The following is a 68,586-nucleotide window of genomic DNA, read 5'->3' as shown; positions in this document are numbered from 1 at the left end:
TGATTCACCCCCCCTCTCCCCTCCCCCCCGCGAAATCCAAAAATTTTATTTATCATATACTCCCCCCCCCTTACCCCCCCCCCCCCCGTCATAAAATCCGATATTCTTTGAAAATCCGATTTTCCCCTCCCCCTCACTTCCCCGCGAAAATTCATTACCCCCCCCCTCCCTCACCCCCCCTCGTTGCCCCCGGGACTGAATCGGCTTAGCCTACCTACTAGCGTGCCAGAACAATGTACCGCGAGAAGAACGCGGAACAACAAGAACAAGCTAGATCGGCGCACGCGTGAAAAACAGAGTATCCTTAGGGCGCACACGTATATGCCCGTGTATCGCATTGACGGTGTAACTTACAGTCCTCAACACTTCCCCTCGAGACTCGGGCAATAATCAATATCAATATCGCCGAACTTTAAACCCAACAACTCGGTGCATTTTCGATGCTTGTATTTCGGTAACCCCTTCGTTAAAACGTCGGCGGCCATGTCCTCAGTAAGCATGTATATGATCTCGATACGACCGCTTTGCAGCATCCCTCGCACGAAATGATGCCTCACATCAATATGCTTCGATCGACTGTGATGTACAGGATTGCTGGCCAACTTGATGGCTCCACAATTGTCGCTGAATAATTTTGTCTTCTAAGCAGTCGTCATTCCGAGTTCCAGGAGAAAACTCTGAAGATATACAGCTTTCTTGGTGGCCTCACTCAAGGCCATGTACTCAGCCTCCGTTGAAGAGAGCGCGGTAGTTGGCTGCTTTCCTGACTCCCATGTCACGGGGTTTCCCGCCAGTATGAAAGCAAAGCCAGTGTAAGACTTCCGGTCGTCCAAACAGTTTGCTCAATCGGCGTCAACGTAGCCGAAAAGTGATTTCGTCGTTTTCCTGAATGATAATCCGACGTTCCTAGTGCCCTTCCAAGTATCTGAGCACGCGTTTAGCAGCGGACCAATGACTCGAGTCGTGACAGTCATTGTATTGACTCAAATAGCTGACAACGTGGGCAATATCGGGTCTGGTGCAAATTGCCAAGTACATCATGGCTCCGACCAGCTCACGATAGGGAAAAGTCCCATCTTCTGGAACAGATTCTTCATTTCTTCTTAGCCTTGTTCCGGGATCTAATGGGGTTCCGACGGGTTTTGATTCTAACATTCCAAAACGTCGCAATATATCGTCTAAATAACCCCTTTGGCTTAAGGACACCGCTTCCTTGTTTTGAAAAAATTCAATTCCGAGACAGTATTTTACTGCTCCCAAATTCTTGACCGTGAATTTGGTCGATAAGAAATTGAACAATCTGGAGACGTCTTGATTACTTCTTGATGCCACGATCATGTCGTCTACGTATACAACGACGATGAGGATGTCTTCCCCTTTCCCGAGGTAGAATACACAGGGATCACTGTCAGATCGAGTGAACCCGAAACTTTCGAGGGTTTCACTCAACTTTGCGTGCCAGCGTCGTCCAGCTTGACGCAGCCTGTAGAGAGCCTTTTTCAACAAAAGCACTCTGTCCCCGGGGCGGAGTTCCTTCAACATTTCAATAGATGCCTTTTGAATCCTACTCCCTTTCTTCTCTCGGGCGATAACTCTATCTAAAATCTCCTCAAAATTCGGGGGGCATTCCATGAAGATTTCCTCCTCCAAGTCACCGTTTAAATACGCGGTGGTTACGTCAAATTGATTCATTGACAGGTCGTGTTCAGCGGCGAGCGCAGCTACCGTTCGAACAGAGCTCATGCGAGCCACTGGTGCGAACGTATCTCTGAAGTCTACACCTGGGCGCTGCGAGTAGCCTTTCGCAACCAGTCGGGCCTTTCTTCGGTTCAAGGTTCCGTCACTATTGTACTTGTTTCGGAGCACAAATCGACTCCCAATCACCTCGCGATCTTTAGGACGTTTAACAACGACGCACGTTTCGTTGGCAATGATCGATCTCATTTCCGATTCCATTGCGGTGAACCACTCATCCGCTTCGGAACTTTGTAATGCCTCCTTAACTGGAACCTCGGCTAGATAGGCAAATTCCACATCCACGTCGGCTAACGCTGCCTGGTATTGCTTCTTGGGTCTCCCTCTAGAGCCGGTTCTTATCAAACGCGGTCTTCCTCTGCCCCTTAGAGGCAACGTTGCAACATCTTCGTTTGATTCCTCTTGATCAGATGAGCCTTTTACATCGTCATCGGACTCGTCTTCCGTTTCTTTGGTAGCGAGGGCAGCTCGATTTCGTGGTCCTCAAAACCTTCCGAAAACTCCTCATCTTGTGTGCAAAAGTCCTCAAAATCCTTGTCCATCTGAATCCTGTCGCTCTCCAAAAATCTCACATCACGAGACACATCTACTCGCCGTTCCTCTGGGATTCACACCCGATACGCCTTGGATTCTTCGGAGTATCCACGGGGGTGAAAGTAATAGGAGAAGGGGAGAAACGTTATGGCGGCAGGGCCAGGCAGGAATGGAGAGCCGAGGCAAGCCGAAGACTGTCGATCAGGCACGAAGTCGAAAAAAAAAGTGAACCTACTGAAGTCGTTGTTCTAATGTTGAGTGAATTGAAAAATGGTGAAAAACGCGGATCCCGAGTGACGGTGACGACGTTCTTAAATTCCTCCGAGATAATCTCGCGTTCGCTGCTGCACATGTTCGTCCTCGTAGAGAGATACCCTGGCGAGGAACAGATTTCGTGAGACCGCTGCTGTGATTGTGAGATTCGTCCTCGTAGACAGATACCCTGGCAAAGGACAAATTTCGTGAGACCGCTGCTGCACGTGTTCTGAGATTTCTGAGATTCGCCCTCGTACAAGAGATAACCTGGCGATGGACAGATTTTGCTGCTGATGCACGTGTTTGGAGATTCGCCATTAAATCATCCTATATTTGTAAGTACAAATTAATATATGTATAACCATACATTGTTCACATTTGTTTTATATACAATCTGAAAAATTAATGAAATGCATGTATTTCAGATGAACGAAGGACAGATTTCGTGAGACCGCTGCTGCACGTGTTCTGAGATTTCTGAGATTCGCCCTCGTACGAGAGATAACCTGGCGATGGACAGATTTTGCTGCTGATGCACGTGTTCGGAGATTCGCCATCAAATCATCCTATATTTGTAAGTACAAATTAATATATGTATAACCATACACTGTTCACATTTGTTTTATATAATCTGATGAAATGCATATATTTCAGATGAACGAAGGACAGATTTCGTGAGACCGCTGCTGCACGTGTTCTGAGATTCGCCCTCGTACGAGAAATAACCTGGCGAAGGACAGATTTCGCTGCTGATGCACGTGTTCGGACGAATAAACAGTGTGATGTCGAAGGTAAATTTCCTTTGTTAAATTTGCCTAATTTTTTACTTTTTTACTTCAATCTAGAATTTTTTAAATTGGCAATATTTAACGTGTGAATGTAATTGTATCATTACAGACTGCTGCTGATATTAAAGGCGATACATTTGCTCGGAGGAATTTGAGGAACAAGAGGAAATAACAGGAGGCCCACCAGTAATGCACAGATAAGCGAGAAGACAAAATGTGCGGTTCAGTCATAAAAAAAAGTATGTGATATTATGTGATATTATGTAATATACTCGCGTAGGTAGGATTCGACGATTATATGGTTCCTTATGCGTGATGCGTGCACATATTTAGGTTATTTGCAAGATTATTTCACCTTGTGTATTATTACATGTTATACATTATGTATGCTGGTAGGTGCTGGGACCATTTGATTTGGGGAATAGAGTCCGCTCTGGCTACACCGGTAGGTGCTGGGACCGTCATCCGCGGGTGACGGAGTCCGTACCGGCGCAGTTTGTGTAACATTAGCTAGTGGGTGCTGGGACTATTTCCGATTTCGGTAATAGAGTCCGCTCTGGCTACACCGGTAGGTGCTGGGACCGTCATCCGCGGGTGACGGAGTCCGTACCGGTGCAGTTTGTCTAACATTAGCCAGTGGGTGCTGGGACTATTCCCCTTTGAGGATGGAGTCCGCACCAGTTTTATAATACACAGTGTATTACATGTATTATTACATGTTATACATAACTTATAAATGTATGTGATTTTATTTATAATCAACTTTTTTCAGTTCAAATTTCATTTACTTTGTAAACTGTTGTATACGATGCCTTCGCGAAAAAAATATTCTTGCAAATTTCCCAATTGTGCCAACAGCTATTATTGGTCGAAAGGTGAAGCCAATACAGTCATAAATAAACGGTTTTATAGATTTCCCAAAAATTCTGACATTTTTACGAAATGGAAAATGATTTGTGGCATAGATATTACTATTAATTGTCGGAATATGTACATTTGCGAAGATCATTTTCAGAAAGAAGATTTTGTTAACTGTACAAAACATCTGTTGAACCCAAATGTCGTACCGAAACACATTGATATCTCAAACAATTTAGTCACAATAGAAGTTGCTGCTTTTGACTGCCAGTCAATAAGGACTGAAACATCTTCTGCCGTTTGTATCGATTTAAATAACAATTTGGATAACGATTTAAATTCTGATTTAAATAACGATTTGAATAACGATTTAAACTCTGATTTAAATAACGATTTAAATAAAGATTTAAATATCGATGTAAATAATGATTTAAATAAAGATTTCAATATCGATTCAATTATAACGATTTAAATACAGATTTAAATAAAGATTTAATAACGATTTACATCACAATGAGGTTAACATAAATATGTGTGATACTTTGGTGAATACTGATACTGTTTTTGATGAAACTCCTGCTAATTTTTATGACAATAGCATGTTTCAAAATGTTCATGATGGTAACGATAGTCAATTTGGAAATAGTTTAGAACCAAATTCAGGTAATACAGACAATAGCGAAAACAGGCCTATTTGCATCTGTGACAATGAAGATTGTACACATGGACAAACCATTTCTTCAAATGAGTTGCAATCACCTAGTGTTTCTACAAAACCTACAAAAAAAAAATGCGGATTTTTAACGCAAGCAGGAGTTACGTCAAAGACGATGACACCACGAGAAAGAATCATGTACTCAATTCATCGTAAAACTTCGGTAGAACTGTGTAAAATAAAAAAGAAATTAAGTGACGAAAGGAATGCTTTGAAACAATTAAAAAAGATGTCAGATAACAATATATTTCACTGCATGGAAACAAAACTAAACCAAGTTACTACAGATTTCATTCAATCGCAACTACGTAATGCAGGTCGTCATCCTGCGGGAAGACGGTGGACAGAACAAGATAAAGCTTTGGCTTTATCTATATATATAAAGGAAGATGTCCTGACTGACTGACTCACTCACTGACTCATCAACGCCCAGCCCAAACCCCTGAACCGAATTTTTACCAAAAGTATATGAAATAGGGGTAGAATTTTCTGAGGAGTGCCACTATGTGTATAGTTTTTTGTTACCGATTTTCTGGAAACCGGTTTTTCTAATTTTTCTAATTTTTTGGGAAATAATTTACCGAATTTTAAAGAATTGTAGATTAAACAGGGGTAGAATTTTTCGGAGAGTGCTATAAAGTGTATAATTTTTCGTTACCGATCTTTTTGGAAACCGGTATGGAAATTTTTTCAATTTTTCGGGAATTTATTGACCGAATCTTAAAGAAGTAGGGGTAGAATTTTACGGGGAGTGCCACTATGTGTATAGTTTTTTGTTACCGATTTTCTGGAAACCGGTTTTTCTAATTTTTCTAATTTTTTGGGAAATAATTCACCGAATTTCAAAGAATTGTAGATTAAACAGGGGTAGAATTTTCCGGGGAGTGCTATAAAGTGTATAATTTTTCGTTACCGATTTTTTTGGAAACCGGTACGAAAATTTTTTCAATTTTTCGGGAATTTATTGACCGAATCTTAAAGAAGTAGGGGTAGAATTTTACGGGGAGCGCCATGATGTGTATAGTTTTTGTTGCCGATTTTTTTGGAAACCGGTTTTTTTAATTTTTCAAATTTTTCGGGAAATAATTGATTGAATCTCAAAAAATTTTTCATTATTGATCTTTTTGGAAGCAGGTATCAGAAGTTTGACAAATTTTTCGGGAAATAATTGATCGAATTTTAAAGAATTGTATAAAACAGGAGTAGAATTTTTCGGAGAGTGCTATAAACTGTATAGTTTTTCGTTACCGATCATTTTGGGAACCGGTATTTTTTTGAAAATCGATTACAAAATTTTTCCAATTTTTTAGGAAATAATTAAGTGAATCTCAAAGAATTATATATGACGGAATTAAACTTTAGTCGATAAAAAAGTAATATTTTTTAATTTATAGCATTTTAGAGAGGGGGAGGGAGAGAGAGAGAGAAAGACTATTTGCATGTTTTATTACATATTGTCCTCCGGGGCGAAGCCCGGATAACCAGCCGGTTTATCTAATTTATTTAATTTTTCGGGAAATAATTGGCCGAATCTCAAATAATTATAGATCAAATTTCTACCAAAAGTATATGAAATAGGGTACATAAATAGAACCCTGATAAAGTTTGATCTAATTAACTAATTTAATTGAAACTTGGTGACATTTATGAGTATATGTTTGGCTCGAATTTCTGAGCCGAACATTACTCATAAATGTCACCAAGTTTCAAGGGTAAATCAAAAGATGATGTCGCTGATCGGTAAGTGAAATATCGGAGATGCCGAGCTGCCCTAGATATAGAGGTCGATGTTGAATCTTAATAATGCGAAAATATACGACGATGCGCCGCGTAGCGAGCGCGAGTCGAACCCTCTCGCAGCGCGAGCCCGCGTTGCCGCTCGCGCCGCACAATCGTGGACGACGGAAGACGCGCGGTGCGAAATTTATCTGAAAGTGATAATTTGGAAAATTGATCCAATTCATATTTTTAAGTGTGCAAGTAGAAACCTGCACATTGCTTACTTATAGTTTTTAAGTGTGCAAGTAGAAACCTTAGCTCACAAAGCTTCCTCTATGAAGAAGCCAAAATAAATAAATACAAATAATTATGCATCGAATAAAATACAAGCTTAAAATAGAGGAAGCAATGCAGGTTTCTACTTGCATACTTAAAAACTATAAGGAAGCAATGGGAGTATCACTATGTGTATAGTTTTTTGTTACCGATTTTCTGGAAACTGATTTTTCTAATTTTTCGATAATTTACCAAATTTTAATTTTTTCTAATTTTAGTATTAATAGTATATTTTAGTATATTTAGAGTTCTATATACAAGGAAGATGTCCTGACAGTATGAAATAGGGGTCGAATAAAAAGATCAGGATGTACAAGATTTATTCCAGGAAAAAAAATATAAAAAAATTTAATATTTACCCCAAAAGAAAAAAAAATAAATATAATGTTAAAATGTCAAAATTTGAATAAATAAAATTTTGTTTTAAAAATATATCTTTTCTTTAAAGATTTTTTAAATCAATATCTCGAAAAGCAATGTATTCATTTAATATAAATGTTAATAATTGGTATCTCATTTTCTTGTTTTATGCGTGGCATGCTTCATATATATGTGTCAACTTGCGAGGTTCGTTTCGAATGACAGCAAAGTTATAAAACTAAATTAACGAATTATTGATAAAGAAAGCTAGAGAGAGAGAGAGAGAGAGAGAGAGAGAGAGAGTGTGTGTGTGTGTGTGTCTGTGTAAGGAGATGAAGAATACGTTAGAAAGAGACAGAGTAAGTGTAAAGGACAGAAAAATTATAAAACTAATGTAATTATTGAGAGTAGGAGAGAGAGAGAGAGAGAGAGAGAGAGAGAGAGAGAGAGAGAAAGAGAGAGAGAGAGAGAGAGAGAGTTTTTAAAATAAGAATCATATCATTATTGGCATAAGTTAGGTTAATTCGACTGTGTTTGTGGGTATATTTCTTATTGATTTAGTAAGTCGAATATTATAATCTTATTTTTAAATATATAATTATAGTCTTTAAAGAGTTTTCTTTATTTCTTAAAGATATCGATAGTCAAATTGGATTGGAAGAAAAAGAATTAAATTATTCTCGAGTTAGAAAGTGAGAAGTGAGAAAGATAATTTGTGAAAGTAAATCTATTAGAGGAATTGTATTGTCTTAAGAAGAAGAAGACGAAGAGAGAGATTTTTCGGACAGGTAAAGTTATACACGTAGCATAGTAACTATTCTTACATATAGTATTAATATTACATAGTATATAATTAATATTACATAGTATTTTGCAATTATAACTATTTTTTATTTTCATAACCCACACAGTACCAAAATATTTCAGAAAGCTTTCAAAAAACTGTCAATAAAATATGAAACCTTTCAAAAAAACATTTTAGACATGTTTCAGATATGTTTCAGAAAGCTAAAATGTCTGCCAGAAATGTTTCTGAAATCTCAGAAATATTTCTGAAATAATTCTGAAATGCTTCAGAAATATTTCTGAAATGCTTAAGAAATATCTCTGAAATGCTTAAGAAATACCTCTAAAATGCCTAAGAAATATCTCTGAAATGCTTCAGAAATATCTCTGAAATGCTTCGAAAATATCTCTAAAATGTTTCAAAAATATATGGGAAATATTTCAGATACTTTTTCTCATATCAAATTGTTTCGGATCATCCTGTATAGGGTCATCCGGAACAATTTCCTGTCCTTCGTAAAACATATTCTTGATCATAGTCATGATTTTGCTTCGCCGGAGGCCTGCTTATATTAGATCCCAACTGAAATTTACTTGCGAGTTAGTCTTACCATTATGCGCCGCTTAGCGGCGTCGTTACATATTTCTCTGAAATGTTTCGTAATATTTCAGTGAAAAGGGTCATAAATGATTTCGATGAAACGTTTCAGAAATACTTCTGAATGATTTCAGTATTAATTTCCAAGTTATCTTTTGGAAAGCTTTCAATGATATATGATTTTGATGAAACATTTCAGAAATAATTTTGAATAATTAGCAAAAGAATTATGTTCGGCCCAACTATGTTCGTAGAGATGTAAAGAGATGTAAAAGAGATTGCAATGCTACGTTTATTGGGCAGACAAAAAGACATTTGTGCACACGTCTCAAAGAACACCAGAACGATATCAGAAAACCGGCAAGCAAGCATTCTGTAGTGAGTGAGCATCGAACATCCTATGGGCATGATTTCGATAGGGGGAAGCCAGAAATAATACATTAAGAAGAGACAGATTAGAAAGAGGAAATTAGCGGAGATATTTTTTATTAAAAAATTTGATGACACCATTAATTTACAAAAGGACACGAAGAATCTTAACGTTCTCTACGAACATTTTATAAAAGAAACGTAATTCTATCTCTTTTTTCTCTGTTTCCCTCTCCACGCTCTGGCTTTTAATATTGACATCATTAGTTTGTTTATTACTTGTCTGTTCCTCGTCAGTTACAATGTTACCACCGCACGGCTCTTACATGCCCTTCGACATAAATGAATAACGAAAATGCCGTTTAAATTGTATTTTACTTCTGTGAATTTAACGCACAAATATGTAAGTTTTGATTTATATAATTATTTTTGGACTTATACTTATATTGTTGCGTGCCACAATTTTTGATGTTTAGTTTTTAGATTTGGCATAGTTTGGACATTATGTCTGACTAATAATTAATATTAGTGTTTCTATACGCTTGAAAAGGACCGAAATCTGCGGTCGAAACGTAGCGCAAACAATAAAATTTGCCAGTTGGGTCGAACATAATTCTTTTGCTAATTGTTAATTATTCACTGACGATTCAAGTTTTTACTTCTTCGTTTTTACTTCTGAATAATTTCAATGTTACATTTTAATATTATTTTCCAAGTTATCTTTCGGAAAGCTTTCAATGATACGTATTTTAGACATTACGTACGAAATATTTCTCTGAAATGTTTCGTAATATTTCAGAAATATTTCAATAAAAGGGTTATAAATGATTTCGATGAAACGTTTCAGAAATACTTCTGAATAATTTCAATGTTACATTTTAATATTATTATCCAAGTTATCTTTCGGAAAGCTTTCAATGATATATTATTTTGATAAAACGTTTCAGAAATATTTCTGAATGATTTGAATTATACATTTCAATATTAATTTCCAAGTTATTTTTCGGAAAGCTTTCTGAAACAAGTTTTGCTGTGTGATATATAGATAATTAATTCCTGTAATTATTGTTTTAATAATTGTTATTTGTTTTATTTAGACAGACAGAGAAAGAGAGAGAGAGAGAGAGAGAGAGAGAGAGAGAGAGAGAGAGAGAGAGAGAAAGAGAGAGAGAGAGAGAGAGAGAGAGAGAGAGAGAGAGAGAGAGAGAGAGAGAGAGAGAGAGAGAGGGATAAAGAGTGAGAGAAAGAGAAAGAAAAAGAGAGAGAGAGAGAGAGAGAGAGAGAGACAGAGAGAGAGAAGGAGTGTGTATATTACAAAGTATCTATTACGTTTATTTCGTGTTTGCAGTTATTCAGGTAATTAATTAGTTTGTAATAAAGAAGGAGAGGCAATAGGATCGGTTTTGTTTTATTGACCCTTTTTCTGGCGTCAAATGTAGTTCATAGGTATATTTAAGAAAAAATTGTTTTTTCTTTAGTACGCTTTATTTTTTTTTATCTATAGGTATATTTAAGAAAAAATTGTTTTATTCTTTAGCGCTTTGTTTCTTTTTTTTTAAGTCGGGATGGCAATCGAGTTTTTAAATGTTAATGGAGAGATGGTATCTCACATTATTGTCCCCATCATAGGGGATGGAGCCTGCCTGTTCCGGGCCCTCTCCTATCTCATGTATAACACACAGTTAATGGCGAGGGAAGTGCGTGAGATAATCGTGAGTCATGTGGTGGATAACTGGGAGGAATTTTCAATTATGTCCCACGACAGCTTGGGGAACAATTACAATAGCTTCAACGAGTATTTTGATGAAATGTCGAAACCCTTTACTTATGGTGGTTTATGCGAGTTGGTGGCGGCTGGGCAACTGTTTGGGTTTGTTTTTGAGGTTTACCGAAATGGTGAGCTCTATGAGAGTTTTGGTGCGGAAGGTCACCCTGTTAGAAGGCTACGTTTTACACAGGACATTTCTAAGGGACATTTTGATGCGTATGAGCAATGTGAACCTGAGGAAGTGATCAACACATCGTCCTTCTCTCAGCTTGATTCCACCTCACACCTCTCACAGGCAACACTTTTTTCTGTTCCTAATAAGGCTCATGGAAAACGTCCGACTAGATACACCAATGCGAAAAGGAGGAAGCAACTTAAAGATGCGTCAAGAAAATATGCACAGAATAACCCTGAGGTCCACAGAGCAGCGGTGGCTAGGTATCAAAAAAATAACCCAGAGGTGAACAGAGCAGCGGTGGCTAGGTACCAAAAAAATAACCCCGAGGTGAACAGAGCAGCGGTGGCTAGGTACCAACAAAATAACCCCGAGATGCACAGAGCAGCGGTGGCTAGGTACCAACAAAATAACCTCGAGATGCACAGAGCAGCGGTGGCTAGGTACCAACAAAATAACCCTGAGATGCATAGAGTGGCAGAGTCTCGGTATGAACAAAGTAATCCTGGAAGAAGAGTAGAAAGGCGAGTACTTCCGTGGATGGTCAAAGCCTACTCAGGCATGGCATATGATCCTGATGTGGCTTATGAGGCAGACAGCACTATAGCTTTGGGAACCATGAGCCACAAGTGCCAGTACTGTAATGCTTTCAAGTGGAAGGAGGAGACCCTCGGCATGTGCTGCAACGCTGGAAGGGTGCAGCTTTCACCCTTCGAACCTCTGCCTGAGCCTCTATACAGTTTGGTAATGGGCAGCCACCCAGAGCATGTCCACTTTATGAACTATATTAGAAAGTACAATGGCTGCTTCAGTATGACATCATTCGGGGGCAAGCAGGTTCTACAAGACGGCTTCATACCGACCTTTAAAGTTCAGGGGCAGGTATATCACTTGGTAAAAAGTCTGCTGCCAGTACCTGAACAGGAAGCTCGATTTTTACAAATTTATTTTGTGGGCGAGGATGAAAGGGAAGTGAGATTAAGATGTAGCAACTTTTCAGATGTCAAACAGGGATTAGTCAAAGAACTGCAGAGAATGTTACATGATGTCAACAGCTACATAAAAGACCTGAAGACCACTTTAGATAAGGTATCTCCAACTTGCAAAAAGTTTGAAGTTGTCATCCATGCAGATAGAAAACCTGCTGACGCTCATAGAGGTCGTTTCAACGCACCGATAGCAAATGAGGTAGCTCTGGTGATTGTTGGTCAGCAATTCGATCAGCGAGACATCGTGCTGCAGAGCCACGATAACAAACTGCGGCGCATTAGCGAGATTCACCGGTCATACGACGCCTTGCAGTACCCGCTCCTGTTTTGCCGTGGCGAGGATGGATACTCGATTACCATTCCACAGCGCGACCCTCAGACTAAGTTGCTACTTAAGAATTTAGTTTCCGCAGCGAGCTTCTACTCATATCGAATTATGATTAGGGAAGGGGAAGTCAACCACTTGGTGTACTTTCGTTCTTTTTTTAGTCAATTCCTGGTTGACATGTACGTCAAAATAGAGACAGAAAGGTTGAACTACATTAGGAACAACCAGGCGCAGCTGAGGGCAGACAGCTACATTCACCTGAGGGACGCCGTGGGAAGGCAGGATGCTGACGTTGCTCAGCTGGGCCAAATGGTGGTGCTTCCGTCATCTTTCACTGGAAGACCTCGCTACATGCATGAGCGGACTCAAGACGCTATGACATACGTCCGTTATCATGGCCGTCCTGATCTGTTCATCACCTTTACCTGTAACCCAAAGTGGAATGATATAACAGATGCATTATTGCCTGGGCAAAAATCTTACGATCGTCACGACATTATAGCTAGGGTATTTCATCTTAAGGTGAAGAAGATGATGGCACTTTTGAATAAGGGTAGTCTGTTTGGAAAAGTGTGGTGCTTTATGTACTCTGTGGAGTGGCAAAAGCGAGGTCTGCCTTACATCCACATATTGCTGTGGCTAGAGCAGCGCATCTTTTCAGACATGATCGACAAAGTCATCTGTGCGGAAATACCTGATCCTTTAAAAGACTCTCTTCTCCACAATATCGTTAAGGCCAACATGATTCATGGTCCATGCGGGGGCTTAAATCACAATTCGCCTTGCATGAAAGAAGGCAGGTGCAGCAAGAGGTATCCTCGAATACTTCTTAATGACACTCAGACAGGAGATAATGGATACCCGCTGTATCGGAGGAGATCTCCAGCTGATGGTGGTTCACTGTCGAAATCAATGGAATAGAGCTGGACAATCGTTGGGTGGTGCCGTACAACCCTGTACTGTTACGTATTTTCAATGCTCATGTCAATGTGGAATTATGTAGTTCTGTTAAGTCTATCAAGTACATTTGCAAATACGTGAACAAGGGAAGTGATCAGGCGGTTTTTGCTTTGGAGAGTGAGAAGGATGAGGTGAAGTTGTACAAGAGTGGGCGATACATCAGCAGCTCAGAGGCAATTTGGAGAATTTTAGCGTTCCCTATTCATGAGAGGTATCCCATTGTCTTTCATCTCGCTGTTCACCTTGAAAATGGTCAGCGTGTGTATTTCAACTCTAAGAACTTGGCTGAGAGGCTCAATAACCCTCCTCAGACAACATTCTTAGCTTTTTTTGAACTTTTCAAAACTGACGATTTTGCAAAAACCTTCCTGTACTCTGAGGTTCCTTCATACTTTGTGTGGAAAAATAACAAGTTTGTGAGAAGAAAGCAGGGGAAGGATGTTGATGGTTGGCCAGAAATAAAGAAGGACTCCGAGCTGGGAAGAGTGTATACCATTCATCCAAACAACACCGAGTGTTATTATCTTTGTTTGTTGCTACATGAGATTCGAGGTCCAACGTCTTTTTTAGATTTGAAGACTGCGAATGGTGTCTTCTGTCACACATTCCAGTCTACATGCAAGGCATTAGGTTTGCTGGAAGATAACAAGCAATGGGACAATACCTTGGAGGAAGCTGCATTATGTGATTCCCCTTTAAAGCTGAGAGAGCTTTTTACAGTGATGTTGGCATTCTGCCAACTTTCAGAACCTCAGAGTCTTTGGGAAAAGTACAAAGACAGCTTCTCAGAGGATATTACGCGGCAGGTGGAGAGAGAGTTGCAAGGCAGTGCGCAACAGGTGATGGATGAGGTGTACAATAGATGTCTGGTGTTGATTGAAAACGCAGTGGTGGCTTTGGGAGGAAAAGAGTTGCAACAGTATGGCCTGCCTCAGCCAAAAAGATCTGGAGGAGTATTGGGGAACCGAGACTATTTGAGGGAGACAAATTACGACGTAAATGCCTTGACAGAAGTGGTGTCGAATAACGAGGGTTTATTGACAGATGAGAAGCTCGCTGTTTATCGGCAGGTTCTTAGTAGCGTTGAGTCAGGTGCTGGTCAGGTATTTTTCCTAGATGCTCCTGGTGGTACTGGGAAGACCTTCCTTATCAATTTACTTCTGGCGAGGGTAAAAAGTGATCGTGGAATTGCATTGGCTGTCGCATCATCAGGTATCGCTGCTACGTTGTTGGAGGGAGGGAGGACCGCTCACGCTGCTTTTAAACTTCCTCTGAATGGCATTAAGCACAACCCTCAAAGATATTAGGGATAACGATGGAGTAATGGGGGGAGTGACCGTGCTGCTTGCTGGAGATTTCAGACAGACTTTGCCAGTAGTGCCAAGGGGAACTCGAGCAGACGAAGTCAAGGCGTGTGTAAAGAAATCACATTTGTGGTCCCTTATTAGGAAAATCTCTATCAGGAAGAATATAAGAGTACACTTGAAAGGTGATGTTTTTGCAGGGCAATTTTCAAAAATACTATTAAAAATTGGAGATGGAGAGTATCCTGAGACGGAAGGAAAGGTGATTATTCCTGCGAGTCTAGGTTTAGTAGTAAAAACCCTAGAGAGCCTTATTAATAAGATATACCCTGATATTGCGGATATCAAAGAGAAATCTATGGATTGGCTGTGCGAGCGTGCCATTCTGACCCCTAGGAATGATAAAACTGGTGTCATTAATGACATTCTTCTTAAATTATTCGAGGAAGAAGAAATGAATTAGATCTGTGGACTCGGTGGTAGATACGGATGACGTGGTCAACTACCCAGTAGAGTTCCTTAACACAATGAACCCTCCTGGCTTACCCTGGCTCCTGGAAAAGCCCATAAGCTTTTCCTTAAAGTGGGGGCACCAGTGATGTTGTTGAGAAATTTGAATCCGCCAAAACTTTGCAATGGCACAAGGCTTCAAGTGAAGGCTCTACACAGAAATGTTATCGAGGCCACAGTATTCACCGGCTGTGCACGGGGAGAGACGGTATTTATACCACGCATACCACTAATATCATCAGAGTATCTTTTTGAGTTTAAGAGGTTGCAGTTCCCTATCAAAGTTTGTTTTGCGATGACTATCAACAAGTCCCAGGGGCAGTCGTTAAAAGTAGCAAGAATTGATTTAAGTAAGGACTGTTTCTCACATGGGCAGTTCTATGTGGCATGTTCGAGAGTGAGCTCACCAAACAGTCTTGTGATACTAGCGCCTGAGGGGAGAACCACTAATGTGGTATACAAAGAAATTCTAAAATAGAAAAAAAGGTCATAGAGATATTTTTGGAGAATTTTTAAAAAGAAATTATGATAAAAAATATAATGTTTGCAGAAGAGAGAAAAACATGTATGTGAAAGGCATCATGCCTGTTTGAGAAAACAAATAAGGAGAAAATGTGTGAAAGAGGTTTATATAATTTTGCTCATTTTTATGGAAAAAAATGACCTAATCTCAAAAAATTAAACAAAAAAAATGATATTTTGACATACTAAATGACTTATTAACGTAAAGGACAAATTATTGAATCAATTTTGCTTCCTCATAGAGGAAGCTTTGTTTTCGTGAATTTCGTATATGAACCTTTGATTGCGTATAAAGTTGGGTCTAATCAACCAAATTTAAGTGATTTATATATGAAATAAGGGTAGAAGAAACCAACGAAGAGATTGGTTTTTGAGTTTTTGATACCAATATGTTCAGAGTGTTCTAAAATGTCGAAATATCGCATCAAAATCGCCTGTCCGTATGTGTGTATGTATGTGCAGATTTAATGTCTGTGGTTGCTCTAACTTTCGCAAATATTGTGATACCGGGCTGTCTTTTTTTTTAATCGATAGAGTATCATTCAAGGAAGGTTGGTATTGAATTTGGCGATGATCGGTAAAGGGGGTTTTTTTTTAATTTTAATTTTTTTAGATGTGCAGATTTAATGTCTGTGGTTGCTTTAACTTTCGCAAATATTGAGATATCGGGCTGTTTTTTTTTGTAATCGATAGAGTATCATTCAAGGAAGGTTGGTATTGAATTTGGCGATGATCGGTAAAGGGTTTTTTTTTAATTTTAATTTTTTTAGAAATGTCCGTGGTTGCTCTAACTTCCGCAAATATTGAGATATCGGGTTGTTTTTTTTTTTTAATCGATAGAGTTCATTCATTTATTTATTTATTAAATCCATTCAACCATTCATCCATTCATCCATTCATCCATTTATTCATTTATCCATTCATCCATTCATTCATTCATCCATTCATTTATTTATTTATTAAATCCATTCATCCATTCACCCATTCACCCATTCATCCATTCATCCATTCATTCATTTATTTATTTATTAAATTCATTCATCCATTCATCCATTCAAGGTTTAATAAATAAATTAATTAATTAAACAATAAATCAAAAAATTAATAAATAAATATATTAATAAATAAATATTTATTAAATTGCAAAAACATTTAGCTTACATCGAGAGTTTTCAAAAACTATATAATAAAGTATATTTTCTTTTAATACTTTTCAAGGTTTAATAAATAAATAAATAAATTAAACAATAAATCAAAAAATTAATAAATAAATATATTAATAAATAAATAAATCAATCAATCAATCAATCAATCAATCAATCAATAAATTAATAAATTAATAAATTAATAAATCAATAAATCAATAAATCAATAAATCAATAAATCAATCAATCAATAAATAAATTAAACAATAAATAAATAAATAAATAAAAATAAATATATCAATAAATAAATAAATAAAACATTAAATCAAAAAAATAATAAATAAATATATTTATAAATAAATAAATAAATAAATAAATAAATAAATCTATATAGAATGTGAGAAGCTGATTAGCTTGAAACTTGGTGACATTGATGAGTATATGTTCGGCTCGAACTTCTGAGTTTTTTAATCGATAGAGTCTCGTTCAAGGAAGGTTGGTATTGAATTTGGCGACGATCGGTAAAGGGGTTTTTTTTTAAAAAAATTTTAAATTTTTTTAGAAATGTCTGTGGTTGCTCTAACTTCCGTAAATTTGGAAATATCGATCTATTTCTAATTTTATTATATTTTTTAGTCTTTTCTACCCCTATTTCATATATAATTTTTTAAGATTTGGTTGATTAGACCCAGCTTTATACGCGATCAAAGGTCCATAATTTTGATCGCATATAAAGCTAAGTCTAATCAACCGAATTTAAAAGAATTATATATGAAATAGGGGTAGAAAAGACCGAAATAAAAATTGTTTTTTGAGTTTTCGATGCCATTGGTTGATTAGACCCAGCTTTATACGCGATCAAAGGTCCATAATTTTGATCGCATATAAAGCTAAGTCTAATCAACCGAATTTAAAAGAATTATATATGAAATAGGGGTAGAAAAGACCGAAATAAAAATTGTTTTTTGAGTTTTCGATGCCATTGGTTGATTAGACCCAGCTTTATACGCGATCAAAGGTCCATAATTTTGATCGTATATAAAGCTGTCTAATCGACTAAATTTAAAAGAATTATATATGAAAATAGGGGTAGGAAAAACCGAAGTAAAAATTGTTTTTTGAGTTTTCGATGCCAATGTGTTGCTTATGTTAAAAAACGTCGAATTTAAATTTTTTGAGGATTGGTTTTGAAGATTGGCTATCCATCAAATAACTTAGGGTAGATTGAGGCGAATCGGATTATTTTATATACTTTTGGTAAAAATTTGATTGAATAGTTTAAGAGTGTATAAAGAACAGACATACATACATTTATACATACAGACATTCTATTTTATATATATAGATATTTACATAATATTTTTTTTTAATAAATAGAGTATCATTCAAGGAAGATTGGTATTGAATTTGGCGATGATCGGTAAAAGGGTTCTTTTTTAAAAAAATTTTGAATTTTTTAAAAATGTCCGTGGTTGCTCTAACTTCCGCAAATATTGAGATATCGGCCTGTTTTTTTTTAATCGATAGAGTTAAAAGCCATTCTGTAATTTCGTTTAATTATAATTAATATTCACTTACTCTGTAAACAAATTCTTCTATATCCCTCTATCTTTCCCTCCGTCTTTCCTCTACGATAGCAATATCGTTATTAAATCTTAAATAATTATAAATATGCTTCTTCCAATAAACGTTTACACTATTTTAAATAATTTATTAAAGACATGTTTTATTCTCCAAAAATGTTTATAAAAAAAAATTTAACAATTTATTTAAATATTTTGTTAGAAAAATTTTAGTATAACATGTTTTCATGCATTTCCTTTTTTCTTTTTCGGTTTTCTTTCTTTTTCTTTTTCAGGTTCGTCTCCACTGTCATCTTTAAATTTTCGTTTTTCTTTCTCTTTCTGTTTTATTTCTTCCGCCATTTGAATATCTTTATATTCTATAAAATAACATAATTTATTACAGTAAATTCTTAGCGAAAATTCTGTCAGTGTATAAATCATGGCTTTTAATATTAATAGTTTAAAGATACGCACACACGCGCGCGCACCACGCGCACCACGCGCACACGCGTGTGTTGCGCTAATACATCGTTGAATTAATTAACCTTTAACAATGCATTAGCGCAACACGCCCGTGTTATTACAAACAATTCTAAAATTTTGTTATATTTAATATTCACTTACTTTTGTGAATTTTTTTTCAAAAATCCACAATACACGATACGTTTTATCCATGATACGTTTTCATAATATTTTATCATGTTATCAATAAGTTTCTCGTCTTTTATCATCATTTCTATTAATGCTTCATTCCAATCGTCATCCAATACTAGAATTTTAAAAGATTAAGTATATTCTATTTATATTTATATTAATATTAAACATATTACACATGCATATATATATATATATATATATATATATATATATGTTATAGTCAAAGCCCGAAACGCAGGCATTCCTAGGATTGACTAGTCAATCCTGGGGAACGACCAAGCGTCTTGGTCAAAGCCCGAAATAAGTTTTGCGTTTCGGCTTTTAACTAGTCAATCCTAGGAATAACTAATACGGCTGGTTAAAGTTAAAAACTAAAAAAAAATCACTTCGGCATTTGACTAGTCAATCCTAGAAATAACTAATACGGCTGGTCAAAGTTAGAAACTAAAGAAAAATCACTTCGGACTTTGACCAGTCAATCCTAGGTGTGGCTTAATTCGGACTGTGTGACTGTTAACAAATAAAATCAAGATTTTTTTTTACTAAATTAAGTTCTTATTGTTATTAATGCCCCGCGACGCGAGATATTAAACGTTAAAGTTGACAGGAATTAGGTTATGATTGTGAATTGTGTGTGTGCTTCCCACGCATAATTAAACTAATGAAACTCCCAGCGTGAGACCTAACTGCTTGAATCGAGATGCTTGGTTATTCTGCACGATTGATTCATTTAAAATTTGCGCAGTTTTGCATGCGCGTGCGGCCACTGAACATGCGTATGTGGCCACAGGGCATGTTCGTAGTCGCCAGTAGTCGCTACAGCTCGTCGGTATGACAGGAATCATAACCTAATTCCTGTCAACTTTAACGTTTAATATCTCGCGTCGCGGGGCATTAATAACAATAAGAACTTAATTTAGTAAAAAAAATCTTGATTTTATTTGTTAACAGTCACACAGTCCGAATTAAGCCACACCTAGGATTGACTAGTCAAAGTCCGAAGTAATTTTTCTTTAGCTTCTAACTTTGACTAGCCGTATTAGTTATTCCTAGGATTGACTAGTCAAAAGCCGAAACGCAAAATTTATTTCGGGCTTTGACTAAGACGCTTGGTCGTTCCCCAGGATTGACTAGTCAATCCTAGGAATGCCTGCGTTTCGGGCTTTGACTGTAACATATATATTATATATGTAGTAGATAAATGTAGTTTTAACTTACAATTCTTATATTCTTCCATTACTTATTTATTTTCTTCCGTTTCTCGTAAAAATATATTATTAAAAATCGATATTATCTTGAAATTCACTAAATGACATGTGACATGTGAAACTCGCAACTTATGAAGTTTTCTACAGACTGAATTTTAATTAATTATATATGAAATAGGGGTAGAAAAAACTGGAAAATACAATAGAATTAAATATAGATTGCTATCTCAAATATTAAAAAAGTTACAGCGTAAAACACACTTTTCTAAAAAAAAAATTTTTTTTTAAAGAACCCTTTTACAGATCATCGCCCAATTCAATACCAACTTTTGTTGAATAATTCTCTATCGATTAAAAAAAAAGAGCCCGATATCTCAAGATCTTATTTCAAGACCGTCTTAAGTAATATCTTAAGATGCTAATACGGCTCTGTGATTGGTTAATGGTGATTGCTGAGCGCTATGTCAGAATATGAAAGGGAGCAAGCAGAAAATGTAAAACGGAAGACTAAGGAAAAGGAAACTGAAAAGCGTTTACCGTAAAAAAATTTTAAAGATGTATATTTGTTGTTTTTGTATAAATGATCGGTAAAGGGTTTTTTTTTTAATTTTAATTTTTTTAGAAATGTCCGTGGTTGCTCTAACTTCCGCAAATATTGAGATATCGGGTTGTTTTTTTTTTAATCGATAGAGTATCATTCAAGGAAGGTTGGTATTGAATTTGGCGATGATTGGTAAAGGGGTTCTTTTTAAAAAAAAATTTTAATTTTTTTGGAAATGTCCGTGGTTGCTCTAACTTCCTCAAATATTGAGATATCGGGCTGTTTTTTTTTTAATCGATAGAGTATCATTCAAGGAAAGTTGGTATTGAATTTGGCGATGATCGGTAAAGGAATTCTTTTTTAAAAAAATTTTTAATTTTTTTAGAAATGTCCGTGGTTGTTCTAACTTCTGTAAATATTGAGAAAATAAATATAATCATATATAATCATATATAAACATATATAATGATGTTATATGTATGTAAATATATATAATCATATAAGACCATATATAGTCAATATATATTAAACATTACAAGGAAGGTTGGTATTGAATTTGGCGATAATCGGTAAAGGGGTTCTTTTAAAAAAAAATTTTAATTTTTTTAGAAATGTCCGTGGTTGCTCTAACTTCCTCAAACATTGAGATATCGGGCTGTTTTTTTTTTTAATCGATAGAGTATCATTCAAGGAAGGTATATAATCATATATAAACATATATAATGATGTTATATATATGTAAATATATATAATCATATAAGACCATATATAGTCAATATATATTAAACATTACAATCACCAATTGCAATCACCGATAGCAATATTGGTATATTCTGCGAACATCAGACCGAGCGAGTATAAACAAAACAATCTATCGATATTACTCGAATATTGTGTCAATCACAGCCATCGAAACAATTTAACAGCCATCGAAACAATTTAAAAAATTATGGAAAAAGAACGTGAGAATAGAAAACGGGCGAGAAGAGATTTGGAAAAAGGAGTTCGCGAAAGGGTACGAAGAGAAAGGAACCAAGAAAGTGTGGTAGAGGAAAAGGAAAGTATAGAACGACGGAGTAGGGAGGCGGAAAAGGAAAAAAGGAGAAAGGAAAAGTTAGTTATTTAATCAATAGAATATCATTCAAGGAGGATTGTATTGAATTTGACGATGATCGGTAATATATTAGGATATTTATTCAATTGTGGTGTTTGTATCATGAGATACTCAGGGTACTCCTGGGTTGCTAGAGTATGAAACTTATTGTATATTGTAATAAAAGAAGGGAAAATACTATATTAATTTGAAGATTTATACAAATTTATAAGACTGTGCTGACCTTGATTTGAGAGGAAAGGGTGAAGGGGGAAGATTAGGTACAATATTGGGTTTACGATTGTTGTAAATATGCTTTTCCATTACATTTGTCTTTCCAAAACTTTAAAGAAATGTATTTTGATGTATTTAATTGATGTATTTTGCACTTTATTAGCAAATTCCAAGGATATCTCATATTAGGAGCACACTTTTTCGATTTTTTCGAAAGCTCATTTTTTATTTTACATTTTTCTAATTTTCAAATAATTTTTGTTAATATATTTCAATATGCAAGACTTAATATTTCACAGTTTTGTCCAATTAATAAGGGAAAGAGAACGAAAAAGGAAACAGAAAAGAGAACAGGAGAGAAGAGATCTGAATGAAAAACGGAGAGAGAAGAACCGAGAAAGTATGGAAGATACAGATACAGATACAGAAGATTACGGTAAAAATTTTTTATTTAAAAAAAATAGTAGAAATAAAAAAGAATTTAAAAAATAATAACAAGTTAATAAGTTTGATGTAAAGTTAAAAATTTGATTATTTTTCATTAAAATTCAAAGATCAGGAAAAAGAACGTGAGAGAAGAGAACAGGAGAGAAGAGTTCGGAATAGAAGAGATCGAATGAATAAAGATCGTGAAAGAGAACGGAGAGAGAGAGAGCGAGAAAGAGTGGAAGAGGAAGAGAAAAGTGAAGATCGAGAACGAAGTATAGAGGCAGAAGAGGAAAGAGAAAAAAGAAAACGAGAAAGAGAACGTGAGAGAAGAGATCGAGAGAGAAGAGTTCTGGAAAGAAAACGGAGAGAGAGGGACCGAGAAAGATTGGAAGACCAAAAGGAAAAGAAAAAAGATACAGATGATTCCGGTAAAGAAATTTGCTATTTAAAAACATGAATATATAGTTATACATATACATATACATATACATATACATATACATACATATACATATACATATACATATAAAAAAGATATAAATATATATAAATATATATATAAACGTATACAGTCAAAATAATAAAAAAAACTTAAATAATTAAAAAGATGATTTAATTATTTGAGTTCCTCTTTCTATTATTGCATTTTTTTTTTAAAGTGAATAATTTAAGAGAATACTAAATCAACATTTCTTAACCTTATCAATATTAGGAAGCAGAGGAAGTTGGGAAGAGAGAAGAAGGGTACACAGAGGTGGTTGGGGAGCGAGAGGAAGAGGACGTAGAGGAATTTGGGTACGGAATGGACGAGGAAGAGGACGCGGAGGAGATTGGACAGATTGGGCAGAAATTTGGGGAAGAGAAGGACGAGGAGGAGATTGGGATGAAATTTGGGGAGGAAGAGGACGCAGAGGTGGTTTGAATCAAAATTGGAGAGCCAGAGGACGCAGAGGGGGTTGGAGAGCGAGAGGACGCAGAGCGGGCTCTATTTTTATAAACTTAAATTTATAATTAAAATAAAAATTTAAAAAGTCTGAAAAATTTTTTCTTTTCTTTATCATTATTATTTTCTTTGCGCTTTTTACTTGTCTCTAGTTATTCTCCGCTGCTTCTTTCTCCGCTACTTCTTTCTCCGCAGCTTCTTTCTGCGCTACTTTTTTCTCAGCAGTTTCTTTCTCTGTTGCGTCAGAATGCTCGCAATTTGTCAATTAAAATTGTACATTATTTTCTTTTTTCTATCGATCTTTTATTTTTTTTAAATTCTTTCCAGAATTATTGATTTTAGATAAAATAAAGATAACTTAAATAATAAAATAAAATTGCGCAAAATTATTACAAATCGCATATGTTTAATATATAAAGTTCGCAGACATTAAAAGAAATTAATTTAATGACAGAATAGTTTTCTAAATTACAAGATTAATTTTCTCTTTCTCAAATTTTCTCATCTACAAAATACGACTATGTCGCCGTTTTTTTTTTTTTAATGAATCATGTATTTCGTCATGTCGTTAAAGTGTCACAGCTGTACGTTTTACGAGTTTAATAAAAATTAGAATGGTATCAGCAGTGGTAGGAAAAAAAAGGTAACGACGCTGATGGTGAATGGTGGTCGTTGAGCGATGCATGCATGCGACCAGAAAACGACCTGCGAGCATACTTAAGCGCAACTACTGGCAATATATTACAAAGCTTCGTTACTTTTGTTTCGTTTTCCATCGTTAACGCGCGTATATGCACATTCGTACGCTAGAATGCCCTTTAGGATAACAGTGTGCGAAAGTACAAATTTTCTCCCTTGAATCGCTACGAAAAAGAGCAACACCTTCGTAATGAAGTGTAGAATAATGGTGCGATTTCTTGTAGCCAGAAAAATATTTATGGTGATCTTTTCAATTTGATATGTGATATAGAAAAACATCTACTTAAAAATCAAAACAATTTATCGTATATTTATAATATAATTTATTGAATTATTATTGAATATGTTTCGGGAAATGGGAAGGCCGTCGAGTGGTAAGCGAGTGATGACTCGGTGGTAATGATAACACTACTTATATTTCGTTAGAATACAGAGAGCTAACCGGACAACGTATCGTGAACACGGACTTGGACAGACAGACCACAGACTCCAGAAAGAACATTAAGTCAGACATTAGATAGACAGGCAACTCTATGGGATAATGGTTCTCCAGATGTCGCGCTGTGAATCGCCACCAATCCGGATTCAGTTCGAACACCTCCCCTCGATGAGCACACGACGTCTGTGAAATTGTTAGACGGTTTTTAGATTTAAGAGATCAAGACATCTCTCGTGTTTCAACCTAGGAAGTCCCTTGGTGAGAATGTCTGCGGCCATTAGCTCAGTGGGAGCATATTCAATCTTCAAGATTCCGCTCTCCATCACCTCGCGTACATAGTGATGGCAAACATCAATGTGCTTGGTTCTGGCGTGGAAGACAGGATTCTCCGCCAGTTTCCAGGCTCCGTTGTTGTCATTGAAGATCGTCATTTTGGTTGGTAACTCGATGCCGAGGTCGCTGATAAATCTTTAAAGGTAAACAGCCTCCTTCACGGCGTCTGATACAGCCATGTATTCGGCTTCAGTAGACGAAAGGGCAGTGGTCCTCTGCTTCTTGGACTTTCAGGATATGAGACATCCGTTCAATACAAAAGCATAACCCGTATAGGATCGTCGGTCGTCTAGACAATTCGCCCAATCCGCATCAGCATAGCCAGTGAGTTGTTTGGTAGATCTCTTGAATGACAGTCCAAGATTCGATGTTCCTTTGAGGTATCGCAAAACACGCTTGGCTGCCTTCCAGTGGGTTTCGTCGTAACAATTGTTGAACTGCCCCAGGTGACTCACTGCGTATGAAATATCGGGCCTGGTGCACATGGCTAAGTATGTCAGCCTCCCGACCAGCTCCCGAAAAGGCAATTCCTCCTCTTGCATACTGGAATCGTCTTCGCTCTTTCTTAATTTCTGGCTGCAATCCAGCGGAGTAGCCACTGGCTTCGAGTCCTTCATTCCGAATCGGTCCAGAGTATCTTTGATATACCCCTTTTGACTCAATGTCATTCCATCCTTGTTTTGAGTAAACTCGATGCCGAGACAATATTTTACTTCGCCGAGATCCTTGATCTGAAAACTTTTGGAAATATGTTCAGTTAGTTTAGTGATTTTCGATAGGTCGCGGGATGCCACCAGGATGTCGTCCACGTAAACTGTGACGATAAGAATATTTTCGCCTTTTCCCTTGAAGAATACGCACGGATCAGCTGTAGATTGCTTAAGTCCAAACTTCTTAAGCTCACCTCTCAGTCTCACGTGCCAGCGGCGTCCAGCTTGGCGAAGTCCGTAAAAAGCTTTTCTTAATAGACAAACCTTGTCTCCGCTCCTCAATTCCCGAAGCATTCTTGCTGCTTTATCGGCAATCTTCCCCTTCTTCTCGGAGATGACAATTTCTTCTAAAACTCGTTCCGTGTATTTGGGAATCTCCATGTAGATTAGTTCCTCGAGCTCGCCGTTTAAGTATGCGGTTGTGACGTCTAGGTGATGAATCTTCATGTCATGTTGTGCCGCTAGGGCCGTTGCCACGCGTATTGAACTGAGACGAGCCACTGGTGCGAAGGTCTCGTTGAAGTCCACGCCAGGACGTTGAGAGAATCCACGCGCAACGATGCGCGCCTTTCTCCGATTCAATGTGCCATCTTGATTCATCTTGTTTCGTAGCACATATCGGCTACCTATAATCTCGCATCCTTCCGGGCGATCCACCAGCTCCCACGTATCATTATTTAAAATGGATTTCATTTCCGTGGCCATAGCGTGAATCCATTCCTCCGCATCAGGACCTATCAGGGATTCATCAATGAGTACTTCGGCAAGAAAAGCGAATCCGGCTTGTTCGGTTGTATCTTTCGCAACATGAAACAATTTTCTAGGTCTTCCCCTCCGTCCTGTCATAATTTTTCGAGGTCTTCCTGGTCCTCTCCTCGGTGTGGTCAGCGGTTCGTCGACATGATCCTCGTCTTCATCTTCGGTGACGTGATCTTCTCTGTCGTCATCTTCGGTGACGTGATCTTCTCTGTCGTCAACTTGATCCTTGACGCTATCGTTGAAAATCGGAAATTCAACTTCGTTCGGTTTCTCTGCGACATCCTCTTCTTTTGGTTCAGGCTCCTTTTGCGTTTGGCGTAACGCTTCCGGCATGGCAATGAATTCCACATCTCTCGATATGTCTATCTTGCGTTCGTCCAGAATCCACACCCTGTAGGCCTTTGAATTTTCGGCGTATTCTAAGAAGATTCCTCTCTTAGAACGTGACTGGAATTTTTCCTTGTTCGGCTCTCGATTCAGTGTGTATACAGGACAACCGAATTCTTGAAAATGTCCGACGTTCGGCGCATTTCCCGTCCAGTTTTCGTAAGGAGTCTTGCCGCCAAGGCTACTGGTCGGACAGCGATTGCGTATATAATTTGCCGTATTGATAGCCTCTCCCCAGAAAGACGGAGGTAGATTAGATTGGATCATGAGGCATCTAGCCATCTCCACGAGAGTCCGATTCTTCCTCTCTGCAATCCCATTCTGTTCCGGAGTATGCGTGACCGTCAACCTGCGCTCGATCCCGTTTATCTTCAGAAAGTCGTTGAATTCTCGATTGACGAACTCTTTGCCGTTGTCTGTTTGCAGACACTTTATCTTGCGTCCAGTGTGGTTTTCGACGAGTGCCTTGAAATGTTTGAATTCATTAAACACCTCGCTCTTACTCTTGATCATTCGCACCATACACCATCGTGAGTAGTCGTCGATAAAAGTTACGAAATACCTCGATTTCCCGATTGATTCGACTCTCATAGGTCCGCATACGTCCGAATAGACTAACTCCAAGAGCTCTGTTTGCCTCTCCGACTTCTTCGGGAAAGGAGCCCTTGTCATCTTCCCGCGGATGCAAATTTCGCACTTGAGATTGCGATCGGGATCAACGATATTCATTCCGCACACGGTTCTGTCACGATCACACGTCGAGAGATCTCTTGGGTTGAGATGACCCATCCTACGATGCCATATCTCCATAGATGCTTTAGTCGGCTTTCTGTCGAGGTTAGTTACGGCTGCGGCCCTGCAATCGTGTCTGTTTTCATGCACGTAGTATAATCCGTTACTGCGAGTCGCTTCAAGTCTTGTAACACCGTCTCGGTCGATAACGCTTGCCGATTTTCCGTCGAAAATAATCTTGAAGCCTCTGTCGGTTATCTTACTTACCGACAGTAGATTTGTGCGTAAGTCAGGCACGTGTAGGGTATCATCCAGACGTAATTTCTTAGCTCTTCCTTTGACTTCCGTGCTGAGATGTACAGTCCCTTTTCCGGTAATCGTGGTCGATGAATTATTAGCGAGGTTTAGATTATCGGCTGCAATCTTCTCGAGATTCGCGAATTTACTCGGATCGCTACATAGATGAGCGGTACAGCCGCTATCTAAACACCACCTCTTCGCGTATACCCTTGCCTGAAGCGCTTCCTGTACATCCGGATCCTGACCATCGGTTGTCGGCACGCATGCGAACACGCATACATCGTCGGCGTCGGCCATTTTCGCCTTTTCAGGACTTTTCGAGGACGCTTGACTATCTTCCGCGCGCGAGTTACATTCGGATGCTTTGTGCCCGACCTTTCCACAGCGATGGCACTTATACTTGAAAGGTTTCTTCTCGGATGCAGTGTTGCCCTTCCTCTCCTTTGGATTCCTGTTGCGTTTCTCGAAGCGCTTGGCAATCATGGCGCCTTGACCCGTAACGCGCGTGTCATTCTTTCGTGCATCGTGTTCTTCCACGATTTTTACTCGTAGTACTTCCGGCGTCGGTAACTCGTCGCGTGACTCAATCGCGCACCGAAAATTTTCAAAACACGGCGGAAGGCTATACAAAAGCATCACAGTCAATAAGTCCGGATTTATGTCCACTTCCATGTCACTGAGTTTGTCCACTGTATCGAAAAACTTACGTAAATATTCGCGCACGTCTTCATCGTCTTCCATTCGCTGCAGCGTTAACTGTTTCAACAGGGTGGCCTTTCTCGCGGGGCCTCTTGGTTGATAAATCGATGAGAGTTTGTTCCACACTTCTCTCGCCGTATTACAGCCCTTCACCTGTTTCAATTCAGTCGGGCTTATCGAGAGAATTATGTCTGATTTAGCCTTTTGGTCTGCTGTCTCCCATCTCTTTACTTCCGCTGCAGAAGCTGCGTTTCCTGCGATGAGTTCGGGTTTTACGTCATCTCCGTTCACGTAATTCCATGCGTCGTTTTTTACGAGAAGAGCTTCCATCTGGATCTTCCACGTGTCGAAGTTTTCTTTATTCAGAAGTTCGATCCTTACAGACGACGACGCCATGTTTTCTTCCTCGTGTATCGATCACGTATCACTCGCGATAATTAATATATTTTCAACGGCTATACGCCTGGGCCCATAACCTGTTTCGGGAAATGGGAAGGCCGTCGAGTGGTAAGCGAGTGATGACTCGGTGGTAATGATAACACTACTTATATTTCGTTAGAATACAGAGAGCTAACCGGACAACGTATCGTGAACACGGACTTGGACAGACAGACCACAGACTCCAGAAAGAACATTAAGTCAGACATTAGATAGATAGGCAACTCTATGGGATAATGGTTCTCCAGATGTCGCGCTGTGAATCGCCACCAATCCGGATTCAGTTCGAACAGAATATAAGATGAACATAGATTTCCATGAAATATATTACACATTTCTTTAATAATTAATGTATATAATGTATAAATAGTCTTTTTTGTTTTTTATAAGGCGATAAAGTAAACTACTTATTTATTGAAGTTTTTTGATAAAAATAATTTACTTTTTAAAATTTTGGAGAATATCTCTATGATCGAGTATTATGTTGAATAATATTTATGATTTGTTGAGCAAGCCAATAATATTCGATAACGCCACAAATTTTTGTACGTGTCACGATTTTATCTGTGTTCTCGCGTGTTCTCGATAATCGATAATATCGACGGAACAGAATAGTTGAAGAGAAACGGAGGGCGAAGGATACGAATTATCTTATAAATCGCGCTATCCGGCGTTTAGAAAGTGAATATTTCGTAGAGCAAACACCGATAAAAAGACCACCCTCGTGCTTTAAATTTGTCGGAAAGACTTTCCGATGGGCGAAGAGAGCGAGTGTACAATTACTTGGCTGCATGGAGAGCTCGCCTTTCTTTCTTAGGGACCCAACCATTCGCTATTCTCGACGTGACCTATCTCTGTTCGTAATATCGTTACGGTTACTCATCATCCTTAATGCACGTTTGGCACACACCGCCGTACGCGCAAAGTAACTATTCAGAGAAAGGATAGTCAAAAGAACGCGTCCCTTAGCAGTTAATCGCCTCCGCGAATTACATTTCATAGGTTCAAAAGAATTTTATGGCTACTCTTGCCGAGAGGGTGCCGCGGGGAACGATAACGGCGAAACTTGGAGAGGATTCTTAAGCCAACTGCATTTTATATACTTCATACGGAGGTAGAGCTCGTTAAGCAATTTATTTACATTAACTTCTGAATACCCGGAAATTTTATGGAAAATGTAGTCTTAAATAAATGTTTATCGCTTCGAAGTTTTACGACTTGGTGTATCGATTTCAGATAAATTGAGAGAAAAGTTGAGAGAAATTCATTCGCCGCGAAAATGAATTTCTTATCTGCAAAATCAACTATCAATTTTGTTTTGTTTTCTCTTTTTTGCATGGTTCAAGGTACAAAAATAACGATATTAATCATTTTCTTAAAGTAACAAAGTATCTAATTACATCCCTCTTCTCTCCTACAATATCAATTCTTCCAATAAAAATTAATAAGAGCATTTTTTTTTCAATTTTAATTTTTTTAGATGTGCAGATTTAATGTCTGTGGTTGCTTTAACTTTCGCAAATATTGAGATATCGGGCTGTTTTTTTTTTAATCGATAGAGTATCATTCAAGAGAGGTTGGTATTGAATTTGGCGATGATCGGTAAAGGGTTTTTTTTTTAATTTTAATTTTTTTAGAAATGTCCGTGGTTGCTCTAACTTCCGCAAATATTGAGATATCGGGTTGTTTTTTTTTTAATCAATAGAGTTCATTCATTTATTTATTAATTAAATCCATTCAACCATTCATCTATTCATCCATTCATCCATTCATCCATTCATCCATTCATACATTCATTCATTCATCCATTCATTTATTTATTTATTAAATCCATTCATCCATTCACCCATTCATCCATTCATTCATTTATTTATTTATTAAATCCATTCATCCATTCACCCATTTATTCATTATTCATTCATCCATTCATCCATTCATCCATTCATTCATTCATTTATGTATTTATTAAATCCATTCATCCATTTATTCATTCATTTATTTATTTATGAAATTGCGAAAACCCATAGCTTACATCGAGATCTTTCAAAAACTATATAATAAAGTATATTTTTCTTTAATACTTTTCCAGAACAAACCCATATCGAAAAATTAACCACGAAAACATTTAGCTTACATCAAGAGCTTTCAAAAACTATATAATAAAGTATATTTTTCTTTAATACTTTTCGAGAGTATTCATTCATTCATTTATTTATTAAATCCATTCATCCATTCACCCATTCATCCATTCATCCATTCATTCATTCATCCATTCATTCATTTATTTATTAAATACATTCATCCATTCACCCTCAAATATTGATGAATTAATGTATTTAATAAATAAATGAATGAATGGATGAATGGATGAATGAATGAATGGATGAATGGATAAATGGATGAATGGATGAATGGGTGAAAATTCTGTCAGTGTATAAATCATGGCTTTTAATATTAATAGTTTAAAGATCCGCACACACGCGCGCGCACCACGCGCACACGCGTGTGTTGCGCTAATACATCGTTGAATTAATTAACCTTTAACAATGCATTAGCGCAACACGCCCGTGTTATTACAAACAATTCTAAAATTTTGTTATATTTAATATTCACTTACTTTTGTGAATTTTTTTCAAAAATCCACAATACACGATACGTTTTATCCATGATACGTTTTCATAATATTTTATCATGTTATCAATAAGTTCCTCGTCTTTTATCATCATTTCTATTAATGCTTCATTCCAATCGTCATCCAATACTAGAATTTTAAAAGATTAAATATATTCTATTTATAATTCGGTATAGTTAAACGGCCTGACTGGCAAGTTTTATTCAGTATATCACAACGACGTTTCGACCACTAATTTGGGTCCTTTTCAAGTTATTTTAACAATGATGGATCATTGTGCGTGCAATGATCCATCATTGTTAAAATAACTTGAAAAAGACCCAAATTAGTGGTCGAAACGTCGTTGTGATATACTGAATAAAACTTGCCAGTCAGGCCGTTTAACTATACCGAATTATTATTTCATCACTGGCGAATAATTTTTATTGAATATATTCTATTTATATTTATATTAATATTAAACATATTACACATGCATATATATATATATATATATATATATATATATATATATATAATATATGTAGTAGATAAATGTAATTTTAACTTACAATTCTTATATTCTTCCATTACTTATTTATTTTCTTCCGTTTCTCGTAAAAATGTATTATTAAAAATCGATATTATCTTGAAATTCACTAAATGACATGTGACATGTGAAACTCGCAACTAATGAAGTTTTCTACAGACTGAATTTTAATTAATTATATATGAAATAGGGGTAGAAAAAACTGGAAAATACAATAGAATTAAATATAGATTGCTATCTCAAATATTAAAAAAGTTACAGCGTAAAACACACTTTTCTAAAAAAAAAATTTTTTTTTAAAGAACCCTTTTACAGATCATCGCCCAATTCAATACCAACTTTCGTTGAATAATTCTCTATCGATTAAAAAAAAAAGAGCCCGATATCTCAAGATCTTATTTCAAGACCGTCTTAAGTAATATCTTAAGATGCTAATACGGCTCTGTGATTGGTTAATGGTGATTGCTGAGCGCTATGTCAGAATATGAAAGGGAGCAAGCAGAAAATGTAAAACGGAAGACTAAGGAAAAGAAAACTGAAAAGCGTTTACCGTAAAAAAAATTTTAAAGATGTATATTTGTTGTTTTTGTATAAATGATCGGTAAAGGGTTCTTTTTTTTTAATTTTAATTTTTTTAGAAATGTCCGTGGTTGCTCTAACTTCCTCAAATATTGAGATTGAATGGATGAATGTATTTAATAAATAAATGAATGAATGGATGAGGCGTATAAATGAATACATACAGTTTTCCCAGCTCGCACGTTGGTGCAAAACATCTGGAGGAATAACGTCGCATAAAATATTCCAGATTATCCCCCAAACCGTCCGAGTACGACGCGCCTCACAGCTGCAGCAGGGGGTTTTAGTAGTAAGATGCTGGTGGCTCGCCCATTTGCACAGAGCTCAAATAATAAACACGGTATAACAAATTGATAATCTGAAACCCCATAATCGTACGCATGTTTCGCCCCGGAATCTGTAGCCCGGCACTAAAAGAAGTTTCCACGCTCGTTGTTACCCCAAATGGAGCGCTATAAAAGTGTGGCGTTCGTATCGTTGTACTGCCTCTCTGTCTCTCTATCTGTCCCCCTTCTCTCTCTTTTTCTTTCCCACTTTGCTATCGTCTTCTCTCAATCTTTGCAAATCGCGCAATGTGATTTTTGTGAGTAAAAAGAAATTTTTACGTTACTGACATTTAATGACGTGATAAATAACATAATCTATATAATTGCCGATATTAATAAAATTTTCTTTTTAAGCAAAAAAGATAATATAATTAATATAATATACGATCGGAGACGTAATACAAGCCAATCGGTGATTTGCTCTACAATATGTTCCATAAAGAAAGTGAAACAGCCGCGATTTTCTGCGACAATAATAATTTTATGCAAATGTTCGAAGGTGAAGCGTGAAGCTCTCTAGAATGGCGACGATATTGTCAGATAGACATCTCTCGCCATGCTTTTCGTATCCTCCCCTCTCTAGCAGGGAATAAAAGACATTGAGGGTTCCTATATCTGTTATTCTACACTCGTAAAAGGAAAGGAGGTGTAAAAATTTGCAAAAAAGGCGATAACATATGCTGGAGGGTCAATCATAAATGATAGTAAAAACAAACATATCTTGTTATAAAAATTTTTATGTATTTCATTTTTTTTCTACTCTTTCAAAAATAGGGCCATATTTCGAAGATAAACGTGACTTACGAGCCCTACGACCCATATTCGCGCGGGCATTATATACTGGCAGCTCCCCCCGAGCAAGCTAGTCGCGATATTTTGTCGAAAATAGTCCGTCCCTCTCGAGCCATTTTGAACGTTCCCCGGAGGAGTTATAAATCCCAGATGGTAATTTGGCCGTACACAGTCCCTTTCTCCGCCTCTCTCCTTTTTGGGGATTTATAATGCCAGTTTGTAAGTGACATGCGGACTAACAACGCGTCGACTACAAAATCAGGCTGGGAGTGAAAATTTGGTTAACAAAGAAGAACTTCCTTCTGCTCCGGGGCATAAAAGATACGCGCGTTTTCGGATGAAAGATGTACCCCAGTACGCCATTCTTACCGCTCGTGATGCTTCAAGCCCGGAAATGGCACCGCATTACAATACCCTACTGATACGGTAACATCTATATTACATAACTATTAGATTTGGCACAAAGAATTTGCTTGTTTATGTATATTATAGGTTATCGATTTTATCGAGTATTTTAAAAGTGAATATAATAATTTCTCTCTCTTGAGAGAGAGAGAGAGAGAGAGAGAGAGAGAGAGAGAGAGAGAGAGAGCATTTTGAGATCATGCAATCTAATTAGTAATAATTACTTTGAAATCGTATAATTTGTGAAATAATAATAATAAATTATAAATAATTAACTCAGTAATAAATGCACTTAATAATATTAGAAGAAATGGAATATCGACTTGTTAAGGATTTAAGGGAAATTTTCTAAAAATTTAATATTCTCAGCTTGCGCGGTTAGCTATTGTCCAAGATTCTTTCATTACATTAAAGATAGATGGTTTTGGTATTTAAATTGAAAGTTATTTAAATCTAGTTAAACCAATTTTATTATAGTATTAAATAACGATGTCATTTAATTTTGTCGTTTTCCGTAACGCAGTTTACTCTGCAAATTCATTATTTCGGTAGAACGAATTCGTAACACATTTGATGAATGAATGGAAATTAATTTCCCGGAGGTACCTCAATTGCCGAATGCTCGTGACGTTCCAGAAGCGAAGATCACGTTACAATCGATCCACGTTACATAATTAATACTAGAAGAAATGGACTGGCGGTTATTGAAAGATTTAAAATGCGGTTAGTTTTTGCGCGCGCGAGAGTGACATTAAAATAAAAATCGGTGATTCCGAGACTGCGAAATTAAAGGTTATTCAAATCCATTTTAATCTATTTAAAATGCACAGTATGTTAAACGTAGTCGGCTCCGTTCCACCGTCTCCCAGTCACCGTCTCCCAGTAATAATGGAATTCATTATGCGGATTCATTATTGCCGGCAAGAACAGACTCACGCGTGACAATTTAATGGGTCATAAATTAATTCCTCGCGAGAAGGCGTCGGCGTCAAACTTGGCGGGTTAGGCAAACTCTTTATTAATCCCGTTCTATAATAATAGGGATTAATTTATAATTAGAGTCGGAAAATATAAATTGCCTCGCGCGCGTGTGTGATCGGAAAATATAATAACTCCGGCTATCGGGAAAACGTTTGCTTCCGGTCGAAACGAGCGAACGTTAACAACGGCAAATGGGTATATATGCACAACGTAACCACGTTTCCCGATGCAATTCACGTGCGATGTGATGCGATGCGGTGCGGTGTGGTGCGATGCGCTGCGCTGCGGTGTAGCGTGGGACGTATAGTCGCGCGCTCGCGACTGTTTTCGCGGCGGATCGAACCTATCGAAATTCAATATCACACGATAATAGCGAGCGACGGGCGTACATTCTCCACGGGGAAAAATTGAGGCTTACGTCGTCGCGGATGACGCTGCGTGCCTATAATGAAAGGGACGAAGATATCGCTCTCGCCGTATCTCCGATACGTTATTCCAATATTTGAGAATAACCGCGCTGCCACCTTCGCTGTGTGCCTCCGGTCCGTGTTGCAGTTTCCGTTCCGTTTAGCGCGCCCGCGCGGTATTCTTGACAACCAAGTCGTCGAGCTGGTCGGGTTTCCATCCGACGCGGTAAACGCGCCCGAGTAGCATCTCCTGATTTTCCGATACGCGCCTTTCGTTGTAATTATTTATGCGCGTCGCGCGCGTTTATCGTCCGCGCATTCGTGACAGTTAAAATACGTTACAGTTCACGCGCGACATGAAAAGCTCGTTTCAGGAATTGCTCGACGTCTGTCTATCGCTCGTTGCTATACGCGTTATTGAACTTATTTCTGATGACTTTATGTATCACACAGACATCGGAATTAATCGGAGCAGAGCTTTCGGAAATGCGCCTACGTTACTAAGATTCTTATAGTGAAATATTCCGTGATTCGAGTTGGGTGCAGTTAAAACAATAAAAATTGAAAATTAAGATGTCTATTTAACACGTTTGTTTATTGTTGTGCCCTCCTTTTACGGCGGGGCACTATGGGATCTTTTATTCCACGGAGGAGGCGGGAATGAATATTACGACTTTCAATAAATGACAACTTTAATTAATCCACTCTGAGTTACAATCGTTATTCGCGTGTGATGCCCGTTACTGCTCTGCTCCCTGACTCCGATTGCCCTGTCGTCTCCTGTTGTCGCTTCCTTTTGAATCCTCGTCTTGTCCTTCAATATCGCTGAGTTGCTCGATCGTATCTGGGCCGATCGCGCAACTCATCTTTTGCTGATTCGGCGTTGCGTAATTCTCTCGGGCTTTCGCGGTCGCGTTCCTTATTGTTATTCTCGGTCTTTCGTAATACTATTCTTATTTTATTATTACATTTTAATTGGGGCCGCAACATCCCTCCCCCTTTGAGAGAAGGAAACTACGGTCTGTAGTTTTCGTTACAATTTTTTCGCTGCTTATCCTATTTCTATTTCTATTAGGGTGGTTTATTTTCTTTATTTGTTTCTGAGATTACATTCTTCTTATTTTTTAGTATAGTATCGCTGAGTCGCCCTGTCCGTGCGGTCGGGCGCTTGCTCGCTTCTTATGTCTTTTTATTACATAGATGATTATTTCTACTATGCTTAATATAATTATTAACGTAAGGGTCGATCCTACGGGATATATGACGTAGGGATTTTTTATTAGGGTGTCTTGGGATTTTTCCAATTCTTTATTTATATCGCTTATTTCTAGACTTAACTCCATTAATTCGTTCGGATTCCTAATTACAGGTTCTAATCTAATTTCTTTTTTCGCTTGTTCGTTGATATTTTTATTTATGTTTGTTAGCGTTAGGTTAAAATCTGCTAGGTGCATTTTTATTTGTCTCATAGTCGTTTGTCTTTTTGTTTTTATAATAATGTCGGTTGTGGTTAGTTTACAATTTTCGTTTATACTTAGTTTTCCTGTTCGTTCGATTTCTACCTTTTGTTCCGCCTGATCGTTACATTGGATCGCTATCTTTTGTTTTCTCGGCGCTGAGAACAGCCACGCCTGGGGTTCGCTCAACGCTACCCACAAGGTTACGTCTGACACCATTTGCCGCCTCTCGCAGGCGTTTACATATCCCGGCGTCCCCACATAAACTTGCACTTCGCATGGTGCGTTGGTCCCCACAAAATATATCGGGCAGTTTCGGTCACATACGTACTCTGCTCCGTTTCGTTTACAGTCGTTTAAATCGCGTTCCTTTAGCGTTATGTAATTATGATTCTCTTTGTCTATTGCTAATATGTTGTGAGTAATTCTTAGGAATGTGAAAATATTCGCGTGGTTAGGGACAGGTAATGGTGTCGTTTTTATTATGTCATACACGGGGTATGCTACCACGGGAAATTTGATTATCGTATAAATGTTCGGTTTATCATAATATGCGTTAATTTCCACATAGTTTTGTATCTCGTTCCAATTTTCTACTCTAGTTTTAAACGGAAAGTGGGATCCCTGCGTCAATTGTGACGTTGCCTCTTTTAGTTCGGTTATTATTTTTTCTATTGGTAATAGGCGGGTGAGTATTACTCCTTCCCGCGAATATGTGAGGTAGTCTATTGTGTCTTTTACGTCTTCCATTAGGTCCTCTGTAATTGTGGTATTAAAAGCTGTTCGTCTATTTCTTCTCTTTTGGCGTACAGTGCTGTTTCCAGCTGTATCCGTCTCGTGACGTTCGCCATCAGTTGTTCGTTGTGGTATAACAATTTTTCTAAGGCCTCCATGTGGCCTATCGTGGCATTTATCACCTTTAATTGACTTTTTGCGGTGTGCCGTAGAGTCTGTTGCTGATTTTGTATCAGTTCAAGCTGCTCCTGTATGTGTTTTGCGTCGTCGGCATCCATAGTGCCGAACAGCGTTTTGCTGATCGTGCCGATCGCGTCTATTAACCCTCGCTTATTATTATTTGTTTTATATATAGTCTGTAATCGCGTTAATAATTGCGTTAATTTTTTGTTATTTTTCTCTATCGTATGGAGAATGTTTTTGCACGTCTGCTGCGTGTCCTTTGCGATTATCGTTTCGCATACTTCTTCGGCTTGCTGTAGAAATTCCTGAAGTTGGTGATATCGGTTTCCTAGGGCTGCTACGTCAATTTTAATCGCTAGTTTCCATGTAGCTTCTAAAAGCTGTTCGTGCGGGTGCTGTGAGTGAGAGTGCCGCGCTTAGTGCGCGGATGGCGGCGAATTTGGGTTCGGGGCCGACGTCGCCCCCTCCCCCCTACGCAGAAGCGTTGCTTACGCCCCCGGATACCTGGATGCATCTCCTCTACCCCCTGGAGGTCACATTGGATGTGGCCACCGGACGTCGTGTGGTGCGACGTGTTTGATGTTCGGTAAGTACTTATTATCTTATTTTCCTTAGTTTTTTCGCCTATTTCCTATTGCCTACTTTCTATTGCTTGTTTTTGTTCTTTTGCGCTGTTTTTACTGTTCTATAAAGGGCTTTAATCGGTTTACGTGTACTCGCGTGGTTTTCCGTCCCTTTTTGATCGTGTAATTGACGTCTGAATGTTTTTCGATTATTTCATATGGTCCTATCCACGGGGATTCTAATTTTTTCGATCTCCCTCTACGCACCGTTTCGTCGTGCAAGAGAACTTTGTCTCCCACTCGAAAATTGATTTCTTTTGTCTTCTTATCATACGTCTCCTTGGCCTTAGATTTTTCGTTTCGCAAATGTTCCTTTGCAACTCGTTGTGTCGCTCTTAATTTTTCTTTTAGCTCTTGCGCGTAATCGTCATAAGTATACGTTGGTTTCGGTGGTTGCGACAGTGCCGTCGGTAGTGTCGCTCGGTGCCCGTATACTAATTCAAAGGGTGTAAACCCGGTCGCTGTGTGTGGCGTCGTGTTATACGCGAACATTGCGTATGGCGTCCATTCGTCCCAGTCTGTCTGGTCCGCGTTAATATAATGTCGCAAGTATTCGGCTAATGTTCTATGAGAGCGTTCCAATGCTCCATTACTCTCGGGATGGTAGGCCGTTGTTTGAATTTTTTCTATCTTCAATAATTTACACGTGCTTTTAAATATCTCGCTAAGGAAATTCGTTCCTCTATCCGTCAGTATTTTGTCGGGGATACCGTATTCAAAGATAATTTTTGTGACGAATTCTTTCGCGATTGTATTCGCTTCTTGATTAGGTACGGGTATCGCCTTACTGAATTTCGATAAATTATCCTGAAACGTGAGGATATATTTATTTCCGTTTTCGGTCACCGTCAGTGGTCCTACTATATCTAGAGCACATTTTTCGAACGGTTTGTCCGCGGTGTCTGTTATTACTAAGGGTGCTTTATTTTTTCGCGATAACTTGTTCTTCTGACATAGTTCGCATTTGTTAATGTAGTCTTCGACGTCTCGAGTTAATCCTCTCCAATTATGCGTCAACCTTATTCGGTTTATGGTGCGTTCCACACCCTGATGTCCTCCTACAGGTGCATCATGGTATTCGTATAATATACGTTGCTTCTCTTCTTCTGTGTATTTTCTTTCGCTCTCCTCTTCGTTATTCTCTTCCTTCTCTATCTTGTTGATATCTGTCGGCACATGTCGACTCAGCGCATCTGCGTTTCTATTCTCCTGACCGGCCTTGTGTACGATAGTGTAATCGTATTCTTCTAATTTCAATCTCCATCGGATTAATCGTGATCCGGGGTCCTTTACGTTAAATAGCCAAACCAATGATTTATGGTCTGTCACTACGGTAAATTTTGTTCCATAAACGTATGGTCGGAAGTGTTTCACCGCCCATACTATCGCTAGTAATTCTTTCTCGGTAGTATTATAATTTTGCTCGGCTTTAGATAGTACTCTGCTCGCATACGCCACGGGTTGATCTTGACCTATCTTTCCCTGTGACAGTATGGCTCCTATTGCGTAATCTGACGCGTCGGTCGTTACTACAAATTCTTGGGAGAAGTCCGGGTATTTTAATACCGGTGCTGTAGTTAGTTTTTCCTTAAGTATTGTAAATGCATTTTGTTGTTCTGCGTTCCACTCGAATTTGATATCTTTTCTGGTCATTTTTGTGAGTGGCTTGGCAATTGCTGAAAAATCTTTAATAAATCTTCGATAATATCCGGCTAATCCTACGAAAGCCTGGATGTCCTTTACCTTTGTTGGTCTCGGGAAGCTTTTTACTGCTTCTAATTTTGAAGGGTCTGGCGAGATTCCGTTTTCTGTTATTACATGTCCGAGATACGTCACTTCTTTCCGAAGGAATTCGCATTTATCGGGCTGTAATTTCAAATTATATTTTCTCAGTCTTTTTAGCACTTCAATTAATCTCTTATTGTGCTCTTGCAAACTTGCTCCGTATACTATTATATCGTCTAGATAGACTAAGCATTGTAATCCTACTAGTCCTGCTAAAACGGCTATTATTGCTCGTTGAAATGTCGCTGGGGCATTTTTCAATCCAAAAGGCATTCGATTATACTCGTAATGTCCGTATTGTGTCGAGAACGCTGTTTTTTCTTTATCTTCTTCTTCCATCGGGATTTGATGATATCCCGAGGCGAGGTCTAGTGTGGTAAAATATTTTGCTTTTCCCAGTTGATCTAGGATATCGGTTATGTTTGGCAATGGGAAGGAATCTCCCTCCGTTAGGTCGTTCACAAACCGAAAATCTATTACCACTCTCAGTTTTAATTTTCCTGATGCGTCTCTTTTCTTTGGTACTACTAGCAACGGCGCATTCCACGGGCTCGTGCTAGGTCTAATAATTCCGTTTTTCAACATCTCTTTCACTTGTCTATTTACTTCTTCCTTGTGCTTTTCTGGCAAACGGTACGGTCGGACGTTGACCGGTACGCTGCCCGCCTTCGTGGTAATCTTATGCGCGACGATATCAGTGCATGTCAGTGGTTCTCCTTCCACATGCAATACATCGCTGTAATCTCTGCAAATTTCCATAATGGTTTTCTTTTCTTCTTCGTTTAAGTGTTGTGTGCGTATCAAATTTTCGACTTTTTCGCTACGCGGCATTGTTTCTTCTGCTTTGTCTACTTGGTTTACTTCTATCTCTTTTGCTTCTTCTTGCTCTAACTCTTCTAATGTTACTTGCGGCATTAGCATTTCGACTGTCTTCTCCGTCGTATTTAGTATGCTTGCCGGACATAGAAAGTTTTCTGGCATCACTAGGCAATTTCCTATAAACACTCCTGGCATTGTCTCTTCTGCCTGTATTATTCCTAGTGAATTTTTATCGGTTGCGACTTGTACTATTGTCTCGCTTCGCGGTTTCAAAACCATTTTCTTATACGGGTATAATTTTAATGTGCTATTCCCTATGCGTATTGCGCTCGACTCGTAACTATATGACGCTCGATGTTTCTTTATAAAATCTACGCCTAGTATTCCGTCGTATTCTGTCGGAAAATCATCCTTGACGACATATATCGTGTGCTTGATCTTTTTATCTTTCAAGTCGATAGTTGCTGTAAATTTTCCAATCGTATGGGCTTTATGACCTGTTACTCCTGTAAGGGCCATTTTATCCTCTTCTATCATTGTTTCGCCTTTCAAATGTTTTACTTTTATTATTGATACGGTCGCTCCGGTATCGAACAGTAAATTTATTTTTTCGCGCTTCGCTTCTCGCATGGGCAGAGTGATTAGGTCCAGCCCTGCATGCTTTCGCGGCTTGTTCGTCAGGTGTGACACCTGATACTCTAACGCCGGTCGGCGCTGCTTTGTGTCCTCTTTATCTTCCTCATCGCTATTCGCGGCTGAATTACTGTCCTTTTTTCTCGGGCCATTCGTTTTCGGGTGAAAATTTTTATTTTGTCCTCGCGGATTATTAGGTTTGTTGTAATTCGTCCTTTCTTTATTTGGTCGACCATTTAACAACCAACATTCTTCGCGCATGTGTCCTGCCTTCTTGCAGTAATTGCAGACTTTATCTATCGCGTTTACGCGGGGTGTCCTATCGGGTTTCGGTAAGGAGAAACGGTTCGCATATCTATTGGTACGACATTCCCTTCCGAGGTGCCCGTATTTTCCGCATTTTTGGCATTGTACTATCGATCGGTTATCGCGCGGTTGCGGCGAGTACGCATAATTATTTTTGGGACGCGGCGGAATTCCACTCGGCCCGTTTACTTTTTCCTCGGCGCTCGCTCCGGCAATCGCTTCTTGCAATGTTGCGAAATGCTGAGCTCGGACAAGTAACTTGATCTCGTCTCTCAATCCTAATTGAAAATTCTGTAGTGCTTGTTGTTGAATCGTTTCTAATATAGTTCGCTTGCTTTCTATGGTGTGATTTCTTCCCTCTATCATGGAGTCGTATAGCTCCATCGCTAGCTTATCGGCTCTTAATCCGAATGCTCTTGCATTTTCTCCGGGTTTTTGCTTGAGTGTATTAAACTCTAGTTGTAAGTGTGTTGTGCTTTTGCGGCTCAAATAGCAAACTTCTAATTCCTTCTTTAGCTGTGCGAAATCTCTTATCTCTCGCGTTTGAAAATCTATCATCGCTCTTCCTTTTAGCTTTGTGCATAGCACTGCTTCTAATAGCGTTCCTTCTTCCATAGGATTTATGTTTTTCATTGCATATGACGCGGCGCTTAAGAATTCTTGTAGTTTACTCGAGGTTCCGTCGAACTCGGGTATCATGTCTCGTGCCTCTTTTAAACGTAAATATCCGATTGCGCGTTCCGCTTGGTTCCGAATATCGTATGACGTTCTTCCGTACGTTACTTCGAACGGGAGGTTACTTGGCTCGCGTCTCGCGTGAAATTCGCGGCGTTCAGGATTCGCCGTTTCTAGTTGATTTACGCGATCTTGTAAGTTGCGGATTCCGTTTAATATCTCGTCGAGAATGGAATCTCTATCGTCTCGCGGCGGTCCGGCCCGTGCGGGTATCCGGTTACGGTGATTCGCCGGGGTGTCTCTTTGTGATAGCACTAGATTAAGACGGTTTATTTCTTCGTCTATTTCCTCTGGGGTTATCGGCGCGTTGTCATTTACGTTATTCGCGTCGTGGTTGCTATTTGTTGCTTCCGCCATCTCGATTACGTTCACGTGTCTTGGGGCAGAATAATACTCTTGCGGGTCAAATACGCTGCTATCATACGAGGTCAATGAGAACTCTCGTCTGTGTGTTCGCCTACTGGTCGTACTGTTCGCGTCTTCGGATTGTGCGTGCGCGTGTGAGGGGTGGAGTCTATTTTCGTCGGGGCAGTTATTTTGTCCTATTACTCTCGCGTCTAAAATTATAACGGAATCGTCGATTTGTTCGCGTTCGATTACGCTGTTCTGGTGTAATTCCGATTCTGATTCGCTTTCGCTTGAGTAGTACGCGTCTAAATTTCTACGCACGGTTTCGCGATTATCGCTTACGCCTTCTTCGGTCGTTTGCACGGGGCTTAACGGTCTATTTCTACGCGCTCGTCGTGACGTCTCGCTATGGAGCCACGATTGGTTTAGTTCCGCAGGTGGATTTTCGTTTTCCGACATTTACGGTGATTGCGCTTTACATAATTTGCTTAATCGACTTACATTACGGTCGCTAGTCGCATGTTGCTGGTCGGTGCTCGTGCCGCCTTATCTGTCGGTGAGCCTCCGTTGAGGTAGGTCGGCGCCTTCTCGGGTTACGCTGCTCGCTTGTCCCTCGTCGGCCGCTACCGTGTTGTCCGCTGTTTTTGAATCTGGCTGCCTGTGTCTCCGTTGAGGATGTTGCACTGCCTCACTGATTCACTTATTTTTCTGTTTCAGCTGCCGTTACCGTCCTGCCAATGGATCCCTCACGCTGCCACCATTTGTTGTGCCCTCCTTTTACGGCGGGGCACTATGGGATCTTTTATTCCACGGAGGAGGCGGGAATGAATATTACGACTTTCAATAAATGACAATAATCAATTTAGGTGGTACATGCAGTAGTTTATTCAGCTTAGCTTATTATATACACGAAATGTTAGCGTGGTATTTGATATAGCGCAGGGACGGGCAGAACGCGATATATACAACGAAAGGGGCAGTGCGGGTGCACTCGATAACGAACGCGGTAGCACGCTATTCGACGGACTCGGTATACACGAAGAGGGATGTTAGCGCGGTATTTGATATAGCGCAGGGACGGACAGAACGCGGTATATACAACGAAGAGGTAGTGCGGGTGCACTTAATAACGAACGCGGTATCGTTACTTGACGGGCTCGGTATATTACATAGACGTATTACATAGTACATAGGCGGACGCGGTATATTACAGGTAGTGCATGTGCACTTGATAACGAACGCGGTATCGTTACTCGACGGGCTCGGTATATTACATAGACGTATTACATGGTACATAGGCGGACGCGGTATATTACAGGTAGTGCATGTGCACTTGATAACGACGCGGTATTAAGATACTGGACGGACTCGGTATATTACCGGTAATGCCTGTACGCTCGCGGACGCCGCGGTATTGCGATAATATGCGTGCGGGAACGCGTAGCGTAGGATGGAGAATTTTCGGAGCCCCGGGGCGGCGGCAGCGAGAGCCCTCGTTGCGAGGCCGAGCGCGCTCGACCCCGCGTAACCGTGCCTTCGGGGTTAGTTTTGAGGGAATGCGGGGACACTTGAGAGCCCTCAGTCGAGGCTCGGAGCACCGGACCTCGTTTGGCGTGTTCCCTGGGAGTCGGGATAGGTTTCGTCCGGAAGTAGCGGAGCTTTAGACGAAGTGTCTCTTTCTCTCGCCGGAGCGGCGGTTTATATATCCGCCCGGCGCGGCGGATTCGCTAGGAGCGCCGATCGTCGCGCTGCGGTGGGGCGGCGCGGCGCCGCGCTCGTCCTCGGGGCGGCTCGGCTGCCGTCGTCGCTCGTCGGGAGGCACCGGTGCCGCGCTTGGCCCGCGCACACGGTGCGTTTTAAATCACGCTTAAAATGTGGGCGCACCGCGTCTTCGCCCGACTGGTCGTCGGTCGGGCGGCATCCGGCGGTCGTTAGCCGGGAACGATGCTTAGCGCACGGGGTGCATCGTTACAACATTAATACGATATATTTTAAAACGCTCGAAAATTTACTGCTACTTTTTGAATTAAAGTTTTCTCTTTTTGTATTGTAATACTTGTTTGATTTAAATAAAACTTTGGGAAAAGTACCTATGTCATAAAAAAGATATTTTGTGATAACTTTCCATTGTTTCTTTTGCTATATAAATACATAAACGGAACGCATTGTCAACTTGTCCTTTGTGCCAACGAGCCCCGGTCTCCCCTATATAATATTTGCTTAAATGATAGAAATATTTAAAAACAATAAATAAATATAATGACAAGTATTTCAACCACATTTTGACGCCTGCTACGAACGACAACCGCCGCACCTGCGGCGAGGAAAGTGCGTCGCCGGCAACCGATAAGAGAGCCGGCCGTAATAATTCGAACATTGCGCACGACCGTAATCCACCTCTAAAAGAAAACCGATCGCAGCAGAAACGGCGAAGAGCCTTCTGCGATGCGCCCTTTTACGAGCCGTCCTCCAGCCCTTTATGTCTCCGCTGTTACGTCGCGAAATTCAATATCGGGGGGCCGCCTCTGCAGTCGACGGCGATTCCATCCGGGAAAAAGACAGCGTAGTCGAAGCAATTATGTAAATCCACTCGTAAGATCAAGATACATTTCAATCCCGTTGTTTCCTTTCTCTCTCTTTTTCCCTCTCCCCTCCCCTTTCTCTTCTCGTCGCTGCGGTGCGTCTCTAAAAGCAAACCTCGGAAAACGTTCAGCCATGCGCATAATATAAAGACGTTGTGTTACGACCGTTTCGTTTTCTCTTTCCGTAGCCGACTCTATACGCCCCACCCCTCGATGCCCCTCTTCACCACCGTGTCGTCATCCTGATTTTCCGGCATCCTCTCCTTGTATTCCTCCAGCACTGTAAATTGCATGGAACTCGCGTATCCACCATTTCGGGGCGTGGGGACGAGTAACGACGCGGCGGTATTCCTTTTTTTCCTTTTATCTTTGTCGTCGCGGAAGAGTTCGTTCCGCGGCCTCGAATGGAAAACGCACGTCGATGCGCGTTGGACTCCGCGGATTGCTTCCCCATCGCGTGCATTACGATCGCGCAAGGTTCACCACTTCTCTTACCTTCCCTCTTCCGTTTCTGCCTACGGCTTTTTTACGACTTTAGCAACGACGAAGCTGCTGTCAGTTCCCTGGGGGGGTCGATGGGAATTACGGGAGAGAGAGAACCGCGCGAGTCGCGAAATTGCGACGGCAATTTTATTTTCCGCCTACGTCGATCTTCGAACCGTTCCAATTCTTGGAAGTGTCAGTTGTGAATGCACTGCACATCCAGGGATGTTACTTAGCGGATATGCCATATGTCCAAGAGTATTATATGGTATTGGTATATCGAGGATATATTTTATTTAAGGTAGAATTAAAGAATTATATATATAGAATTGGGAAGAGAGAGAGTGTGTGTATGTGTATCGAGCCATTTTCATCGCTGTTGGCATTGTCGGAGCAACCGGTCCGACTTTAACGCATCTCGGACTATATAAGGGAGTGTTTCTATAAATTTATAAAAGCATCACGCGAATTTCTGTTTCCCGGGTTTCTCCAGTTACGACGTGCATCATCTCCTCCTCTCTCGAGGTATGACACGCGTATGAGCTGCGCGGAGTATCATTTTACAACTCGGCGTTTCAATCTCGGCCGGTTATTAGCGACCGGTTGCCTCCGTTATACAATAAACGCGAGAGCGAACGTGCGCGCGCTCGGTAACGTTACAGTCTCGTTACAGTTGTAATGATATAATAAGTATCTCGAAGCGGGCGCTAATAACGCAAAGGCGAAGGCATTCCAGTAGGAAGAGTGAGGGAATTCTAGGCCGGGGATCTCAGGGGGGGTGAGGGGAGGGGGAAAGGACTCGCGGCCGCGGGGTCTGCCGGGCGGGGGGGGGGACCTCTAGTGCCGCCGTCCTCTGAGGAGGTGCGGCGGGGGGGGGGGTCTGCGTTCCCACCATATGGTGGGGAGGTGGGGGGTGGTCTGCGTTCCTAGCATAGGGTTGGGGGGAGGGGGGAGGGGGGGTAGATCAGGCGAGCGCGTCGGGACATGTTCGATAAACAAATGCAGCCTCGCGTCGATGTTCGGCCGATAGTATTTATAAACAGATATCATTTCACACTTATCAAATGCGAACGAGCGCCTATGGCAGGCGGCTATAATTTACGACCTGCGACTAGCGTGACACCGCGGTCCTTTTCACTTTTCTTCGTAGGAAGTGCCGCTTATCGGTGTTTCGCGGCGCCATTCGGCTATGGCGTCGCGCGTTACAAAGGCGAGCGCCGATGACATGCAGCTAGATTTTATAAACACTAGACGGCATAAGCGCGGCAACGCGACTCAATTTCTATGGGTATCGACGAACGTCGATGACAGAATTTATAAACGAATATCATCTCGCACTGCGGATGGCCAAGCATCGATGGTCGCGCGACGTAGGTACTCGACCAAAATTTTATGCGACTTAACCGTCGCGGTCTCTTCTCTTTATTTTTCTGTATAGGAAGAGTCGCTTATCGGTGTTTCACGGCGCCATTCGGCTATGGCGTCGCGCGTTACAAAGGCGAGCGCCGATGACAGGCTGCTAGATTTTATAAACACTAGACGGGATAAGCGCGGCAACGCGACTCAATTTCTATGGGTATCGACAAACGTCGATGACAGAATTTATAAACAAATATCATCTCGCACTGCGGATGCGAGCATCGATGGTCGCGCGACGTACGTACTCGACCAAAAATTTTATGACTTAACCGTCGCGGGTTACAAAGACGAGCGCCGATGACAGGCTGCTAGATTTTATAAACACTAGACAGCAATGCGACTCAATTTCTATGGGTGATATTGTTTCTCTGCAGTGTATGCACACCATGCACTAAAACAGAAGAAACGATACGCGATGCTCTAGTTGGAACGAGAGGAAAAGGCAATAAAAAAAGTATATAAGAAAGAATGAAGCGAGTCAAAATCGCAGTCTGTGATTTGAAAGTCTACGCGTCGGTACATCGATTGGAAAAAAGTATAGCGAGATGACAATAATTCAGATATGGATCGCGAGTTAACGGACGACAGCGACTATTTTAGTGACGAAGACGACAATCATGAAGAAGTCATCGATAGAATAGTGCTGCGTTGGGAAATCGTCGAACTAAATCTACGTGTGAGACACTGTGTAATTTATTTTTATTATTCAACGGGTGGTGCACTTGCACTATGTGCTCCATGCATGGTTACTTTATGGGACCTTAATTTCGGCATGTACGCTCGCCTAAAACACTTCGTTGAGAGACGCGGAACGACGCATGGCCGATATTGTTCAAGATGTCGCGAATCATTGTATATGATATTTCCACGTAATATGTGCCCGATTTGTACACGATAAAAAAACATTATTGCGGCTTTTAAAACAATAATTTCGAGGCAGTGATGGATGTAAATTCATCCGACGAAGATCGTCCTTTGTCACCGGACAGCGATTACAACAGCGAAGAAGACGATAACCGTAGAGAAGTTATGAAAAAAATAGTGTCGCGTCCCGAATTTTTAGCGCTGGATGGACGTACGAAGTGTTGCGCAATTTATTTTTATTTTGAATATGGTTCAGATAACCTGTGTTATTCGTGCATGATCGCTTCACCAGACACTGGTGAGCACATACGTGAACGTCGAGAGCATGTAACCGAGCCGTACGACGTAATGACCATTCAATTTTGCACAGATTGTCGTAATACTCCATTGTTTCAAATATATCCATGCAACATGTGCCCGATTTGCATGAAGTAATAAAAAACATTATCGCGAGTGGGACATTACGTGCGCAACATGGTGTGGATAATTGAAGAGAAATCTGTGGAGCCTCCAAAATCTTGGGATGATATACAAATGGAATGTATTACAACAGATATCATCAATGGTTTGCGTGAAGAAGATCAAGGAGTGAAATTGAGGGATGTGCGACGAATATCGCCCGTACAGTTTCTTCGCGATCGCGAACTCGATATACGCGGAACCGGTCAACGCTTCGCTAGACAAAGAGTCGTTATCGATACCTCTTCTCCATATGACTGGGATTCTAACGTGAGAAAAAAAGTATATCGACGGCTGCGGGACGAGTGCGTTAGCGAGGAAGAATCACGTGTAGCTCGCTGTACTGACGTTGTGCCTATTGTTGATTATCGCTATTGGGCGTCTAAATTTTGTGAACAGCTCTATGATTGTGAAGCAACATACATTAAGATTCATACAGGTATTGGGAAATACGTCGAATTGGTGGTGATGAACAATTCGATACGTTTGTATATGTACCCTTACCATCTCAATAATCCTAATCATCTATCGATGCTTCAAAAAACCTATGAACGTGACCGTGATGATAGTAATAATTGGGAGCATAATGTCCCTTACTTCTTGCCTCATTTTTTTATGTCTGACCACTATCGCATTCAAAGTGACAAACGATATTGTTCAGCGTGCGATCGAATCACGTGCAAGTGCTCCATCGAAGAATGTGACGTTATTTAAAAAAGACAATATTAAAAAACAAAAACATGGAACATCTCGATAAAACGGAACGCGACCTGGTGGAAGGATCCAACCAAATCGCTACCTTGGGCGAATATCTTGCATGGGAACAGCGATGCGAGAAGTTTATTGAGCAGCTCGAAGAAGACTGTCGTTCCAAACGTCCGTGGCTCTCAGACGGCTCTCAGACTGTCGGAAACAGATCATTTTTAGTGGCAAGAATCGCGCTACTCGATGGTGCGAAGACTCTATTACAGAGACGGTTCATACATATCGGTGGTGGTGGTGGTGAGCACGCGGCGGGCAGTAGTAGTAGTAGTAGCGGTAACGAAAACGCGGAAAGACTCGTGTGGCGAGAGATTGATGCCGCGTTCGAATGGCGTGTATTGACCGGTGCAGTGATAAATATCAATTACATCGAACCGCGAAAATTTCTCGAAGATGCCGAAGTCATCGTGCTCGATCGTGTGCAAAACGTCATGCAAACACACGCAAGTGTAAAGATAAACACCGTGTTCAACGGCGAGTTTGTGACGGGTGACAAACGTGACAATAAAAGTTTCAGCACGAGTAACTTTGAACTCTTTCGTTCGTCCGAACGGTCCGATCTGCGCGAGTGGTACAAGCTACACGTTATCGAGCCCACATTAGCGAAACTCTAGGATTTCCAGGAACGCGATAGCGGATGGGCGTTGTCGCGTATACTCAATTTGACAGTGAACGTGAACAAGTACAATCCTTTGCGCGCGGGATGTTACATCAATTTACCGGAAAAAATTAAATTGAAAAAAGCTGTGATCAACGTGCATTCTATGGACAATGCGTGCTTCGCGTGGTCAGTGGTCGCCGCGCTGTATCCTGTCAAGGATCATACATATCGGGAATCCTCGTACCCTGATTACAAAAATATATTAAATTTACAAGACATTAAGTTTCCAATGACTTTAAAACAGATTAAAAATTTTGAAAATCACAACAATATATCCATCAATGTGTATACCATCGAGGGAGAGAAAACGCCGACCGTTCTCCCGATACGGCTCACCGATCTGAGGAGAGAAAAGCACGTAAATCTGCTGTACGTGCAGGATCCGCGAGACGACGTGGGACATTTCGCGTGGATAAAAAATCTATCCCGCCTTGTGAGCTCGCAATTGAGCATGCATCATGGTCGGAAATACTTTTGCGATCGGTGAGTACCTATACTCCTTTTAATAAAATTATAAAATATTGTATTGTTATATAAAAATTTACAAAATTGTGTTTTTCTTTTTGCAGATGTTTACATTATTTTCATTCGAGCGAGAAATTGGAAGCCCACGGTGTAGACTGCCGAGAGATAAACAACTGTGCCATCCGTCTACCGAGCGAGGACAACAAGTGGCTGAGTTTCAAGAATCACAGCAGGAAGGAACGACTTCCATATGTCGTGTACGCCGACCTGGAATGTACCCTCGAGAAGACGGATGCGGATTCGACAACGTCCACGTTCAAGTCTCAACATCATCGGGTATTTAGTATAGGATATTACGTGCGGTGCTCGTACGACGACTCGTTATCCGCGTATCGATTTCGTCGCGATAAGGATTGCGTCGCGTGGTTCGCCGAGGAACTAAGACGTTTAGCACACGACGTAAAGAACATCTTGTCCGATAATATACCTATGGTGGATTTCACGCGAGACGAGTGGAAAAAGTTTAACAGCGCAACGCACTGTCACGTGTGTGAAAAACCGTTCGAGCCAGACGACGTGCGAGTACGCGATCACTGTCACTTGACCGGCAATTATCGAGGTCCCGCGCATTCTAATTGTAACTTAAATTATAAAAATTCTCACTTCATTCCCATAGTATTTCATAATTTATCGGGTTATGATTCTCATTTTATTATAAAAGAAATTGCCACCGCGTACGAAGGACATGTAGACTTACTCCCAATCACGAAGGAAAAATACATTTCGTTTACGAAGAACGTTAAAAGCACTGAAGATAAAGATAACCAAAATTGCATCAAATTAAGATTCATCGACTCGTACAAATTTCTTAGCACGAGTCTCGAAAAATTAGCATCCTTCCTCGATAAGGATAAGTTAAAAATTATACGTTCAAAATTTTCCGCATTATCCGACCAAGATTTCGAATTATTGACGCGAAAAGGTGTCTTTCCGTACGAGTACATTGACTGCGTCGAAAAGTTGGAGGATACGTGTTTACCATCGCGCGACTCGTTTTACAGTTCATTGATGAACAACGCGGTTTTCGGGAAAACGATGGAGAACGTTCTAAATCACGTTGATGTAAAATTATTATCAAAGTGGAAAGGTAGATACGGCGCGGAGGCACTGATCTCGAAATCAAATTTTCACAGCAGGAGCGTTTTTTCGGAAAATCTGATAGCCGTTGAACTGCGAAAACTCGAGGTTAAATTTGACAAACCTATTTACGTCGACATGTGCATTCTCGACATATCGAAAGTCTGTTTGTACGAATTTCATCACGAGTACATGTCTCCCCTGTATCGCGACAAGTGTAGAATTATGTACACCGATACGGACAGTCTGATATATCACGTAGAATGCGAGGATGTGTACAAGAACATGAAACGTGATATCGCTAAATTCGACACGAGCGATTACGCGATCAACAACGCGTACGGTATCCCACTCGCCAATAAAAAAATTCCGGGCTTGATGAAAGATGAAAACAACGGTGCGATTATGACCGAATTCGTCGGACTCAGGGCTAAGATGTATGCCTTGCGAGTGGACGGTAAGAAAGACTGTAAAAAAACGAAAGGTGTTAAGAGCAACGTCGTAGCCAGGTCGATAACGTTCGACGATTACACGAGGTGTCTGCGAGACGAAATTGAAATGAAGCGACGGCAGGCTTGCATAAGGTCCGAAAAACACGAGGTGTACACCGTGTCCGAAACAAAAATCGCTCTGAGTCCGTACGACGACAAGCGATACATTATACCTAATTCGACCGATACGTTACCGTGGGGACATTATCAAATACCTTTGTAACGTGTGTATAAAATGTATAACGTATGTATTGTATAACGTATGTATTGTATAACGTATGTATAGTATAACGTATGTATAGTATAGTATAACGTATGAATTATATGTAGTAACATATTGTGAGTATTATATTACAGTATTGGAAAGAATATTAATTAATAAATAAATATATTGCACACATATGTGTATTTCAAACAATAAATAGGTTGCCGGCCAATAACGAGCAATGTTAGACGTTAAAATTCAAAATTTATTAATGTAACATTACAAATGGTACGTTTCGGCAACACTGTGCCTTCCTCAGCCAATTTTAACAATTAATTGAAATGCCACGAATCATGTGTCAAGAGTAACAAATTTCCACATCAAAATTAACATACAGATAACATTGAGATCTAAATTATTACATACTGATGAAGTCCTTAAAGTATTGACAAGAAAGCGACTTTCTTATGCAAGTGATCAATTATTCTGTGTAAATCAAATATCTCGATATTCAGAGTATTGCCTTTGAACTTATCCAGTGAGCTATCTAATTTTTTCTTAGATCTTGAGTGGAAAAGACTGATTTTGTTCTTAAAATTATTATTTAAATGTGACGGTATTAGATTATTAAGTTTACATAGTTTAAGAAATTGTAGTTTGGATGTGGATTTTATAACTCTATAATTCGTGTCGATCCATTGTTTTACTAGTGTGGAAGAGTGTCTTCCAAAATAATAATGTAAACGATGACTTCTAAAGTCCCCCATTGTAGGCCTGGGTATAAATATAATTAAAGGTCAAGCTCGTGTGTGTCAAATAATAAATAGGTTGCCGGCCAATAACGAGCAATGTTAGACGTTAAAATTCAAAATTTATTAATGTAACATTACAAATGGTACGTTTCGGCAACACTGTGCCTTCCTCAGCCAATTTTAACAATTAATTGAAATGCCACGAATCATGTGTCAAGAGTAACAAATTTCCACATCAAAATTAACATACAGATAACATTGAGATCTAAATTATTACATACTGATGAAGTCCTTAAAGTATTGACAAGAAAGCGACTTTCTTATGCAAGTGATCAATTATTCTGACCTTTAATTATATTTATACCCAGGCCTACAATGGGGGACTTTAGAAGTCATCGTTTACATTATTATTTTGGAAGACACTCTTCCACACTAGTAAAACAATGGATCGACACGAATTATAGAGTTATAAAATCCACATCCAAACTACAATTTCTTAAACTATGTAAACTTAATAATCTAATACCGTCACATTTAAATAATAATTTTAAGAACAAAATCAGTCTTTTCCACTCAAGATCTAAGAAAAAATTAGATAGCTCACTGGATAAGTTCAAAGGCAATACTCTGAATATCGAGATATTTGATTTACACAGAATAATTGATCACTTGCATAAGAAAGTCGCTTTCTTGTCAATACTTTAAGGACTTCATCAGTATGTAATAATTTAGATCTCAATGTATCTGTATGTTAATTTTGATGTGGAAATTTGTTACTCTTGACACATGATTCGTGGCATTTCAATTAATTGTTAAAATTGGCTGAGGAAGGCACAGTGTTGCCGAAACGTACCATTTGTAATGTTACATTAATAAATTTGAATTTTAACGTCTAACATTGCTCGTTATTGGCCGGCAACCTATTTATTATTTGACACACACACGAGCTTGACCTTTAATTATATTTATACCCAGGCCTACAATGGGGGACTTTAGAAGTCATCGTTTACATTATTATTTTGGAAGACACTCTTCCACACTAGTAAAACAATGGATCGACACGAATTATAGAGTTATAAAATCCACATCCAAACTACAATTTCTTAAACTATGTAAACTTAATAATCTAATACCGTCACATTTAAATAATAATTTTAAGAACAAAATCAGTCTTTTCCACTCAAGATCTAAGAAAAAATTAGATAGCTCACTGGATAAGTTCAAAGGCAATACTCTGAATATCGAGATATTTGATTTACACAGAATAATTGATCACTTGCATAAGAAAGTCGCTTTCTTGTCAATACTTTAAGGACTTCATCAGTATGTAATAATTTAGATCTCAATGTTATCTGTATGTTAATTTTGATGTGGAAATTTGTTACTCTTGACACATGATTCGTGGCATTTCAATTAATTGTTAAAATTGGCTGAGGAAGGCACAGTGTTGCCGAAACGTACCATTTGTAATGTTACATTAATAAATTTTGAATTTTAACGTCTAACATTGCTCGTTATTGGCCGGCAACCTATTTATTATTTGACACACACGAGCTTGACCTTTAATTGTATTTCAAACATTTACATGTATTACATATTGCATATTTTTATGTTATAAATAAAAAAAAGTTTGCACAAAATTAAATAACATTATCCTTGGATATCCATGAGTTGTGCGATCCATCGAATCCCAGCCATTTAACGTAAACCTCGTCGCCCCTCCTGCGCAGTACTTTCTCCACGAGATACACGTCCGGATAAGTCGCGCGATGCAACTCGTGTTCGTAGAACCCTCCAGAGACGGATTTTCCACGATAGTCCTCGAGTAGATAGGTTACGGGATTGGTACGCTGCACTTTAACGATCTTAAACACCTCGGTGGTCCAATTCGGCGTGTAACCCTTCTCGAAAATCGTCTTATATTTGCTGACGCGTACCGAGTCGCCCGCTTTGAATTTTGCCGGACCAGCGATTTTTATCGCGCTGTATACGGTAGCCAAGAGTTTTTCGGCGATCGCGGGGGTAACGTCGACGGGTCGTATGCCGATGCTTCGATGCTTGCGCGCGTTGTAATCCGATACGAGTCGCGGCAAGGCGTCGACCCACTTGTAATTTCCATTGAGCGTAAACATCTTCCACATGTCGTTCTTGAGCGTGCGATTGAATCGTTCGACGACCGATGCCTTCAATACCGAATATGTGGAATAATGATTGATGCCATGTTTCTTCACGAGACGTTGCACGTCGGCGTTGTAAAATTCCTTCCCCATATCGGTTTGTAGGTTACTAGGGCACCTCCCGCTGTGTCGAATGATCTCTGCGACAGCGTTAGCTGTTTCGCTTCCGCCTTTACCCTTGAGTGGCGCGGCCCACGCGTGCTTGCTCAACACATCGATGACGGTAAGTATGTAGTGGTAGCCTCCGTTGAAACGTGAGTACGGACGCATCTCGACGATGTCAGCCTGCCACAGGTCATCGTACCCCCGCACTATGACGTGTCTTCGGGGAAAATTTCTTCTCGCCGGAGCGTGCAGTTCCTCGACGAGTCGTTGCTTCTCGATATTTTTACGTCCGTCGGATTTTAGCGATGTCATGTTTTTTTTTGTTGTCGTTTATAACTTCTCGTTAGCCGTTTGTCAGCCGTTTAATTCCATTCGTCGTCGTCGTCGACGTTCTCTAGCCGTTTGTAGCCTTTCCTGTCTCCGCGTAGTTCGCAGCTGTTTCTAAATCGCTCGTAATCGTTTTTAAGCTGTTTTTGAACCGTTCGACAACCGTCCGATAACCGTTCTCGAACCGTTGAACAACCGTCCGACAACCGTTTTCGAATCGTTCGTTGCTGTTCCTCGCCGTCGTTAATCAACCGTTGCTTCTCTTCACTCGTCGCCTTTCGATAATCGTTTCTGCTGTACCGTTTGTCCATTGTTGTTGTTGTTGTTGTTGTTGTTGTTGTTGTTGTTGTTGTTGTTGGTTGTCGCGTCTGATTTAACGATATTCGCACGTCGAAGCTTGTTTATCGCAGTCCGTAACGCTTGCAAATCCTTCTCGAACGCAGTCAGCTTCTCGTCTGATTCTTTTCGTTGATTGCTCAACATTTTAAAGAATTGATCAACGTACAGTTTGTTAACCGCGTCACCGTCAGTCTCAGGTTGCGCTACGCGACAAATCTTGCGCGACTTTGCGTCAAAGTCCGTGGCAGCGCGGCACAGAGCGTTATTGCGCACGAAATTTCTCATTAATCCGCTCCACCGATGGTACGAAATGGCATTCGTCGCGTCTCCGCTGTGTTCGAACAATCCAAATTTGTTGATCGGCATTTCGACGCTGATTGAACGGATCGTCGTCGCATGGTTTAATTTATAATAAGCCCGGCTTCGCGAAGTTCCTCGATGATCGACATGATCTCGTTGTCGTGGGCATTGTTGCCGGCGTGGTGCGAAGCGTCGAGCAATCGCAGACGATCCACCAGCTCGTTGGGGTCGTCCCAATGCACGTAGTCAATCTTATTGTCGGTTAGCGTCATCGCGCGAGGCATGGACCCCTTTCCGGATTTTTTCTTCTTGGATTCGGTCGACATCAACGGTGCGATTACCTGTGTATACTTGTATCCCACGTTGCCCTTTAGTCGCTTGTTAGGATCGTGTTGGAATTTATGAGCACTCGTTGCCAACAGTATGCTCTTGTACTTTTGCATATCGTCTTCCGTGTAGATATCGTAATCGGGTACTCTCTTGAAGATCAACTCGTAAATACCGGGTGTGCCGGCGTATCGTACGCCGTCGATATAAATGTTATCCGCTTTGTCCACGTCAAAACGTTTATTACCGAGCATCAATTCATTATTGCCGAGATAAACGCCGTACGCTATGTCCATCGTTGGATAGGCGCTCAAAACCTCTGCGATGTAAATTCGGCTCATTGGACCCAAGTGATCTTCCAACGATTCTATAAACCATTGTCGACCCTCCGACGTTTTCAACCGTTTATGAACGGTTTTCCTGATCGAGTCGTCCGTGGTTTCGAAAACATTCGCGGTTTCAAGAAATTCGGGACTTGTACGTTGCATGGTTTGCGTCGGTGTAGAGGTTATCGGTGTAGAGGTTATCGGTAGTACTGTCGATTGATTAGATTTACGCGGTGTCAATGAAAGATCCGACCAGGAATCTAATCGTTTCTTCTTTCTCTTCGGTGTAGCATCCTCCTCCTCCTCCTGCCCGCGCTGTTGAACGGATAGCGGTTCGATTTTCGCGTCAGCGTCGCTCTCCGTCGGCTCCTCTTTTTTCACCGCGATCAAGCTCGAGTTGTCAACGATCTTTTTCAACGGCCCGATGAGAGGTTTAAAGTGCGTGTCCAACTCAATGTCCTTCTCGATCTTACCGGTCTTCAAAGCGCGAAGTTTTTTGCGAATCGAATCACTCGTCTTCGCAATCTCTTTTACGACCTTCTCGCGTTCGCTAATATTCTCGCTCCCGTCGATCGCGGCCATCGCGGAAAAAAGCAGAGTGTCGATCTCTCTCTCTGTAACGCTAACGTTTCACTTCCGACGAGGTATCGGCAACGACTGATCGCTTCTGCGGTATCGCGAACACGTTAAATCCTTTTCTGTATCGACCGTTCGAAAGCGCGCTGTCCTTGTCTATCACTACGAATCCGTACTTTTGTTGTCAACAATCGTGGCACAACAAACAAAATTCGTCGTACGGCATGTCGGTATTTACGTGATCGTTGTAGACGTGTTTCAAATTGGTACCATCCTGTTTGAACAGGATCAGCAGATTTGCGTTGTCGCGTATTAGATGTTTAGGTATTCTCGCGTACGTCTGACAGAGATAGAAGGAGTCGACGCTCGAGTGCCTGCCCATTGAGAAATACTCTCTCACCGCGTCTTGCTTATCGCACGCCACGTCATCGAAGACGAAGATCGAGTTTGGACGCGCGTCGCTCGGTGGAATGACGTCACTGTTATTGGAGAACGTAAAGTAGCCAATTTCGTCGATCGATGTCAACAAATTCTTCAAATATCGATATTTCGGCTGTTGCAACGATTTCGAGTATACGTACACGTTTTCGAAACGTACGCCGTGCGGACTTTCCAGCAAGCTTATCAAGACGTTGGTTTTACCGCAATTCGAGGGTCCACAAATAATCGCGCGTATAGTAGTCGGTAACATCGTACCGTGCTTGCGTTTCTCCACGTTGCCCCCCATCGACCGTAATCTGTCGTCGCAATTGGTCACGCGAATCGCCAACGGTTGTCGCACGAATCTCATTTCTTTCCACACTGCCGACTCTCTGGCTGACTCGAACGCCTATTTATAGGCGAGCGGAACCGCGAATCGCTCAGTAGCAAAGATGTTCGTCGTACTGTCGAGACCTTCCGATATTCGCGGTTTGAGCGCCGAACAGCTGCAATTTGTGCCGAAAGCCGTTCTGTTGCAAACGTGCGGCAATCACGTCCACTACGTGTAGGACAAGCTTCCGGAACATATAAAGGCGGATTTGGAGGTTCAAGCATATCGTCGCTGTTACGAACATTACAATCAACCGTGGCAGCGAACGCACATCGACGGTCCCGCGCCAATGATAAAGGATTGCGGCGAATGACAACGAAAAAAAATGGTGAAGGCCTATTAAATCGCGCGATAAACGCACTTCCGTTCGAATTACACATTCCCAGCTATCAATTTTGCGGTCCGGGAACTCGTTTACAAGAACGATTGGCGAGAGGCGATCAAGGTATTAATCCATTGGACGCGGCGTGTCGCGAGCACGACATAGCCTATTCGCGTAACCGCGATCTCACCGAGAGACACGCGGCGGACGAGATACTCGCTGCGGAAGCGCGAAAACGCATTACCGCGAGAGATTCGACTCTCGGGGAGAGAGCTGCCGCTACAGCCGTCTGGGCGACCATGAAGGCTAAGACGAAGCTCGGAATGGGCTTGAAAACGAAAAAATCGAAAATGGTGAGGAAAAAAAGCTAACGAATAAACGGATACTTCCGACAGCGAAACGAGGCGGTGTATTGCCGATTCTACCGTTGTTGGGAGTTCTCGGTTCTCTGGCCGGCGGAGCGGCGGGAGTCGTAAAGGCCGTGAACGATAACAAAGCCGCGCGGCGTCAGCTGGAAGAGATGCAACGTCACAATCGCGCCGTGGAAGGTCGCGGACTTTATCTCGCTCCGTACAAATATGGACGAGGGCTGTATCTCGGCCCGCACAAACGCGGGCGAGGAGTAGCGTTGAAAATAAAAAAAAAAAAAAAACGTCGAAAAGACGTTAAATATGCCCACGGGTATTACGACTAACGTACAATTGAATCGACTGGCAAGGCGTATGCGCGTACCGTTCTTCAGAGGTGTCTTCATGCGTGATTCGTTACCGATCGGCGGTGTACGTCGAAACGAGAGCGGTATCGTGAATTTGGACGATGCAGCGGGTCCCGGTACTCATTGAGTAGCGTACGCGAAGAGGGAAGATCGAGTCGTATATTTCGACAGTTTCGGCAATCTTCGACCGCCGAAAGAATTGGTGCGATATTTCGGGCCGAGCGTGACGAAGATCGAGTACAATTGCACGTCTTATCAGCGATACGATCAGAACATCTGTGGACAATTGTGCCTGCGATTTCTCCGGACGATCGACGCTAATTTAAAGCCCGACGGTGCGCCGTGGTGACTCAGTATTCGTTTACGGTTTTTGCCAACATGTCTATAACGTTCACGCTGACGGGGAAGAGCAGCATCCTCGCGGAGCACTATTTTCCCGCCGTGGATTTGAGCGACGGTGACTACGAGCTCGGTCTAACGTGTTTTGAGACTTATCACACGATTCCGAACGTGAATTCTTCGAACAATAAATTTTATTTCGACGAGGATGACACGGAAATTACGATTCCCGAGGGATCGTACGAGATACGAGCCATACATGAGTTTTTGAAACGCGAAATTTCACGAAAACGCCCGCGACGCGTAAATCGTTCCAACGATGATCGTACGTCGGTCGCGAATATCGCGCGAGAGGCGACCGCTCGCGCGAACGGCTACGAAGACGAGGCCGCGGAATACCCGATAGTGCTCCGCGCAAAAAGTGCCATGGAGAGTGAACTGAAAGATAAGGAAGTTCTGATGTCGTTGTTGGACGAGCCGTTCGAGGATCAGGTCGTAGAGGTCGAACGCGCGCCGAAGGATATCGAGTCGGTCAATTTCGCTTTGCTCGATCTGCTGCGCGAAATTTGGAATCCTGAATGTTCGGCGTCGCGGAATTTGAGACTGTTGCTCGCAAGCGTCTCAAAGTACCTGACGACTACAAATCAGAAGCGAACCGATTGTGACGTACAGGGTGTTGCAGAGACATACAGGTCAGTATGACGGGTTGCCCATTCGAGCAAGCGCGCATGGTCGTTCACAATTGCGTTGACTTCGGTGCATCACCTATAATCACTCACATATCTTTTTTACGATAAAATGAACTTTGTAACGCCCGAAGTCGCAATACAATTGTGACGGATAACGTTAAAACAGCAATAACGTTAAAACAGAAGTCGAGATAACAATACAGGTTATGAAATAAATTTTATTAAGAAAACGAAAGACATCTTCTCTCTTACGAAAAAAGCTCGTATCATAGTCCATCATAATCATTATATATTATAATTTTATTACTTAAATTATTTTTTGCACACAATGTTTATGCACAGTACAAAAGTCAGCAATTAGCATATGTGTGCAAATTTAAATTATAAGTCGGCCAATAAATTTCATTCAATGTAAGTATAAATAATGGCAGAAATCACCATTAACAAATCTTACAATATTCATTTTGTTACATTAATAAATAATTTATCATTAAATTGATAATCAATTTAATATATCAATACTAATAAGCATTATATAATTCTTTATATATAAATGATGCTGGTGCATCTTAAAAATTTTAATCTTAATCTCATAACAAGAGGTTTATTAGTATAAAATATACATTTTAAATATGATGCTAATGAATAGTTTATATAAGGCAAATTATCATAATATTTAATGAATACTTATCAGTAATAAATTTCGTGTAGATTTATATGAGATTCAGTAGCATTATTTACATAAAGATGCTTATTAGCATCAGTATATTGAATTAATTATTAATGTTAATGATGAAATATTAATATTCTGAAATAAATGTATATATATATATATTGCAATATTATATATATAATTTATATTAATTTTTGTATGAAATATTTTGTTCCGTGCAAAATAAAATAATAGAAATAATAAAATAACAATGTATAATAATTATGATTGACTATGATCCAGCTTTCTTCGTAAGAGAAAAATAAGGCATCCCTCGTTTGTCACGTTTACTTTATAAAATGTATTTTCATACCTTGTCACTTTGGCTTCTGTTTTAACCGATCAATGTTGAAGTCTATTAAAATTGAATGTTTTGCATAATTTAAGTGAATGTCTCGTATTTTGATGGAAATTTGTCGAAAGCGCAGAGATTAAACAAATCATCAGTAATCAGTAATATAAATATTAAGATTCGAAGTGTAGGCTCCTTATGAAATAACCAAGTATAGATAGCGGGCTAAATAAAAGCCAGGCACGGTTGGTGGTGCACAAATATTATAATAATTAATTTTAACATCGTATAATTTTTCCCACAAAAATTCGTTCAAATATAGCCAGTTATGCAACATCTAAAAGTTAAATTAATCGGGGCGAGGGAAGGAGTTTTACCACTCCAATAAATTTGTGTTGGAAAAATTATGTGCTAAAATTAAGGGGGAACATATGAGTAGATCGCAAGAAAAAAAAGTGAAATTCGGGAATTTTTATCTTGGAAACTATTAATTCGATTCGATCCGGGTTTTTTTTATTTAAAAGTATCTACATTGAGGCACGTTCACAAATTTTTTTAAGGGAATTCATTCCCTCGGAGCGCTGTTCTCGTGGCCGACGTAAAATGTGACACGGTTCACGGTTCCCAAAATATCTCGAGAACGGCTGGACCGATTTGCTTCAAATTTATACACAATATTTTACGATAGTTTTTCTCGTTTCCATCGGGAGATTTTTTTTACTCAATTATTTTTTTTTATCAGACTATAAAAGTCGAAAATTTGGGTCGAAAAATGAATGTGACCTTAATAGTCTGTGTTTAAAGTACAAGCTCGCGCAGAAGCCTGATCTCGCGATTTAGATGAGGAAGCTACACAAACAACTATTGATGTGAACTGTACTGAGATTATATATTCGTTACCGACTTACAATTCAACGCTTAGCTGTTTATCAATCAAAAGATATGCATATTCATACAAAGAAATGTCATACAGAAATTAAAGCTGTATAAAATACAAGGAAAAAAGAAATGATTAGTCATATGGAGTGATCATTTCTCTGATTCTTATAGAATTGTCCTTTTCTTTAATACTCTGAAGAAAGAAATAAATCTCTTGTTTTTAATCAATTAATATTCATCTGAGAATACTGAATATCATATGTTATTTTATGTTGGACTTATTAACTTAGTCAATATATCATCACATATCTGTTTCTCAAAAAAAGGATCGATTATATTCAATTCACAAAATAATGCATAACATACATCAATATCAAGAAATATATGTACAAGAAATAATTGTAAATGAGTTAATGCGTCAATGCGTTCCTTTGATCATAAATAATCTATAGCGAAATATAGCTTGTTTTATTCTCAAGTGCTTGTTTTCAACAGTAAAGAGAGGTACATAAATTCATATAATTAATCTTCATTATTCGGACTTCCGTTTCCGGTGCGTTAGAGAGCGACACGCGGTGACAGGGCAGAGTTTTTCGGCGGTGTGTGAGAGCGTTGGAAGGTGTTGGTGAGAGTGAGAGAGTGAGAGGGAGAGAGTGGAGGAGCGAGAGTGTGTGTGGTAGTGGAGGGAAGGTACGAACGGGAAGGATAAGAGATAGAAAGGGTTCGGAAAGCGTACGTGTGTGAGCAGGTTGGGCAGGGAGCACGCGAGGCGCTAAAAGAGGAAAGCGTACGCGAGAGCGGGTCGGGCAGGGAACACGCGAAGAGTTAAGAGGGGAGAGCGTTGAGCGGTGAGCGGCCGCGGGCTAGGAGAGCGTGAGTATAGGTGGCGGGCGGGTAGCGAGAGAGTCGGGAATCGGCACTGAGAGAATGATCGGGAGGATGGGGTACGATGAGAAAGGAGTGGGGGGGCGGGGGACCAGAGAGCAAGAAGCGGGAGTGTCAGCAGTGTCGGGAGTAATGGGGAGGCAAAGAGGAAAAGGGAGAATGCGGAACTGCAGGGGTTGGGGGACGAGAAGGAGGGTAGGGAATTTAAGAAGCCCGCCGAGGCTGTGGGTTGGGAGGAGAGGGAGAGGAGTGAGTGGAGGGGAGAGATGAGGGGGTGGAGCGATGAAATGAAGGAGGTGATGAAGGATCTGAAGGAGGTGAAAGGGTGGAGGGAGGAATTGAGACAGATGATAGAAGAGATGATGGAAGGTTTTAAAGAGCAGGGGAGGTTGATGAGGAAGGAGGTGGAGGAGTTGAGAAGAGAGGGGAGGGAGAGGGAGGGGAAATGGAATGAAGAGAAGGAGAAGTTGATGAGTTCCATAAAAAGGCTGGAAAAAAGGTGGAGGAGCTGGAAAGAGATAAAGAGGGGGGGAGAAAAGAAGGGTGAGGTGTCGGGGGGGGGAAGAAGGAGATAAAATTAGAGAGCTTGAGAGGAGGATGGAAAGGAAGGAGCGAGAGGAGAGGAGAAAGAATGTAATAATTAGAGGGCTAGAGGTTAAAGAAGGAAGGAAAAGGGAGGCGGTGGAGGAGGTGCTAAAGGCCATAGGAGTGAGAGGAAACATTGAGGAGATCAAGAGAGTGGCCGGGAATAGAGAGAAGGATAGAGGGATGGTAATGGTAAGAATGGGGAGTGAGGAGCAGAGAGAAGAAATCATGAAGAGAAAGAGAGAGCTGAAGGGAAGGAAGAAGAGGATTCTGGAAGACTGGACATGGAAAGAGAGAAAGATGAGGTGGAAGCTGGAGGAAATCGCGAAATTGGAGGAGAGAAGAGGAAGGAGGGTGAGAATAGGATACGGAAAGCTATGGATAGATGAGCAATACTGGAAATGGGATGAGGAGGAGAAGGTCTTAAGGAATGGGAGGGGGGGAACAAAGAAGAGAAGAAGAGGGGGGAGAGAAAAGAGAGGGAACAGAATAGCTCGTCACTGGACCCGATGTTCGTCAGGAGGAAAGCCAGCCCGAGGAGGACGAGTATGCCACTACCAAGTTGAGGAATAAGTGTAAGCAGGACAAGAGGAAAGAGGGAGGGGAGAAGAGAGGGAGGAAAGGGGAGGGGGAGGGAAGAAGGGAATGGAACGTAACTTTTTGGAATGTGGCCGGGCTAGAGAATAAAGACAGTGAGTTTTGAATAGGGCTGAAGGAATGGGATGTGATGGTGCTGTTGGAAACATGGCTAGATGATAAAGGGTAGAAAAGAATCAAGGAGAGGCTGCCGGGAGGGTATGAATAAGGAATGCAAGCGGCAAAGAGAGAGAACAAGAAGGGAAGGGCGAAGGGAGGAATGGTCATGGGTATAAAGAAAGAGTTGGCGGAGAAGGAGGAAAGAATTGTGGGGGCAGGAGAGGGGATTATGACGGGCAGGGTGAGGGTGGGGGAGGAAAGATGGAGGATAGTGGGAGTCTACGTTGGAGAAGGCATGGAGAGGCCTTGAGGGGGCTGGAGAGGTGGGTAGAGGACAAAGAGGCAAGAGTTAGATGAGATAGAGTGTTGATGAGAGGGGACTTCAACGCGAGAACAGGGGAGGAAGGAGGTGAGTTGAAAGGGGTGGAAGGAGAGAAAGGGAGAGGGGGGCAAGGAGAGAGACGATCAAAGGACCGGACTATTAATAGGGAGGGTAGGCTGATGCTGGACTTTCTGGGGGAAAGAGAGTGGTGCATCTTCAACGGGAACACAAGAGGAGACGAAGAGGGAGAGTTTACATATATCGGGGAAAAGGGGAGCACAGTGATTGATTATATAATTGGGAAGAAAGAGACAAAGGACAGAGTAGAAAAGATGAGAATAGGGGACAGGGTGGACTCCGACCACCAACCGGTGGAAGTATGGCTGAAAGGAGAGTAGAGAAACGGGAAAGGGCACAAAGGTGGAGAAAGAGTATGGAGGGGGGTATGGAACGAAGAAGGGAGAGAAATGTTCAAGCGGAAGCTAGGGGGTGGAGCTGGGGAGCAATGAAAGAGACAGAGGAGGAGCTGAATAAGAAGAAAAAGAGAAAAATGGGCTGGTGGGATATAGAATGTCTGGAGAAAACGAGGGAGGCAAGAGAGAAACTGAGGAGGTGGAGAAGGAAGGGTGGGAGGGCAGAAGAATACAAAAAAACGAAGCAAGAGTTCAGAGAGCTGTGCAAGAGGAAAGAGAAGGAGGAGAACGAGAGGTGGGAAAAAAGGGCGGTGGAAGTGAGCAGAGAAAGTGAAGTGTAGGAGATAGTTAATAGAAAGAGGAGGAAGAGGAGGAAAGTGATGGAAGGGATAGAGATGGCGGAGTGGAAGGAACATTTCATGAGGCTGCTCGGGGGGGTGGAAAGCAGGGTTGTCAAAGAAGAAAGGGAAATGAGGTGGGAGGGTGAGGGAGGCGAGGAGGAAATAAGTAAGGGGGAAGTGAGAAGAACCCTAAAGAAATTAAAAGAGGGGCAGGCGGCAGGGGTGGATAGTATTCCGAGTGAGGTGTGGAAGCACGGGGGGAAGAGTTGGAGGATTGGGTGAGAGAATTTTGCAATAAAATCTGGAGGGGAGGGAGGTGACCGGAGAGCTGGAAGGAGGCAGTGATTGTGCCCATAGCGATTGTGCCCATTCCGCCGAGTCAAACGGGATTCAGGAAGGGGATGGGAACGGTGGACAACATTTATGTGCTTAATTATCTAGTGAACAAACAACTGGAGAAAAAAGGGGAAAAGGTGGTGGCGTTGTTTGTGGATCTAAAGGCGGCCTTTGACTCGGTGGATAGGGAGGTGTTGATTGGGGCGTTGAGGGCGAGGGGGGTTAGGGAGGGTCTGGTAGAAAGAATAGAGGAAGTGCTGAGAGAAACGAGAAGTAGGGTTAGAGTGGATAAGAAACTGGGTGAGAGTTTCTGGACAGCAAAAGGGGTAAGACAGGGGTGCCCGCTGAGTCCGCTACTGTTTATTATATTGTTGGCGGACTTGGAGGAGGAGATGAAGAAGGTCAAGTGGGGAGGAATCAAGTTGGGAGAAGGAAGGGTGTATAATTTAGAGTATGCGGATGACATGGTGCTACTGGCGGAGGGAGAGGATGAAATGAGAAGTATGATGGAGAGGCTGGAGAGATACCTGGATAAGAAGAGGTTGGAGCTTAATGCGAAAAAAACCAAGATCATGAGGTTTAGAAAAGGAGGAGGAAGGATGGTGAAAAGAGACTGGTGGTGGAAAGGAAGAAAAGTGGAGGAGGTGAAAGAGTTCCGATACTTAGAATATACGTTGCAAAAGAATGGAGGGCAAGAGGCACACGTGAAAGAAAGGGTCAAGAAGGCAGCGGCGGTCATGGGGCAAGTCTGGGGGATAGGGAAGAGGAGATTCGGGAAGAATTGGGGGAGAAGGCTTTGGCTATTTGACAAGTTGGTTTGGACGGTAATGGGGTATGGGGTGGAAATATGGGGATGGGAAGAAAGGGAGGGGATGGAGAGACTGGAAGAAAGATACTTGAGATGGGTGTTGGGAGTAGACAGGAGGACGCCGGGGTACCTGGTGAGGGAGGAGCTACAGAGAGAAAAATTGAGAGGCAGGACAGGCAGGAGGGTGTGAAGGTTTGGAAGGAGGCTGGAGGAGGGTGGAAGAAGTGAGCTGGCGAGACGGTGCTGGGAGGAAGTAAAGGAGAGATCAAGGAGAAGAGGGAGGCTCTCGGATTGGGAAGAGGGCAGGAAGAAATATCTGAGCGACAGAGGCTTGTGGGAGGAGGGAGAGGGGGAGAGAAAGGGTGGGGAAGAAACAAGATTGGAGGAGATGGTGAAGTGGAAAAGAGAGTGACAAAGAGCGGAGAGATGGGAGAGAATAAAAGAGTCCAGATACAGTAAATGGTACAAGAAAGTGAAAGAGAAAGGGATACCGGAGTATTTAAAGAAAGGATGGGAGGAAAGCAGGTGAAACAGAGTGGCGAGATTTAGACTGGAGAATGAAATGAGGGAGGGAAGGCACTGGGAGGAGGAGGAGAAAAGGATATGCAGATTGTGCGAAGGAGAAGAAGAGACATGGGAACATACGTGGGAACGGTGTAGGGAGTGGGACGAGGGAGAAGGGGGGGTTGGCAGGAGGTAAGGAGATGGGTACTGGGAGAGAGGGAGGAGGGAGAATGGTGGATGAGGTAGCTCGAGAAAGACAGAAGCAGGAGGGAATACATGGAAGGGCTGGAGGGTGAGGGGTGTGATTGAGGTAAAGGAGAGAATGTGTGATAAGCCGATTAGAAGGAAATAGGAGCGGGTTGATTTGAAAATCGGAAGCAAGAGGAAACGGAAGTTCCTTTTTGCGGAGAGGGTGTGGGTGGGTGTGGGCGGACGCAGAGACAAAAGCCCGCATCCACACCATTAGGTTAAGTAGTATAAGTCAGAATAAGTAGGCTAAGAGGATGTTGTAGAGAATTTGTAAAAGGTTTGGGAACGTTCCTTGGCAAAAACGCCTTTCGAACCCTAAGGGGATATGAAATAAAAACATACAATACAATACAATCTTCATTATCCATTAAGCAAATCAAGAAGAATAGCACTTTACATTGAATATTGACACACCAAATTTTTATAGTGACACACAAAATATAAGACGTAACGCTTCGCGTAAATCGAGTATTATTGTAACGCAGGTTTTCGGTTAATCTTTTACACGCTGAGAAATAATTATATTATTGATGTAAGTAATCTAGACCGTAATACATATTTGCACCATAAAGCATACGAATAATACCGATGTCGAGTAATATCTTTAATCAAGTGTTGCGTATACTTTACTCGAGAATTAAATAATACGTTATAGACATGACTCTATATAAAAAAACGAAGTTGCAACCATTCGAACAAATACGCAAGATGTAATT

The 68,586-nt window shown here is 40.6% G+C and overlaps 3 protein-coding genes and 1 long non-coding RNA gene across 4 annotated transcripts; all 4 read left to right on the top strand.

Annotated features, from left to right (window-relative positions):
- Nucleotides 1–10,638: 10,638 nt before the first annotated feature.
- On the top strand, nucleotides 10,639–14,600 carry LOC139818255 (uncharacterized). The gene is made up of 2 exons (XM_071786872.1): nucleotides 10,639–13,145; nucleotides 13,337–14,600. The coding sequence occupies exons 1-2, from the start codon at nucleotides 10,639–10,641 to the stop codon at nucleotides 14,598–14,600; spliced, it is 3,771 nt and encodes a 1,256-aa protein (XP_071642973.1).
- Nucleotides 14,601–14,616: 16 nt separating this feature from the next.
- On the top strand, nucleotides 14,617–15,060 carry LOC139818254 (uncharacterized). The gene has a single exon (XM_071786870.1). It carries the CDS (start codon nucleotides 14,617–14,619, stop codon nucleotides 15,058–15,060), a length of 444 nt encoding a protein of 147 aa, XP_071642971.1.
- A 5,534-nt stretch (nucleotides 15,061–20,594) lies between these two features.
- LOC139817701 (uncharacterized) lies at nucleotides 20,595–23,399 on the top strand. Its single transcript, XR_011733297.1, has 3 exons — nucleotides 20,595–22,508; nucleotides 22,627–22,929; nucleotides 23,214–23,399. It is a non-coding gene; the product is annotated as an uncharacterized lncRNA (long non-coding RNA).
- A 28,786-nt stretch (nucleotides 23,400–52,185) lies between these two features.
- On the top strand, nucleotides 52,186–52,780 carry LOC139818481 (uncharacterized). Its single transcript, XM_071787242.1, has one exon. The coding sequence runs from the start codon at nucleotides 52,186–52,188 to the stop codon at nucleotides 52,759–52,761; it is 576 nt and encodes a 191-aa protein (XP_071643343.1). The 3' UTR covers nucleotides 52,762–52,780.
- The last annotated feature ends 15,806 nt before the right edge of the window (nucleotides 52,781–68,586 follow it).

This window comes from Temnothorax longispinosus, chromosome 8 (genome assembly GCF_030848805.1).
Source record: "Temnothorax longispinosus isolate EJ_2023e chromosome 8, Tlon_JGU_v1, whole genome shotgun sequence".
In the NCBI taxonomy this organism is placed as follows: Eukaryota; Metazoa; Arthropoda; class Insecta; order Hymenoptera; family Formicidae; genus Temnothorax; species Temnothorax longispinosus.
Note: the sequence above shows the minus strand (reverse complement) of the source record. Positions and strands in the feature narration are given on the sequence as shown.

Excerpts from the sequence above, each read along its gene's own strand:
- LOC139818255 (XM_071786872.1), top strand. The coding sequence starts at position 10,639 with ATGGCAATCGAGTTTTTAAATGTTAATGGAGAGATGGTATCTCACATT. Across the intron at positions 13,146-13,336 it reads GAAGGCAGGTGCAGCAAGAG|TTCTGTTAAGTCTATCAAGT; the intron begins GTATCCTCGAAT and ends GGAATTATGTAG.
- LOC139818254 (XM_071786870.1), top strand. The coding sequence starts at position 14,617 with ATGGGGGGAGTGACCGTGCTGCTTGCTGGAGATTTCAGACAGACTTTG.
- LOC139818481 (XM_071787242.1), top strand. The coding sequence starts at position 52,186 with ATGTGCATTCTCGACATATCGAAAGTCTGTTTGTACGAATTTCATCAC.